Below are 72,089 nucleotides of genomic sequence, written 5' to 3'. Positions count from 1 at the left end.
TGTACCAACAGTATGCAATTGCTGCAGGTGAGCTTTGTAGACAAGCAAGCTGCTGGCAAAAGCAAAAGGCAAACATCACCTCCATGTGTTAATTCAGTTTCTCCATTGTGATCATTCCTAGAACATGGGAATTCACACACCTTCCCTAGGGGTTTGATTTCTGGAAATAACCATGTGGGTCAAATAATTTATCCAAAGTATAAAGATGTTTTTCTGTATAACCAAGAAATAACCCATCACTCAGATTTCCCTGTTATCAATTTTCAAGAATTAGGAAGATGTCTAAATTTTTACAGTTCCATTCTTCTTATTAAATCCTCCTACCCCACAATATCAAGGTATATACAAGTATAAAATATTTGGCTCAGGATATGTTTAAGTGATAAGGGCATTCTAACATGTTTCCTTCTGTCTTGTTGTGTAGCAATGAACTTTGATCTTAGTACATTCACTGCCTCCCTTCCAGGCTTGCACTGATTTTAGACAAGGTGGATGAAAATCCCTCCACCTGGAGCTATTTTAATGCTTACTGCCCAATTCTTAAATCCTGTACAGGAACAGAGTGCACTGTGGCTGAGCACAAGCCCAGGATGGAGGGATTAGAGAAAAAAAAATCCAGCACCTCAAGGCAGTACTTGGCAGCTGCTGTTTCAGCCTTAGAGCTACAGCAGCTGCCACAGCCAAAACAGCAGTGCTTGGCACAGACAAAATAAGGGAGGTTTGCCTGATGTGCTTCTTCCCTTGTGGAAGAAAGGAAGACAGGCAAAAACCTTGTGGCTTGCCTTCATTTTTTTAATTCATCCTTTACATGACGCAAGCAGTTCTACCTGGAGAGTAAACTTGTGCATCCAAGAGAAAGGCTATGTTTTCATCCCTGTCACACAATACAGCCACAGAAACCTCTCCTATATTCCCCCCAGGTAAATATTATGCTTAATTAAAAATAAACCACAATATTTTCAGAAATTATATGTCATTAAAATTATATATCAGAAATCCTAGAGGAAGACAGTAAGAAAAATCCTTCCCTCAAATGTAACAAACATGGAGACTGTGCAAACAATGAACTATACTTTTAGGAAATGGTGAGAAAAAGATTGAGCATATAGTCTAGAACCAACAAAGCAGCATTAATGTATTTAATTCTATATGAATCTATTTTCATAGCTTTCTTTTCCTCCAGTCTTTTCCAGAAAAAGGTTTAACTCTCCAGAGTACCATTTCTGAGACAGCTTCCCATAATGCAAGGGGGAAAAGTCTGTGAGCTTTCCAGTATAATAGGCGAGTAGCAGATGTGTGTGAGTACAGCTCAGTAAGTAGGTATTTCCAGAGAGCTTAGATAAAGTGCTTAATACGATGCCCAAATACCACAAGTCCCAGTGGGATAGTGAAGCTTGCTATGGAAAGGAGACAATAGAAGAAAGTCAAAGACAGTGCAGGAATATGACCTTTTTGAACTGTTTCAAAATCCAACAGCCTTTGTGTGAACTTGTCAGTCTGATGCAGTCAACAGAATGATGCAGCACAGGCTGTGGCCATGGAAGGTAAAATAGTACCTGCTCAGGGTTATTAACTGCATTCCAACTGTCCTGTACTAATTCTGGGGTTAACCATCAGAGCCAGGAGCAAGCACAATTTTATAATTTCTGAAGTATGGTTTTAAAGATACACCTTTGCATCTAAGCAAAGTCTAGCTTTTTGCTACTCATCTGAATGCACACAAGATCTGAGTTTTATTAAATACTGAAGCATTGGTCAGTGCAGGCACTAGGTGAGTAAACATGCACATCCCCCATGCTTTTAACCTGAGGTTCTCACAGCTTTTGCAGATGCAGCTGCCTCAGCCCCATTCCCTTCAGACAGACAGCTACACTTGCGCCAAGGCCAGGAGGCGCCACACGGAATCCCAACTGCACTGCAGGTGACCCTGTAATGCAGGGTGCAACCCTGTGACCTCCCTCCCTGCTTCTTGGGAGGCAAACTGGGGTCTTGCCTCAGGCTGCAAAGCAAGTCAATGACATAGTGCCAAAAGGATTCAAGGTCTCCCCCTGCCTCCCATTCCTGGGCTCCCTTATTAAGTCATGCCTCTGTTTTATTACATGCATCTCACTTTTCATTACAATGTATCACTGTGTAGCAGAGTTTTAACAATAAAACTTACTTTATGATTTTAAGTATCCTTCTTTGGATAAAGAGAAAAGCCTTTTCTTCTAAAACACACTCCCGTCTTGAAATGTAAGTGTTAAATCTGTAGCTGAAAGACGATTTATGGTCTGCATAGTTATTCTTTCAGGGTATGACATCATCTTCAGCACATGCATAGCCCAGAACATGTGAATTATTCTTCCTGAGAATTCCTTTCATTACTCTCAGATTGTTAAACATCACCCAGTGGCAAATTTGTGACTGATGTCTCTTGTCTGAAATTGATTTGCATGCTTATTTCTTCCATTAAATCACTGGGGTCTCTTACCTTTTGTGTCTACAACAGAACAAAGGATGTAAATATTTTAGGATTGGGAGAATAAATTATTCTAGCCTATTTGCCATTTTCTAAACCTGTATTTATTTACTTCTTAAAAATTACTTCTTTTCAGGCAAACAATACTCTTTCACACAGTTACACATCCTCGGGTATTACCTCAGATGCAAAATACTATTTTCTACCCAACTTTTGATATAGGACTTCTGCCTCATCTGCAGCCAACTTCTGCCCATGGCTACTCTCCCTGACATTGCAAAGGAGTGAACTTTTGAAGTTAACACTGTTCTGTTCATTCAGTATCACTATTCCAACTAGCTGAACATTATCAGGATGATCTGAGGCCTCTGAAAGCAAAAGGTTTAATCAGAGCCCTTCATTCAGTCTTTGGAAGTATTCTTCAGAAAGACAATACAGGCTTAAAATTGATTTCTTGCAGGACCTGTGAGTGGCTGCTGCAGAGAATGAGGAGATAGCACAGACAGGAGTCCCATGAGGAAAATCACTTTAACCTGAAGAACACTGGAATTCCCAAAAGCTGAATGGTGATGAAAGCAATAATCTGAAAATATAGACAGTGTTTAGATATTTTTGCTATTGGGTTTTCTTCATGGCTTTTAGAGCTGTTTTTCTCCTAGTTCCAGTAGTCAAGCCAGCCCTGCAGCTTGCTGTTGTCTATCAGCTAAGCAAGTGGCCAGTATTACCCTTTTGTTATGGTGGATCAGGCCCTTAATCTGAACAGTATTGTCTGTAATTAATCAAAAAACCTCCAGGGCATTCTCCTGTGTATGGCACAGCTATTTGCTCCCATGTAAAACATGCTTTTTAGTCACAAGTGCTGTGCTGCTTCTAATATCCAAACGGTGATAAACTCCTGGTCACATATTCAAACAGAGCAGGAAATACCTCTCTTTCTAAATTTCTTTCCCCTATGCTGTCAGTCAACAAGAGTTTTTATTTTTATTAAATGGGCAGATTTGCCTTCCCTCATGTGTCCAGTAAAAGCAACCTGCTCTAGTGGAAGGTGTCTCTGCCCACGGTACAGGGATTGGAACTAGCTGTTCTTTAAGGTCTCTTCCAACCCAAACCAGTTTGGGACTCTATTTTTTTTTTTTTTTTGTTTGAGCTCTCACAGTTAATCACTTGCTACCAAACAACACACCCTGATCTTCTGACTAGTGCCTTTATCAGGATTGTTGTGCTAGAGACACTTCCCTATTCAAATTCTAACAAATTTTTGGACATATACAGATACAGAGGTAAAGAATGAAAATGGACACAACTGATTATTTTTCTATTTGAAAACAAGTTTTCCTGTTGTTCTAGACAGATGGAGAGGAAAAAATATAGTACTTAATGAGGTGGGACATATTGTACTCCTTGACAGTACTGCTGAGCCAGAATACCATCTTTTAACATGAAAACCAATGCAGTAAATAATGTGCCTTTCAAATACAGATTTAAAGTAAAAACCAATACACAAACCAAATCATCTCACCTGATTTTCTCATAACATAATGGCTTTATTGCCTATATTTGTATTTATTACTGCTCCCTCTTCCTCCCATTTCCTACTCCACTCTTTTTTCTCGGAAGAGAAGAGAACAGATGCTAGCAGAATAACCCTCAAGATAAAAACACCTAAGAAACCATGCACAATTTCCCATTAATTCATTAAAAGCATGGTCCTAAAGGAATATGCTCATGAACTGCAGCCTCATAACCGAGCTCTTGTCAGTGTGGGACATAGTTTTACACTGCTAGAATAGAAATGCTGCTCTAACTGTATGAAAAAGTTTACAAAGTTTATAAACTTGCAAAGTTTTAGAAATTCTCTGCTGGCAAGGTTAAATTACCCCCTGCTCTGAAAGCAATGATTGAAACCACCTGTGAAGAAAAAAAAATGAGGTGTCAGTTATCTATAATGAGCTTGTGCTTTACATACAGCCACAGCAATTCTACTGAGCCAATCCAGCCTGTAGAAAACTTATTTTAGGCATGTGATTTGGGAAGCATGAAGAGAAGAAGGCTCATCCAGGGCCTCTGCAGTCATTTGGAAGAATGTTGTTAGCTGGAATGGAGTTCAAAGGACTCTGATGGGTAAAAGCAGATATCTCTGGCTGCCGGCATCAGAGTTAACAAAAGCTGGGATCTTCTACACTTACACCCAGCTGAAGAGAAGCCAAAGTTTCCTTGACTATCAACATTCATCAGTAGGTTGGAATCTTACCGTCCAAGGTCTACAATCCTTCCTCTCTCAAAAGCCACAAAGACGGCAAAAATGAGATGAGGCCTGGAGCAGCACTCAAAAACATAACTTTTGAAATTTCAGAGAGCCAACTCAAATTCTTTAAATGTGATTTTGGAATAATTCTAATTTAATTGTTGTGTTTTGCTTCAGAGTTTTTGTACCTATGTGTTTCAATTAACATTTTCAAGCCAAAACCTAAAAGCATTTTGCTGTAAGTAACAGTAGAAGCTAACGTAAAAGCTAATGGAGATTGTTCTTACCATTGAATAAGGCACAAAGGAAAATAAGAGCCCCAAAGAATTTACCATCTAAGGGCTCATTAAATTCAGTGGGACTACTTCCAAGATTAAATGAACACTTCTGGGCTGAGTATTTGTGAGATCAGTTTCATACTGCAGACATAAGATACAAAACTTCCCCTTGAGACTGAGAATAATTATGCATAACAGGAGGCATGTACTCACTTACTGTACACTACAGCAAAGCTTTAATGATAATAGGAGAGCCCTCTGTTATCTTCTTACACACACTCACTCATACCTCTACATATGTGTTTATCTGGATGTTTTATCTTTTTTTAAAAACATAATTGTGTCTGGGTATGTGACATCCAATCACATAATATTGAAGTATGTTTATATGTGTACTTATATTTATACTTATATCTATATTTATATCTATATATCTTTATTTATATTTATATATTGATAAAACTCCAATCTATCACTGCTGTATGGCATACAGTGTAATAAGAATTTGTAAGCTAAGAAAGCAAGGGGGCAGTTAGAAACAGAGTCTTTCATACAGGTTGCAACTTCATTCTCATAAGACATCAGAGCTCCCACTCCAGTTATAGAGAAATATCATCTCATTAAGTACATGAAGTAACTCCTCTTTCTGCAGGAATTCTAGCTCCTGCTATGGTCAATGGAGAGTTTTCCTCTGCTTCCAAGCGGAATTAGAGCAGGCCTGCTCCATCCAAACAGAAATCACACAGACAAGGCTATGGTGTTCCCTCTGATGCAGGAGTTACATATTTTAAAGCAGTAGATATTTCATGATCACCAATAAAGGAAAGACACTTCAAACAACCCAAAACCCAAACGCCCACCAACCAAGTTTATTTCTTCTATGTAGTTTCAAATGTAGAAAAAAATTCCCTCTTTTAAACCTCATGTGCAATTTTAAACAAACAGAATCATGAAAGTGGAAAAGTGGATATTGACCACTGCTTTGGGACTAGGCAGGTTAACATTATTATATTATATAACAAAATGTAAGAATTTAAACCTTAAAACTACAAGGGATTTTTATCTTCAGGAAAACCCTTACATCTTGCCAGGCTGTTCAAACTAGTTTCTGGTATTCAAACTAAGCTCCCACATGGTAACGTTTCTGAAATACAATGAACTTGTATCTTTTTAATCAGGAGATTGAAAACTGCCTACCTGCCTACAAAATCATCATTGCTTCATCAGTAAAATCACATCCTATATTGCTCTCATTTAATCAAAAGCCAGTCTTCTTAAGTTAGGAAAAAGAAGTGGCTTATTGGCATTAGCTAACACCAACATTAAAAAAATAAAAATAAACTAATAGCTCATTCAAAAATTAAAGCAAGAGTGGGAAGGAAAAAAAATAATTGGAGTAGACTCTTTTCTCCAAGAAACATAAAGAAAATACCATCAATTTTCAACAAGCATTGGCAAAGCACACATTTAGAAAATCACTTAAGATTTCATCATGGCAAAAGCAGGATAGCATCAATATTTTAGATTCTGTAACATCTGTTTACAGTCAAGATTTTTTTCTGAAGTACTATAAATTGGCAATTGTTTATGTACAGCAATGGACTCAATTACTCCTACCCTAGATTATGCAATAAGCATATTCACTAACTGAGATAATTAAGCAACACATATATACTCTGAGCTATAGCACAGCCTTGACAGCATTAATTCTGCAAAATCAGAAGATATGCACACATTGCAATGTCATTTATTTGCACTTCATTTTTCACTACTTTGTCCTTCACTGTTCTCTTCTGTAATGCTAATGTACCATTGCCTTGCAAATAATTAAAATTATGGTCTGACCACATGCAGTTTGAAGAAATTAATGTGTGACCTTCAACACTACACAGAAACACATACATGCTAGAAAACAAGGTTATGTAGCATTAGGGAAACCACTATGTAAACTTATGCACATTTTAAAAGTCAATACACCAACCAAAACTTTAAGACACCTTTTGATTGCACAAAGATGTGTGTGTTACATCCTTACATTATAGAAACGTTTTGGTGGGGGTTTTTCTAAGTGTCCCTCAAAGTCTCAGCTGAACCACCATGATTTGTCTCCAAGCTTTAAATCTGTCAAAAATATTCTCCTATTAATCTTTCATTCTTATTTTTTTTTTTAGCCAGACACTTACGTTGCTGATAGTTGCCTTTGAAGGCCTAAACCTCCTTAAATTTACTAAATCCATGGCAGAACAAAAATGCTTCACATCACCAAACTCGCATTATCTAACATCTCTTAGAACTTACTAATTGGGAGAGACTGAATGTCACTGCAGATTAATGCACCTCCTTTCAGTATGAGCACCTGAGTTGAATCTAATCTGCACAAAAGTGACTAAAAATCAATCTAATCTGACAGTGGTGAAATTATTATGTATAATTATATGCATTCTCAGATCCTTAGCTGGAGAAGACAAATTCCTTAAAACACTTCAAGAGAGGAATTTAAATATTTGTAGGGTTTACTTTTAATTTTTTTTTTAATAAAAAGCCATGCAGATAACATTTTCAATCAGAAAAGATGAAAGGTGATCAAGAAAATATCTTCTGTTTAAATCAGCCCTCAGTATTTGCTACAGGAAACAACACATTCCCATGCCAGAAGTGTGCTGGAAGAAGGAAGGAGTTGGGGGAAGGGAAAAACCTTGAACAGTACTCAGATGCATCATTTTTAATTACCTGAAAATACGCATTACATTTTTAATGATGGGCTCTTTTCCATTAAAGGGGCAGAGATCTTAGTTTGCTCATATAATGACACAATCAGCAACATTTCCTGCTGGCAAAGGGCTGTATATATGCACCTAATACGGGCAAGTAAACTCAGCCTCTTTACCAAATCCAGAGCAATGGACATGACCAGCAGAGCATAACCCTGATTTGAAGCTACTTTTCCTTTTGCCTCCTTCAGTTTGCTGCATGATATTCAACAACAAAATAGAAAATATAAAAGACAATACATCTATTTTTGTCAATAATGTCAGCAATAACACACCACCAAACAGTACTGAGAAAAAAAATGTAGTTTGTTTCAACAGGCATGATTAGTACTGAAAAGACTTAAATTGTTTTGCAAATTTTTTATTGTACAACATGACACATTCAACAGCACTCAGTTAACAATGATCTTCATCAAAATCTTTCTTCAAGCAGTAAAATGCATCCATTTATAATGCTAGTATTTAAAAAAATCAAGACAGAAATGATTAAATCATTGTATCTGAGCATTAAAAAGCACAGAAAGGCCATGTGTCAGAACTTGGAACATGACAGTGTGACTAAACCAACAAATTTGCATTTGGTGAGTAGAAAAGCTTCTCATGTCCAAGATAATCACATTGTTTGCTACTACTGTTTTAATTTTATTCCCAAAGGCACACGGGCAGTGGAAATCCAGATGATACAGTCTATCAGGATTTCCAGAAGGCTTAAGGAAGCTAAGGACCTACCAAAAAATAATGAAGGCTCTTGCACAGATGAAGAATTTTTCAAAAATAGAGTAAAATCACCTACAAGAGTTAGGGAACTTTACTTTAACAGTTCTCACAGTCCTGGGACTCATGCTGCTCGTCGTATTTATAAGAAAGCCAGAAAAGGAGCAGGAGAATAAAGCTTTCCAAATTTCAAATAAACAATAAGCTGACCAGTATTACTCAGGAAAAGGGACCTTGAGGTTAGGACAGCAGATATGGAAACATAAGCTTAGTGCTCAACAACTACATCACAAAAATAAAGAAATCACTTACTTGAAAAGAAATTGAGAATAAAACAAAGAACATATTTTTACTACCTATATAGTGACTGCATCTTAACTTCTATATGACTTTTGTGCCCTCCATCTGAAAGGATGTAGAGCTCAACACGTTCCAAAGAAAGCAACAAGGAAAATCCAAGCATCATCTGCCATATAATAAATAGCTATGCAAGCTAGAACTTTTGAATCAAGACACAAAAATGTTTAAGAATGAATGAGGCAGAGGTTGATAAAGTCTTCACCTGCAACAAAGAGGATGGGTCTATAATGTCTGTCTAAAAGAATGAGAGCCAAGAAGCACCAAATGAAGCTAAAAGAGGGTCAGGTATAAAACCAAAAGAAAGGTTTTGACGCAGGTGATGGAGCTGCAAGAGCTTCTGGTTGTGGAATACCATGAACATCAAAAGCTCAGACTTGTTCAAGAGCCACCAGATAAATTCAAGGAACTGGAATCGAACAAAAGCTACTGAATACACAGGAACCATCTACAGAAAAAGTACCACCCTGAGTAGTTGCCCTGTTTGTACAGTATTCCCTGCACATCTGCTTTCAGCTCCCACTGGGATGGTGCACTGGGTTAAACACTCTGACCCCATCCAGCCAGGCTCACATTCTCACTGCTCTGTGTGAAAGCACATGCCCTTAACGAATAACCATGGAACTGACACAATCACAGAAAACAGAACTGCAAAAATTCTTGAGGTCATCTAATCTACTCTCCTGTCTCTGGGTAGAATCAGTTGTGCATGATCTTTTGTGGCAGATGTCTAACCTGTTCTTCAAAACCTTCAAAAGCAAGCTATTCTACTGTGAAGCGGCCCTTCTCTGAAAAAAAGCTCTTTGTAATACAACCTGAATCTTCCTTGCTGCAAAGTTAATCCCTTCATTTCTTCATTGTTACAGACACAGAGAGAGATGGTCCCTCCCCTTTTGCAGTGGCCTTTCAAATCCTTGGACTTCTCTACCAAAACCTAGAAAGAAAACCGAAGCCCTCTCAAATTGTCGTCACCTTATCATTGAAAGAAAAAACCAAGCATTGTTCTTTGCAAATATTAAAATTCCTCTATATATTCCCACTTGAGTGCATCACAGAAAGTAACAAAAGAGATTCTTCTAGTAGGGACATTATTATTAAAACAAACAAACAAACAAGAAACAAAACACAAAACAAAACCAAAATCCACATAAACACAAATAAAACCCACAAACACAAAAATGTGTGAAGTCGGTTTAGTATATAAAGAATGGCCTATAGCACATAATAGAGTTCATCTACAGCAGGCACAAAGAATTGCTCTTCCTTTCCTGCGCGAACCTCCTCCAGTCCCCTTCTCCTCCTTATCCTTATGTTACATAGACAACCCAGATTCTCAACCACTTTTCACAGACTGCACTCCCTAGACCTCAGAGGATCCTCTTGGAGAGAGCCCAGAGGTGTAATGCCCAAAGCCAGACACAGCATTCAAATTGAGCCTAAGCAAAGCTTTGACAAGGGAAGGGAATACCGTGTGTGCCTTGCAGGCTTCCTGCTGGTGTGACGTGTGTGTTTCAGGGCTCTGCAATCCCGCTGATTCATAGCCAGCTCATCAATCAGCCAGGCTCTGCAATGCCTTCTACTGCAATTGTTATCCACTCCTTTTTACCCCAGCCCATGATTTACGGAGTTCCAATCATTTTCATTTTTTTTCCTTCACACAGAACAGTTTCTACTAAAGAAGAGACAACCTTTTTAGGAATTCTAGCTTTGCACTGAGGCTAAGCACTATCAATTTACTTCTTCTGGTCACTTCACATGAACTGCAAGGATTTCCCAGGATCAACAGGTGAGGCTTTTAAAATTACTGGATGTGGAAATCTAATCTATGTGAATTTGTGCTTGTCTGTGCTGATTCATTTACATATATATATATATATATATTAAGACCAAAAAAAAAAAGAGAAGCTCAGAAACATTTTCTCAAAGTTTTAATCTTATGCTTCAACTGGGCTCTTCTTGAGTATCTGTACATTTAATTAGGGCTTTTTTGTCCATCCAATCATCTGGTTTGCACAGTAGCAACTCAGAGCAGACATGGGGTCCAGTCTGACTAGTTCTGCACACACGACAGTAGTTCATCTAGCACTTGAAGTCCTAGACAGCATTTAGGAAAAAAACAAGTGAGACTGACAAACAACCACCAAAGTCAAGATGTCATCAAGCAGATGTCAGACCTTGGTTGAATTCTGCACCTTCACCTTTTGAGTTCTTTTGTTGTGTTGAGAATTAATAGTGAGAAAAGCAAGAAGCACCTACAGATTCAGATTCCCCACTAACAGAGACACTGCTGGCATTACAGACTTACTCAAATTTGTATCCCAATTGCAATAAAAATACCACAGGCTTAATGTACAGGCAAATGCAAAGTTACTATAGAATCAAGAGTGCTATAGCACCAGAAGACTTGCTGCAACAAGCAGAGATGTATGAGCTAATCCCTCTGAGCAATTTATTCAGTAACTTCAACCCCTGCTCTGGTAATGAATTCAATGGGACAGTTTTATTTCTGTGAATTTATTCCTTAGAATTATTAATAAATTAATTATATAACCATGCTCAGTCTCCAGATTGCTTGCAAACTAATAGCCATCCTACCAAGATTTTATGTTCATAAATCAGATTACTTATTCAGCTAATCCACATATTTTTCAGTCTACAAACCCTCAGCATTTTAAAGGTGGTTGCTACATTAAAGATTATGTAAATTAGTATCATGACATTTTTATCTTTCTCAGCTGAGCCTTTTGGAAATCAAGAACTTGTTCACATGAATAACTGCAGAAAACATTCATCAGACTCTGAATGCAAACTAAATAGGGAAATTCTTAACCCATTTTCACTTTCAAAAAGAAAAGATTAAATTTAATATGATAAACTAATTTCATAAATCTTTTGAGACAGGACCTAAATATACAAAATATCGCTTAATAATTAATTATTTGGGATATACAGAATACAGGATTCCATTAACTTGCACAAGGCCAGTTTCTTCCTTTTATATTGTATGCAAACAGAATCATATTTAAAATCAAAGTCAAATACTATGTGTAATTTTTTTTTTCCCCAGCATAAAACTCTATTTTACTATAGTGAAATCTGTATTTAACAAAACCTTTTGGGTTGGATTTCCTTGCTTCACAGTACTTTGGTAAAACTTGTCAGGCATAGTATAAATATAATTTTTGGTCAGTAGTCCACACTTCAAGTAACAACACTGATATATATCAACATAAGTTTACTTAAGATAGTACCAAAAATTCAAGTAAAGTACAACTGAACTGCAAACAGAACAGCACTTTGACTCTTTTTGCCCATTTCTGATGCATCAAATTTGTCACACTTTCTAATAAACTTGGAGAAGGAGAGACTACTAGGAAAATGACAAAAGGCATTCCTAAAGACCCTGCTTCTCTTTTTGTGTTACTAAGAATACAGAAACGGCTTCAGGAAGATTGCATTGCATGTTAGATGTTTGATGTGTGCAGTAAAAAGGCCTTTAATATTACCAAAGTAGTCTCCTTAAGCCACAGTTCAAATACCTATTTTAAAGGCATTTGGCATTATATTTAAACAAAGCTAGTGCAGTGCCTGCAGCTGCAAATTGCAGGGAACAAATGCAAATCACAAGAGTTCACACTGCAGGCTCTGAAATGTCATCAAAGCCTCCAAGTACTTTTAAAGAATAAGGTACAAAACACCACCAAGACCCCACAAGCTACCCTGCAGGAATCCATTGCTTTGTACCTGACAGAGCAGTGAACAGAGGAATCCTTCCTTTTTCCAGAGCCTCTATGAAAATTCAAACGATACCAGATACCACACACAACTAAAATGGGAAAAAAACAGTTGCTTTTGGTTTTAATACAACTTGAGTCTTTTTGAAGAGTTAAAACCTTACAGATTAGAGCACAAATTGCACCTGTGCAATGCTGCTAAAAATGGTTAAATTAACAAAAAACTTGTCTGAACATGTTGGATACTGTTGCCAGGAAATTGTAATAGTACAAATCACTATGTAACCATCACTATGAGCTATTTCTTAACTACCACAGCTTCCTATCTTCATTTCAACCTACCGTCCAATAAAAGGTTATCCCCACTTTGTAGGTACAAAAAACACCACCCAAAAAAAAAACGAGGAAGAGGTTATTTAAGAAGTCTAAAGTCTTCATTCTAATTCAGTGATCTACAGAGGGGTTATACATATTCTCTTGCTTCATTTTAGGTACCTGATAAACTTACAACCTGCAATATAGCCAAGGAGTAAAGACACGATTTGATTTTTAATCCACACAGTTTTCTGTAGCACAGAAGTAAGAATAATAGGAGTATTGATAGTTTAACAGCCAGAAAGGATGTAAGCTGGGCACTGAGAGAGATATAAGTTCAAAGCTTGAAATAAAATAAACACACAGTTACACCTACTAGCCTTTTCCTTCTGATGGAGCAGAAGAGTTGCCATGCACTTGAACTGAAGGCATGGAGCACATTTCCTCGCAGGCAGCCTGAATGTGTCAGTCAGAGGCCTCCCCCCGCAGCAGCCACCGCACTGGGCCAGCTCAGCGGCAGGAAGAGAGCTGGCACAGCTCTGCCCCGGCTGGGAAGCTGCACCTGGGGCTGGGGCAGGGAGCAGCTCTGACTCACACTGCTCCTGGGGACCTTCTCTCTCCACTCTGCTTATCCTAACTCACACCAAAGATATTTCTGCTGGCTTTCCAAACGTTTTTGTCTCCCAGCACCTTCTTCCTCCATGAAAAAAATTGAATCTTAAATTGTGAGGCACTCACCACCCTTCACATTCCTCAAAAAGCTTCACACTGTACTAATCCCCTGTGCATGATGAGAAAATTATCATGGTAAATTTTCATCCAGCCAAAGGGTAAAAAAAGCCAAAAACCCAAACCAAACAAAAAAACCAACACCCCACATCACAAATCTCAGATAGGAGCCTAAGATGATCTTCCCTTATTCAGGAAATTCCTGCATTTTGCCCCAGCTATTAATAAAAAAAGTACCAGGGGCTTTTCCAGCTCCCTAAGACTATCACAAACAGGCAAGTTGCAGGCTATTCACATCAGAAAGCATGCAGAGTTGTTGCTTAGCTATATTTAAGTTTCATATCAGCAACGTAGCATATAAAAACACACCTTGCAACACCACTAAGGGAAAGGTATTCAGTTCAAGCCAGGTTCAAAATTAACAGCAGGACGAGCCTTGTTGCACCAAGCCAGGTTAGGAATTGCAATTTGCACTTGTTCAAATGAGCTGTATCACAAAGCAGCTGCTTACTTAAGTGTGTAACAGGAACCCAGCAAGATACATATGACACTTATTCAGCACAAAAACACCTCTTCATTTTCAGCAGAGCTGGTTATAGACAGCCACTCAAAGGAGCAGGGAGAATGTACCATGCAACTCCCCAGCCCTTCTCTCATCCCTGATTCGATTACTCATCCCCCACAGACACCATCACTGTTTACATTGTCATTGTTCCTATTTCTCAATGAGCTATGGGAGTTCCAGGATTGTGACATGGATTGAGAACTGGCTGAACAGCAGATCCCAGAGGGTCATAATCAGTGGCACAGGGTCCTGTGGAAGGCCTGTCACTTGTGGTGTCCCCCAAGGTTCAATACTGGGCCCAGTGTTAACTTGTTCATCAATGACTCAGAGGAAGGGGCAGAGGCCTGCTCAGCAAGGTCCCTGATGACACAGAGCTGGGAGGAGAGGGTGACACCCCAGGGGGTTGTGCAGCCCTTCAGAGGTACCTCAACAGGGTGGAGATGGGCAGAGGGGAACTGTCTGAAATTCAACAGAGGCAAATGCAGGGTCCTGCACATGGGGAGGAATAACCCCCTGCACCAGCACAGGCTGGGGGCTGAGCTGCTGGAAGGCAGCTCTGTGGAGAAGGACCTGGGGGTCCTGGCAAACACAACAAGCTGTCCATGAGTGAGCTCTCCAGGAGCCACGGCTGAGAAGGCCAATAAGATCCTGAGGTGCACATTAGGAAGAGCATTGCCAGCAGGTGGAGGGAGGTGATCCTGCCCTTGTACTCAGATCTACTGAGGCTGCCTCTGGAGTGCTGTGTCCAGCTATTGGCTCCTCAGTACAAGGGAAACAGGAGCTCCTGGAGAGGGTCAGCATCTCTCTTATGAGGAAAGGCTGAGGGAATTCGGCCTGTCCAGCCTTGGGAAGAGACAATTGAGAGGGGACCTCATGAATGTCTGTCAGTATCTGAAGGAAGGATGCCAAGAAGATGGATCCAGGCTCTGCTCAGTGGTGCTGAGCAATTGGACAAGAGGTAACAGTGAGAAACTGATGCGAAGGAAACTCCATTGAATATGAGGAAGAACTTCTTTACTGTGCAGGTGACTGAGCACTGGAACAGACTGCTCAGAGAGGGTGTGGGGTCTGCCTCACCAGAGATACTCAAGAAGTCTCAGGACACAATCCTGTGTCATGTTTCTGGGATGACCCTGCTTGAGCAGAGGTTGGACCAGATGACCACTGTGGTCCCTTCAGCCTGACCCACTCTGTGATCCTGCAAAGCACTTGGTGCTGTGCAAAATTCTGTTGTACTTAACATTAACATTGCTGCAATACACATGGGCCTTGTGATTTTTTTAGTGAACCAATTGATAAAATGGGTACAGGTAAGAAAATGCCTGGCTAAGCACTATTTAAAAACTTTCACTGATGCAGCATGTTAAGTCTCTGCATGATTCACTTGCATGAAAGATCCTCCTCTTAGTGAAAACATCCCTGTGATAAGGTATGCTTCCTATTTAATTGGGCATGCCTGGGAGCTGAGCACACAGCATGTGCGTGGGAAAGGGATGGGACCCAGCCCTGGGAACAAGAAAAGGCTGACTGAGACAAGATCAACATTTTGAGCACATAGCAAAGCAAATCTGGCTTTACCAAGGGACACAACTCCTCTGTGATTCCCAGTGCCCCTGCTTGTTCCACACTCAGGTCACCCTTTTGAGTGTGCTGTTCACTGAAGCGAGAAGAGAGATGAACTGCAGAGCACACACAAACCTGAAACACTCACTAAGGGCAAATGCAATCCAGTTTACCAGTTGGCTTTGTGGGGCTGCTGGCAGCCTGTGTGGTCAGACAGAGAGAGAGCAACTACAGTTAGAAAGGAGAATATGGGACTTGGATGTTTGTCCAAGGCCCTGCTTATGCCCCTGGAAAGCAAATCTTGTCCTGCTTTTCTGCTACATACACAGGTGCCTGGAACACAGCCTGGAAGTCCAAGCTTTTGTCTTCCAACTCTTTTTCAGGCCACCTTCAAAGTTTTTGTTTTACACAGCATTGCCTGGCACCCCTACTGTGCCCAAGCTCAGCCCTCATTACAGGACCGTCTATAAACGTGACCTAATTTTTATGCCTGAATATCAACTTCCTGGACTTCTGCCTCTCCGCAAGGCATGTCCTGGGACAGGATCGTGTACAGCTGCAGCTGGAAACCTGGCAGACTGGCACTGCAGAGAAGCAGCTCAAACAAGCATGGCAGTAAGCTGACCAGCATGTTGAATGCAGGTGCATGCAAGCACAAAGCTCACAAGTTGTCTCAGTCACTAAGCAGTTTAAGAACTGTGCAACATCACCTCGCTACCAATCAGTTCTCTGGGGCATGGCGTAAAACAGCACAGAGAGTAAGAGGGCCATAAAAACTCTTTAGAGCACAGTCCAAATCCCCTCAAATCTATTCTGCTATGCTTCTCCAGTGCAAAACTATTCCAGATTCCAAGAAGAGGAAAAACCTATAGACCAGGCCACTGGCCATGCCAAAACATTGTAGAAGCAACCAAATCTTAAGCAGCATGAATTACCCACAGGCAATCAGCATCAGCCAGCTGAAGACATTTTTAATGTTAACTGTAATAACTGGCATTTTCAAAGGTTACACAGTTAGAACCATAGAATTGTCAAGGTCAGAAGAGATCTTTAATATCATTAAGTCCATCTGCAAAGGCCTCTGTGCTATAACTGACTCAGACCCAGCGCCTTTTGCAGTCCCGCTCACGCTCTACGGGGAGGAACCCCTCACCTCGGCTCACTTTGCTACCTCCCAGGCACACGGGCTACCCCGAGCCGAGGCTGCCACTGCAGCCACGTCTCTGAGTAGGGGCCCAAGGCACTGCAGGGCAAGGAGGAGGCGGCAGAGCTGCTTCCTTCCGAGCTCCAGGCCTCACAGGCGCCGGCCAAGCCCGCTCGCCATCGGCCTCCCCGACCAGGCCCGGCCCGGAGCGGCGGAGCCGCGCCATCACTGCGCATGCGCGGCGGCAGCACGGCCACAGCTGCCGGGGGACGGGAGCGGTCCCGGCCCGGGCGCGGAGCGGGGCGGTATGGCGAGCCTGGTCCCCGCCGCCGCTTCGTCTCCCGCCGGGGCTGCGTCCCGCAGCAAGAAGCGCCCGGCGAGCCCGGGTACCGGCGGCGGCCCCGCTAAGAAGAAGAAGGCGACAGCGCCTGGCGGCTCACAGGTAATGGTGAGAGGGGGGCGGCCGGCGCGCATGCGCGGTAGCGAGCTGCCTTTCCCCGCCCTTTCCCGCCGTGCTGGGAGCGAGTCCCGCAGCCCCTTCACCCCCAGGCTATTCCCGCTCCCAGTGCCGCGGGTATCCCGGGACACGCCCGCCTTCCCCGGCACCCCTGCCTCCTCCTCCTCTCCCGTCCCGCCCGGGCCGGCGGGGCCCTTGCGAGGTTGGGACGCCGAGTGCCGGGCCTTCCTTCGTGCCGCCGTAGCGTGGAGGTTGTGTCCCCTCCCCGCCATGGGCGCAGCTGGGCCGGTGGTGGCAGTTCCCCCTTCCCCGGGCGGGTGTGCGGCCCGATGAGGCAAAGCTTAAGCGGGATGCCGTGGAAGGAGGCTGCGTGTGTGAGCAGCGAGATACCGCGTGTGGTGGCACACGTGTGGTGGGTGACACGTCCCGAGCAGCCGCCCCGCAGCTCGCTGTTCCCTCCCTGCGCTCCCTCCAGCAGCAGCAGCTCCGTACGCGGGGTTGTGCCAGCTCCGTACGCGGGGTTGTGCCGTGCCGGAGCTCCCTGCGTACCCCAGATTCACACATCTCCCACCCTGCGTGATGCTGATTGGAGTGTGAGGCAGCCGGGCTGTGGCGGAGGAGGGACTGGTGCTGGACAGAGCACAATCCAGGAGCCGCTGGGTCTGCTGCGTGCAGCGCACGTGGCCTCCTCTCAGTTGGACTGAGTGGATAGAAGATTTATCTGCATGTGAAATGAAGATATAACCTCAGAGCCCGAGTTTTGGGGAACAGGGTCAATCAGGGAGAGAGGAGGGATATTAATGTCAATTTGTCCTAAACTCCAGAACTCAATCCCAGTGGGTGTGCAGCCTCATTTTCTGCATTGTGTCACACCAGCACCGATCCCCAGCTGATGTCATCTGCCTCCTGATGATGAGGTGTAGATCACACCATTATAGAAATAAGCAATCGTTCAAAAAAGTTCTGTTCTTCATCTGCCTCTTGATGATGAGGTGGCATCTCATGTTCCAGAATGAAGTCCTAGAAGATGTTCAGAGTCAGCGTGTATATGACATCTCTACAGACTTGAGATGCTCTTATGTCTTGGATTACTTCCAGAGAGATTTTGATAGCCATAGTGGTCAAAAGAGGGTTGGAAAAAATGGCAGACTCCTTTCTTCCCCCAAGAAATGATTCTTGTCAGTAATATTTCATGAGCTATAACAGTAGCATAGCTACAAAGTCTGCCCTACTGCCAGTTAGGTTACTTGTTACTTAGGTTACTTGTTTTCACATCAGGAAAAATGCTCATGCATTTTTCAGCAATCTTCTCTCCAGGCAAATAGAAGCCATTGTGCACGCACGAGAGCACAGACACAAAGTCTTCCTCCTTGGAATGATGCTCTTGTTTTCACCCCCTGGCAGTTACATGGTTTCTTTTCTGGTGGGTTTATCCTAGGACAGGGAGTACACACCACAGTGCTTAATGTCACTAACAAACTGCACCACAACTGTGAAAAATTACTGCCTGACATGATCACGTTTGACAACTTTTTCAAGGTGTGATAGAGACGATGATCTGAATTTTCCAGTGTGGAGCAGTCTGTTCTGTGCATGTGTGTGTGTATGCAGATATAAAGCATTATATACTGATATATAACTTAAATGTGTATAAAGGAATTTGTGCTTAAGACTTCCCCACACCCTTCAGCCTCTAAAACTGTTTTCCAAAGTTCACACCAAACTTAATCTTGTGGATAGTTTCCAGTGTTATGAGACAATCCGTGATTTCTTACTCAAGCTGGGTTTCAATACTGTGTGACAAACAGTTTTTGTAATTCTTCTCACAAGTCATTTCAGTGGAGAAAGAAGTAATTTCTCAACACAACATCCAAGTCATCGTACGCATTCATTGACTTCAGCTGTGCAGATCAATCCCACAAGGAAAATAAAAAAATGCCACAGAAAATGTGTAACCTCAGGAATGGGACAAGAAACAGCTCATTCTAGCAATCTCATTCAATGTTGTTGGCTAGCTCTGGAGTTAGCCACTTCAAACAGAAATGACATGGGAGCTCTGCATGTTTTGAGTTTAAAATGTTGATTATGCCATAGCTCACCAAAATATGTCATGCCATAACTCAGCATTAAATGGTTTGTTTTTTAAGTAAACTGACATTATTTCCTTGGTTAGCTAGCAGACTGCAGGTAAGATAATCCCTACTGGAAGGTTTAAAACTACCTGCAGGGGTCAACTTAGATCTGGGGACCCCCTGTTGTATTAAGTAACAACTTCTGCTAAGAACCTTGTGCTGGCCTGTGTGACAATACGCTTTCCATTGTGCCAACTGTGAACATCCCCGTGTCTCTGATTCTGTCTTTGTGAAAATAAACAAAAAGGGATTTTTGTTAGTTCTGCAAATTGTATACTTAGATTTTTTCTCATGTGCTCTCTGTCACAAGCAACTGTCACAATGCTCACCCTGAAAGACACTCTGGTCTGATAAAACTGCAAATTTTAAGAATGTGTTCATTTTTTTATATAACAAATTTACTTAAGAAGAGCAGTGTAATCAACTAGTTTGAGTGACTCTGTGTATCCTACAAGAAGGCACAATTATCACACAGCATGCAGATTTTTATAAACCACATTTTGATTTTGTTTCTCCAACATGTGAATTGCTACTTTCTCTAAGATACACCTTAGGAACATCATTACCAAAAAACATTCTTCATCTTTTTTTTTAGAGTGTTGTGCTAGTAACACCAAGGTTCTGGGTTCAATTCCCATATGGGCCATTCACTTGAGAGCTGGAATTGATGATCCTTGTTGGTCCCTTCCAACTCAGAACATTCTGTGTGATTTGTGTGAGTTACCGACCCAAAGGTATTGAGTCATATTTGTTTTGGAAGCACATTGCTCATAGGGCTTGTCATTCATGTCTGCAGAAGGAGACACATGCTTTTTGGACATAATGCCTGTATTTACCAAATGTAATATTAAAAGTGGGTTTACAGGAAAGCATGATTGCAAATTGATTACTTCACTTTCATCAGCATTACACAATTATTCCTCCCATGTTGTTGTGCCGCTGCAAAATACCTCAGTGTGTGCTGCGCAGCCCTGTTGAGGACTATTATGTATATTAAATGGTAACATTAATGTGTCAAAACCAGTGCTGTGTAGTGATTTATACAGCACAATTCCCTTAGATATCCCTGCCCAATGGTTCCCAGTAGCTGCTGATTCACCTCCATCCCTGGCTCTTGTTCAGACTTGTTTCCAGGTCTCCTGTCTCATTAATTACTATCACTTAACCTGGGATAGAATCTTTGATACTGATCTTAAAATGCCACCAGTTGCTCTACCTTAATGTTCACACCATTATTTTTATAAATTATACTGCAACAGGAAGCTTTTAAAAGAGTATATTCTAGATCAAGATGTAAGTAATAAAGAAAAATGCTTTTCTGTGACAGCTGACAATCTTTAAAGATAGAATTTGCAGTAAGATAGGAGAATGATTTGGAAAAAAAGTTTATGATTTTATCATAGGAAAAATTAAAGAGAGAAATTATGCTAAATAATGTGGTAAATTAAATTTGCTTACATTATTTGTGAAATAACTTCAGACTTAAACTGGTGAGATATTTATATTGATTTTATCTATAATTATTATTATTTGAGCAGTACTACTGATATGTCTGCTTAATGCTTTCTGTATTTCTCATTCTATGCTTAAAAGCAAAAGCAACAACAATGTTAGAAAATAAAATCAAACTGGTTTTGTTACTGTGCTGTTAAATAAGCTCATCTAATGCACCACACAAAAATAAATGGAGTGACTCTGACACAATTAGAACTCTATTTTTATTTTAGATGTATCTGTATTATGATGTTTTTATCTCGTAAACTGAAGATCATCAAATTTCACAGTTCTGATAGACAGCTGTAAGTTCAATAAGTGGACTTAAACATATTAACATGGTTACTGTTATGTACTCAAAAGCTACCCACTAAAGGCAGGGAGCTTATCGTAGTACATAAACAGCACAGAATTTGACCCTAAATTTCAGTAAATTTAATCCATTTTCCTGCCATGCTGTTTTACCAAGCCTAGCACTCTTAGTAGGAAACCATCAAATCAATTTTAAAATAACTTTTTTTTAAAGAGCCCATTTGATTTGGCTGTTGGTTCCTGAAAATCAAGGTTAGAGGGAATGAGTTGAACTACAGAATTGGCAAGTACCACTCGAGTTACTGAGCTGAGCTGCTGCTGTCACCATGTTCTGGGACAATCTCCTAGGGCACCTCCTTCAGTGTGCACAGTATGACAACTTTCTGAGTGAAAATTAAAAATTACCTACTTACCACTTCAGACCTTGCTTACTGCAATCAGTATGATAGCAAACTAATTCTACTTATTTTACTATTAGGCTTATTAGACTTACAGACTTTCTGCTAGACTATATTAACTTTCTGCTACAGAAAAGCATGATTCTTCTTTATAGTTGGGAGTTTAATAAACAAGTAGCATTTCTCACCAATCCACCTGCCCTAAAAGACAGAAGGAACCTGACACAGCATACTAGTAGGGAGATATAAGTACATATTGTTTGCCAATTTATTAAAAAGCTATCATGTCATTATGCTCTAGACTACACTCTTTGTTTTAAAACCTCTCATCCTGTAAGATTGTAACAGTAACCAAAAATACATGAATTTAACCAGTGAAGCAGTTCCAGTCTGAGGCTACTGCTTGCCTGGAATGGCATCTTTAAAAGATACAGTGTGTTCCCACGGGATGTTAATTCAAAGCTAATGAAATTGATTTAAATGACACTTCCATTGGATAAAATACAGATACCATGATAGATTGCAGGTGATTGCTACTTACTGATAAAAACTGCTAAGGTGAGTTCTTCGAGTTCAGCCACTTGCACAATTGTACCAAACCCTACCCAAGAGTTTTGGCTCTTACAAAACTGGCAGCCAGTCCAAAACGAATTGCCGTGTCTTAACAAGAGTTTTAGCAGGTAGCATTTCAATTGGCAGAGCCATCCCACACATACCAACGTGCCCTGGCCTCACAGTGCATGTCACCAGCCCACAGAGAATCCCCCAGACTTGCAGCTCTCAGAGGGTCACTGCTTATAGCTAATCCTTTCAGAGTCTGCACCACAAAGACACTTGCTGCAACAAAGCTGATAGTGAATAGCTGCAATACTCTTCCCAAAATACATCTCATTTTCAGGCAGTCCGCTAAGGAGAAACGGGATTATCCCGAAGCACCATTTTTTGTCACTTGCACATTTAAAGTTAAATCTGTTAAAGAACGAGAATCCATCCAGTCCCTGATGAGGAAAAATGGTAATTAAAAGACAAAAAGCAGATTTTCTACAGAAATCTGGCAAAACTTATGTGTGTTTTAGGCTTAGCTGTATTTTAAAAAGGGAATTGCCTTTCTAGAGCAATCTAGGTTAAAATGGAAACTGTCAAAACAGAGCTAAGAATTAACTTTGCTTGACATTTATCACATTTTGAAGGCTTCAGATGATCTATAATCATAAAAGTATGTGAATTTCTGAACCAGACAATGCCAATCTCAAAGAATTACCTATCTCCTCCAACCAAATGTGAATAGATTTTAGTTTTACAGTAAACACAGATTTCTTATGTTGTAAAAAGGCAAAAGCATATGTGTGTTGCCGTTTACTATGAGCATCAGTATGCTGGTGTCATGGGTTTTTTACCCTTCTTCACTTGTCCTAGCAGACAATTTTAATCTCTTCTTTAGCTAACATAAAATGGAGTCTTCCTATGATCACACTTAGTTTCAGGATTCACAATAAACATGCAGGAAATTTAGGAGACTTAATAAAGATGGTTCTCCACTTCTATTATAAGGAGATAAAATAGCATAGGTTATTTTTTTGAAGGAGAAAGAGCAATCTAAAACACCTCATACATTTAATTTAGCATGAAATTTTCTCTGGAGATGTAGTACCCCTAAAAAGTGATCTCAGAATCCAGTTAGTGCTGTAAAATATTCAGATTACCAAAAGAAAATTTGGAGTAACTTAACTGTCTAGATATTGCAGATTTGATGTGGTGTTAGACTATTTTTCACATTTTTCTAAAGTGCAATAATTGTGTTTGGTAGTAACTTCAATTCTTGCTGTAGCGAAGCATTTGTAGTTATATCAATTATATATTATATCTGTTTATTCAATGTGTTCATTTTGGTTTAGAAAGGCTAGCATTAATTTATTAGCCAGGGAGGGTTGTGAACACATTTTTCAAAGATTCCAAGAAAACAGAATGGAGAGATTGGCTGTTTATTTAAACCTGCAGAAAGCCATAAAAGCTGTGACACACTGTTGGGAAGTATGCCTGGCCCTGACACAAGAATTCATATCTATAAACAGCGTGTGTTGCCTCACTGCAAAGCACACCTGTAACTTTAAGAGGCTCAATTAAGCTAATGGATCAGTTTCTCATTAGTGGAGTCCCAGTCTCCTCCTATCTTCCCTCTTATCCACCTCCACACATCTCAGCTGCATGCTCCAGCTGTGTGCATCATGCCAGCTTTGGCTCTCCCCAGACCTGTTCCCACTGACAGAGGTCTGCTGTCAGGATTTGCCAGTCATTCCCCCTCCCCTGGAAGCTGCATTGCTGCTGCCCTGGTGAACTGGACTGATTCACAGGGAACTCTAACAGCTGTGGGGTGTAGCACAAGGACGTGTATGAAAGTGTATGAAAGTGTATGAAGAGTATGAAAGCTCATGAAGTAGGTTGCTTGTAGTGGACAAGTGTTTTCCTGGCACGACCAAGTGGCAAGGAAAACACTTGTCCACTACAAGCAACCTACTTCATGAGCTTTCATACTCTTAATCCCAGATTTCATGAGTTGACTGTAACAGACTAAATGAAATGATTGATCCCGTGTCCCTGCCTGCAGAAGGGCCCGGAAAGTAACAGCTTCAGCTGTCATATTGCTTGTCTGTCAGCCCCTAAGTCCCTCAGCTGATTCTGCTAACTGTGAGATGCCACCAAAATAAGTTATCAAGAAATATGTACTGGTCCTAATTATACTTCTCCCTGAAGATTTAGGAAACTCATTCTACTTGGGATTCAGAACCATGAACATCTGCCTTTTTGAAAGCAGGTATTATATCCTTACTTTCAAAAGTAGAAGCACACTTATGCACTGATACTTGCTTTTTATATCATCTGTCCTTACAACTCCCTAATCTGTCCTCTACTTGATGTTACCTGCCACTGCCTGCGTGGATTTAAACCCTTTTTTCCCAAGCACACCCTAACCACTGGGCTAAAAGCAGGTCTGGTGTGGGAGTGTGGAAAGATGTTCTCGTCTACAGCCAAGGATGGAGGTTTTCTCTCTGTTCCAAAGAGAACAAATCCATAGTTTGGTAATGAACAAGGTTATCAGAATGGTCTGCTTATGTATTTATAGCCTGCTTATGCATTTTAGGTCTTTATTTCTGTTTCATATTTTGTCTTAACATAATTTTAATACAAAAAACACAGTTCTGCAAACATCAGAACTAATTTCCTTTCTAAACTCTACTAAAAAAGGGAAATAGTCATGCCATTTAATAAGATATGTTTATGCTGTAGTAAAATACAATACTGTTAATTCAAGAAACAAATTTGAAATGGATAGAAGGAAACTGTTTTGTGAGTAATACATACTTACACTGTGGCAGAGCCATCATTTTGAAAGGGGTTAATATCTGTGGCTACATGTCTTGTAATTGTCCTGTCCCAGGATGTAAGTACTGGCTGACTCAGGAAGAAAACCTGACCTTGCTGATTAAAAGACCCTGCTGTGGATAAGGAATGTTTTTGAGAATTAAAAGCATTTTATATTTTATAAAGCATTTTAGGCCATTGCTCAGATACCACATGAAAAGAGACTCTTAGTATCATATTTGCCTTTTTATCATTTATTAAACAGAGAAGTATGATTTGTTGTGTAATTAATCTATTTTCAATAAACATACAAAATTCCATGCTTCCGTGTACAACCTACCTAATATGTGTGCTACATAAAACCTGATGTAATTAAAAAAGATAGCTGATTTTGCAGTCATCCACAGGCCTAGAGGTAAAACCTACACAGTTTTAAGCAACTTTTAGGGTTTTGAGTTCTTGCCCTTGGAGTGTTGACATCCTTGTAGCTTTACTTACCCTAATGGTCATAAGGATGCAGTGTGATTTTAATGATGGCCTTATTTATTGCTTCCTCAGACTTTTACTTTTCTGAGTTAATGAAAGAACAAGAAGAAAGGCAGGAAAGGCTGAGACACCTGATAGTTTCTGCATAAATTAGACAAGGTTTACAAGTATGGCTAGTGTCACTTAAGCAGTACAGATGGAAAGTTCAAATCAAATTTCAGGCATTTAAGTTTTTTCTCATATTTGAAAGTGAAACAGCAACTTCCCCAGCTAAATACAGAAGTACTGCTTAGAGTTTGGTTAGATATGAATCAGGGAGACCATATTTGCAGCAAAGGTTGTTGGCATCTCAGGAGTATAGGCAATGTTCATCAGGCAAGGGAGAAAGTATTGTGAAAGCACTCATTATTTAGGATAAAGGTGGAGGGAGTTAAAACCCTCTAGGAAGCTGTGTGAAAGTTATGTGCCATAAAAAGTCTTTCTGTTGAATCTGTGGTGTATTGGTATGCAGTCCATCCAAAAGCTTGTCCTAATTTTCCAGATAAACTGGTACCTTTAATAAAAGATGATTCCTCTGCTTAAAAACTTTGTTACATTTATGCCCTGAAACCATCAGGACTACAGCAAAATACCGCTGAATTGGAACATGCAGAAATTAGGGCAGTAATTAATGTGAATTATGTGACTGCTTAAGACCAAAAGAGCTTTTTGTTACTAAAACCAGTGTTTTAATATTTTAGAAGAAATTGATTTCTAGCCAGGGAGACTGAGAGCTGCACGGAGAGTTGTGCAATCTCTGTGCTTGGAAGTGTTTGGGGCCTGCTGGGGCACAGCCCCCAGAATCTAGTCCAAGGTCCGTTTTGACCCTGCTTTGAGCAGGAGGTGAGCTGGTGACCTCCTGAGACCCCTTCCAGCCTCAGTGATTCAGTGTTGCTGTGCCACCTTCCAGCTGTCTGACTGTGTGACTAAGATGGGTGCGTCCTCTCCCTGAACAAACAGTCCTGCACTCCTGTCATGGGCACATCCAAACGTGAAAACTACCACAAAAATCAACTACTCCGTTTAGACAGTATAAAGTCTCTCTATAATGTAACAATGGTTCTGTTTTAGTAGAACTGCTCTTCCCTTGAAAGTACAGGACAATATTCTGACAACAATATTAACTGGTAAAGTCAGCAAACTTTAATAGAAGGCCATTTTTCCTTGATGTATGCACAGTGTACTCAGGCTTCTCAAACCAAAGTAGTAATCTGGAAAGGTCTTATTCTTTAAGTTGATTATCTTTATTTACATAGTCTAGAACTAGAAGTGCTAGTTTAAGTCTCACATTAATGACCTTGAATTTCCTCCAGTCAGAAATTCCGTTTTCATCTGACTTTTTGTTAAACCTACTTGTTGCAGCCAGAATTGCCTTTTTTTTTACAGATACAGACTTGCCCTTTTTATGCTTGTCCTTTTTTTATCTGTCCAAAAGGTATTTTTTTATTTGCTGAATAATTCATTGTGGGAAATGTCTTAAAACAGGATCCTGTTAAACACGCCACAAAATGTTAAATATTATGTTTCCCCTCTCACCTACAATTGTGGATGTGATACCAAAACTTCACTGATTCTAATGTAGTGGCAAGTCAAGTCTTTTAATAGTTCTGTTTTATTTCAAGCAAAAAAGGCAGTTGGGATAGGAGTTTATTTGAAAACATGAACTGTCTGGCACTTTTGAGATTTGCTGCAGTTCCTCAACTTCAATATATGGTATCAGGGTGAAGTGCCACAGAACTTGCATAGCTGAGTAAACAACCACCTACTTGTACAAATGTTTCTGCAGAAATATGTCAGAAATTTGCCTTCAAATTAGCTCTACCATACAACTCTGTCTTCCCTTTTTCTCCTGAGCTGCCTCAAAATAGTCTACAAGAGATACTTATATTACCTTATTTTCATCTAAATTAGAATTTGCCATATGTTTATTTTAGTTCAGTTGTCAGGTTGGTTTTTTTTCATTATCCAGTTAAATGTAGGTATCCATTGGATAATGCAGTTCTGCTGAGTACAGGAAACTGGTGCACTATTCAAAGTTGGAATGGTGGGTAGTAAGTTTACTAGAGAAAGGAAAGTGAATGCAGTATCCAGGGCATGTGCAACCAGATTTTTTTTGTCCCATAATATGAGACAAACAATAAAGATGACAGATTTAGCTTGAAGAAGTTTAAAGTCTGAGGTATAGTTTATTTTCTTGTCTTCTTTAAAAGACCTTTGGAGCATCTGATAAAATTACTGCTCTCTCATACATTATACCTTTGATAACTTTTTGAAGGACTTTAGAAAGAATGTATTTGTTCTCTGTTCCTGTAGCATTGCAATGTTTCATAGATCACTGTACCTAAGCTTTGTGTTTCTGACATGGTGTTTCAGTGTGGCAATCTTAAATACCTGTGCACAAATGGAAAAACCTTCTCCTAAGTAACTTTAGACTGCAATGCACCATGGCAGAAGTAGTGTGGTTAGCAGAAATGAAATAAAACTACAATTTTTAATATCCCTAAAGTGACAAGAAAAACAGAATCAAGTGCTAAAATGTGCAAAAAATAGGGAAAATGCAAACGTGAATATTTGTTTTCTGTATTGGTTTACCCAATAGTTCATAACATTTTAAAGGTAAAATTTAACTCTTCTTATTCAGGTGTGTTTTTTCCTTAGGAAAATAGAGTAGGAGCTCTGAAAGATACGCCGTTTTCAGTTGAAACTATTTAATTGCCTTTCCTTGAAGAAATGTTGTTTTGTTTTTCTTTGTTACTCAAGTGTTATTTCCCATCAGAATGGACGATGTTCTACAGAATAAACTACAATGTGGAAACCGAAGGGGTTTTTTTTTTGTTTGTTTTTTTCAGAATGAAATCAGTCTCCCATCAATCATAGGAGCTGATAACTTTTCGCTTTCCTTGTCCTTGATTCAGTCACGTGTAGATGAATGGACTTGGATCCTTCTCCTGCCTTGGCTGAAGGCTGTTACTCGGCACAGGGATTCTGAGATGCTCCCTGAGCAGCATTGCAATGTTAAGGGCACATGAGCATATTGGAATATTGTAATCCTCCACTCTTTTCTCCAGAAGTACTTTGACCTTAGCTGTTCTATATCAAATGATGTATTTTAAACTTTAAGATGCAGTTTAGACAAAGTCCTTGACTGATTTTTTCTGATAGAGAAAGGAACATACTGGCAGTTTTTTTATAAAAATTCAATTGTGATTTACTGTAGTCTTTTTTGCTAGTATGCTTCCATCCATTTTCAGTCTTAAAGCCCATCAATTTAGGAGACTTTTTTTATTTAGAGGGATCAAAATATTCTGTTAGCTGAGCTCTCTTTTACCCTTGATACAAGTATGACCCAACACATGCTTTTGGATTCTACATATACTGAAAGTTTTAGCTCTAGGGCCACTTTGGCAATGCCATTCAGCTTATGATTACGAATTTGTCCAAGTTACAATTTTCTTAATAAAGAAAACTGTCAAACTTTATAAACAAGGAGTAGTCCCAATCCACCAAATGAAATCTAAAAGTGAGAGATCCCTTGCTATTATTTAAGCCAAAGGGAGCTTTGTGGCAAATGCAAATTAAACAAGTTTTTCTGGGATAGCGTGAAGCTATTCACAGTTGTGTCCCAAATACATTTTATTTGAGACTTTTCCCCACAGGAAATAGTAATTTTTTTCCTTTAAATATCTGTAAGTTGTAAAAATTTGCCTATCACAGTACTTAAATGTCTTTAAATGGAAAAACATATTTGGCATTTGAAATCTCTTGAGACTAAATCCAAGCTTTTTACTGAGGCTTGTCATCTTATTCTGTGTTTGACTGCTTAATAATTTTGAAGAGAAGAAATTGAACTTGAGTTTTTCTAGGTTTGTTTGTTGTTTGTTGGTTTTTTTTAAGTGAGCAGTACCATTATGAAAGGAGATCTTGTGTCATGAAATTGCTATGTCTTTTTCCCCCAGGTTTTTAAGAAATGTTTGAGAGGTGGGGAATGTAATTAAAATCTTATTCTCCCTTTGGCTGCATTTTTAATTTTGAATTCTAACCCTCGCACATAATAATAGAGCTTTGCATTAGGGTGTTTTATACCTCTATCAAAGTGACTAAAGTAATTAGTATTTTATACATTTTGGTAAGTATTTTGTCACTGGAACCACCAGTGCAGGTGAATGATAATGGTTTTATGCTCAGGCACTGACAGGACCCTAAATGAGAATGTCGTCTTTTAATCAAGAGCACTTGGAGTCTATGGTATTGAAATGCCCTACAGAGAGCATAGAAAAGCCATCCATCACTTTGTGACAGTCCAATCTTTTAGTGCATGAGTAAAATTTTATTCAGCCTTTCTGAGACAGTTGGAATGTGAGATGTTTAACTCGCCTCTGAACAGCAGAAGTTCGAAAGCATAATGTCGAGATTGCTATCTGGGCATCTTATGTGGCTTTGTGTATTATCTTTATTTATTTAAATTGCAGTTGAAGTATTTTCCATGTCCTGCTTTAAACACCTTCCCCCACACTCTTATATCAGCAGAGATTATATCTAAATTTTAGTCATATATTTGAGTTAATTTGCACAGTTGATTAACTCTTGATGCTCAGTGGAAATACTCAGCAAGTCAGAGGGAATGAACCACTGCTTTAGGAAATGCAGGTTTTGTAAGTCTTGTACAGGTAAGTAGTATGTGATTCAAAAATCCTCTGGGAAATGGTTAGAAGAAGTGCATTTAGTGATACATGTACTTGGAATTGTAAACTATTACAATAGTCCAACAATCTCATTTCAAACTTTGTGCTGCTGTGTTTGTTTTTAACAACCGTCTTTCAGCTTTCTTTATAAGTGAAAACAGCAGTAGCATCTGAGGACAATGTTGTAATTTAAGCAAAAATATTTTTGTTGTCAGGCCTTTGGGATATTTACTTGTGATGTCAGTGGAAGCAAAAACCTATGCCAGGACCTTTGTCTTTTAAGATGAGTTGACAGTGATGAAACCCACTGACTTAGATGGATTTACTCCCAATTTAAACTGGATACACAAATGACTTGCCAACCATAGTAGCTGCTTGAAATCGAGGACAAGGATCTGCACTATACTTATTAGCTGGATACTACTAAGGATTTCAAGGTTTTTTAAGTAAATTCAATTTTTCAATGACCTGTGGAACAGAATTTGCTGTGAATGTGCAAGATTAGGTTGTTTTTTTTTTTTTCTTCTTGGCATTTGAGCATTTTCAAGCTGAACTGGTTTTTGTCCTATGCCCAAAATAAGGTAGGACCTTCTGTGAAGGGAGAATGTTCCTAAAATACTACCATGTACCTGAATGCTGAGAGAGAAAAGGATGGGGAAGTTGCACTGGGCTTTATTTTAGTGAGTGGAAAGGAAGAGGGAAAAAGTTTTTCCTGCTGAATCCACGAACTAGTAAAATGCAGCCAGATGAGGAAGACATGTTTATAGGTCTTACTGAAAAGGTCTTTGCAGCAAACCCTCCTGTCACAGATGTGGATAGAGTTAATCTTGCTCTAGCAGTCCTGCATTGTTACTGAGTCTTCAGTAAGTTTGCTTTCAGAAATGTAGCATGGTTATAATGTTGGCAATGAGAAATTTTTTAACCGTCATTTTAACTTGAGCTTAAACACGTCTAATCTGACACCTTTCTCAGTGAATTATTCCCAGCAATGTAAAGAGATGCATTTTTGTCTGCCAGAGGGTACGTGTTCAATTTTTAATGGCCCCTGTCATGTCATCATGCAAAGTTAAATGATTTAAATATTCAGAATGTGCAAGAGCCCAGGCCAGCCTTGTTATAGTGAGAGCTAATATATTAATCAAACAGCTTAATATATGTTCCAGTATGAGCAGTATAAGCTGGCACTCTGTTAAATAGCTGACATTCAGGTTCTACTCCCAATTTTAAAAAGTCTGCTCATATCATTGCTGCTGTCATCTAGTGACATTCGTGCTCTGTTTCCACATGGCATTCTCACTCACTGTAATTGTCTGCTAGTGAAAATACAGATATTATCCATCGATTTTATAAATTACCATTTTCTTCCCTGGCTGCATGCCACAGCTCTTGTCAGGATATCACAGAACTTACACACAACTAAAAGCCAAGTAAGTTGCCACAAGCTGGATATTGGTGCTTTGGAAGTAACCTACTAGAGGAGTAATTAGACATGCACCACTTTTGAAGCTGAGTTAAAGAAATATTGTAGTAGTATTGTGATTATGAAAATCAGCTGCCAAAAGAAGATGAAGGTAATTGAAACTATTGAATTCCACATAGAAAGGTTGAAGACAAGTGGGCTCCTCGGTAAACTGGGTGCTTGGGGCCAGACCCCTCTAATTACTTCATTTTCAATGGTGACATGCAACACTCTCATCATCACTATGAGACAAAGCCAGCATTTCAGAAATACAGAATGCAGAAAAAAAAACCAAACCAAAATCCAACCTGTGCAATCACCTTCATCTACAATTCCTGTACTCAATATATTGTCAAAGCTAACAAATTAATGATTTGCAGAAAACAGAAAGAATCAATGTTTTCAGTATTGTTTTTGCATCCTTAAATTAGTAACTTCCTTTCCAGTTCTCATAGAATTTAGTTATGCATTTAAGTTTTGATTTACCAACACATTGTTCAGTTACCTTCTGGTTTTAAATGTTTTTTAGCATGTAAAACTGTTAACACCTAGTGAAACGGGCCACTGATGGTCATAGTATATCTTCAGTGATGTACAAATCCGTTTTTTTTTCTAAGCCGACATGCGTGGTATGCAGCGACAGGATGCCAGAAATGCATGTATTTACATCTTGATTTTATGTTTCATATTTTCATGGGGTTTTTAATACATAGTAAAATCCTATTAGTCTAAAGTAATAAAAAATGTTATAGAATATAATCTGAAACTAAATAGGTAAGAAATTTTACTTCAGTATACATCAGCTATTCTGATATATACTGATGTTGTGCAATTTTAATCCTTGCTGGGGGAATTAAAAACAAAAAAGAAATTATGTGTGAAATAAGAACTTTCATAATAAGCTAATTTCACCTGGTATTTAGTGTCATTGCAGACACCCATCTCAAACCCCACAATGCTGATTCCACCTAGAAATAGCCAAAACAAAGAAATCAGCTTCCATAGTCTACAAGCTTTGCTTGTCCTCTCTAAATAAAACCAGACAGATGGCTCAGTCTTTGGAAATCATGTGAAAACATCTGCGGTAGGGAATTTGGACCAAAATATATACAAAACATTAATAGATCTACCAAAGCCTAATACTGAAAGTAGTGTGTGAATAGGCAGCCTCCCAGTGTGTTTCCTCCCAGTACAGACAGTGTATACAGCAGGGCCCAAGCTAGGCTCATTCCTGGGGTTTGGCTTCACTCTAAAGAAACCAGTGGAAAGGTAGCAAAGCTTAGCTCAGATCTCTTCCCCAGACTTGGCTGCTCGTAAAACAAACTTATTGGGACTCCCAAGTGTTTGCTGCAGGTTTTCAGTCTCTCTCAAATTTTTGCTACCAAGTCCTCTGCCATCTTCGTCCCTTGGGCAGCTGTCACCCAGTCTTGGGACATAACAGGGAGGGCACTGTCCCACCCAGCAGGGATGCTCTGAATACTCAATAGATGGTCCTGTGAAAAGAACTGCAAACTAGAAGCTCATCCCCTCACTATTTCTCTCGTCTATCCCAGGAAGGATAGAGGTTGCCAACTTGCCATACTGTGGTTGTAGTTAAAATTCAGCTGCAGCACATAAACACAACTTTACAGAGGGAATAAAATTGCACAAGTGCTCCTGTAAGAAGTATTTGACCTGCTGCTTATGACTTTTAATACATGCCATTCCAGTCAAGGTTGTTCAATGCCTGGGGATACTGGGAGGAGGAGGAGGATGAGAAGAACAGAGAGGGATAACATGAGAAGTGGCAACATGGACTTCAGTGGGGATTAATAGCCACAGAAGGAGGTGCTGGGAGAGGATGAGTTACTGATGATTTAGCTGCAGTCTTTAGTGCAGTGGTTTTATCCTTATTTGAGGTAAAACTAGCATAAGCATGTTCAGCTGTACTGACATCACATTTTCATTTTTCCATGCAGGTGTAGCCTGTAAATGTAAAGCCACCCCAGAGTCTTTGTTGCTATGATCTTCAACAGACTATGGAGAAAAACATACTGCTTAGTGACTAATGTAGCACAAATTCCCTGTAGCCCTAGTTACATAAACTACCATTTAAAAGACACAATTTAGTTATAAAGTGCACGGTAAAAGCTGCTCTCTCCTTGAAGTGTATATTGAATTTCCCATCAAGATTGTTTACAAGATCAGTTAAAAAGAAACTTTAAAGCTTTTGAGCATTTCAGCCCATGGTTTCACCTTTTCAGCCCCACAGCAAAGCATTTGAGATTATCCCAGGAGTCTAGGGGTGAGGGAATTAGCTAAGAGAGTGGCTCTGTAGGGAAAATGTGCTGGGGATGTGCTGTGGACTGGGCAGGAAGGGGAAGCTGCCCCACACGTGACTGGGGGTTACAGCACACATTGAGCAGAGCGTGTTCCCTGGTGACAGACACTTCCTCACTGTGCTCACGCCACCACCGTCACTCCGCAGGACTACAAAGGGCATTTGAATTCTTCCTGTTTGTTTGTCCCAGCACATGACAGTGAAGGATGAACTGTCTTCCAATCTAAACGATCAAGAGAACAAGCACATTTGGGAGAGATTTGTTCAACTGATATTAAAAGTTAAATATTACCTTTACTGTGCAGTAATTGTTCACTGAGGAATCTCTTTTCAGGCTGTAAATAACAGTTTGTATTATCACTGTATTATTCACTTTCAGGAAATATGTGTTTTGCAGAACAAAGGTAGATCCATATCCCCTGCCATTAAAAAACTTTCACAAAACAAACCTGAAAAATTACATGAAGTTTCCTGTGCTTTAAATCCTAATGTTTAAAACATAGGCCAGCGAGATTTGTAGATTTTATTGGCACTTGCAGTTTGTGGCTATAAAGCTACAAAGGATATCAGCTGAGACTTCTGCAGGCTGCATGGGAAGAGCTTTTCAAAGCTCTGTACTGCCAGAGTTCATGCCTCTGTGCAATAGCACATTATTCAGGAAGCAGTGCTTCTGCTCAACTCTTTAATGTTTTTCCAGAAAGAGAAGCACATTAGCTGAGCATCTCTCTGCCATGGTCCCGTTGCTAAAAATCAGTGTTTTCGTACAAGCAGTGCTGAGTGAGGGAACTGGCATGCCTCTGCACTATGTCTTTATCTCAGTTCCCAGCATCTAACTGGAATCATAATACTCAGTCTTATTTGCTTCCCAGTCTATCACAGGGCTCTGAAATCATGGTATCAGCTGCATGCCTCAGTGAAATGAAAACTGCTTTACAGCCCGGCACCCTTTGCCTTGGACAGGAAACTGCTGCTCTCAAACTGTCCATGACAGATCTAGAGGCAACTGCTGGCATTGTGTCTCACTGGCACTGGAGGATGACTTGGGTGATCCCATGAACCTGATGCCTTGATGGGCAGCAAACCCAAAGAGCAGCAGTTGCTGCTCTAGATCGTGCTGCCTCTGCCACCATGCAAGGGATACTGGCACCAACAAAATCAACATCTGTCCTGAATGAGAACTAGCCTGACTCTTAGCAGCTCTAACACCTGAAATCCCTTAGGAGCTGGTACAGAAAAGAAACTACATATAATATTTGCATTCAGGAATTGTCCTGCCAGGAGCAATTCCTTACCTTCCTTCCCACTGCAACAGCAAGATTAGCACTGAATCCACACAGAAGAAACCACTGAAGACAGTGAGGGTAGTATGTAAGTATATCCAGCTGCAGAAATTACAGACTATATGTATAAGGAAGTTTCTTCCCCTTTGCTATTTAACTATTTTTATGTGCTGAGTCTTAAAGTACTAGTTACTATTTTGAGTTATTGTTGAAATACTACTCAAAGCCTGTTTCATAGAAACCAGAATACTTATGAGAAGATCACTGAAGGGGCAAAAGCGATAAAGTAATTATCTGTACAACTGGGTTTAAAACCAACCAGATGGTACCAAAGAAAAGGCAAGAATGCTTTGAAGAATAAATCTGAGTGCTGATTCTTCTACTTAAGAGAATTTACACTGATAATGAGCAGTATCAGAGATAATGAATTCATGAAAAACAATCTTGTATTTCAAGTTTTGTCTTTCTCAAGGCTGACTAATGTTTGCTGCTGAAATCTGAAGTGCTGGAAGCATGCATGTACAAGAATATACTTTGAAACCTAGGAACTCAGTGTATAAAGCCACTTTACTCAGGATTGATGAAGATATTTTCTCTGCTCACTGCCACATAATGTACATGTTTCTAAACATCCATCTGCATTTGTTCTGTTTCTCTGACAGTCACTGCCTTTTAATGTTTTCTGTCCTCAATGGAAGAATCAAGTTTAAGCTACAGGCTTCAGTGTTGCTTCTGCTGATGTTATTATTGCCTTATCTCCTGTAACATGAACTTAGAGGACTGTCTTTTTTTGAAAACAGATTGTTTCTATTCATATTTTTATTTTAGTAAGGCACTAGAAACATTGCTTTTTTTACTTTATACTTCCAATATTTAAGACCTCTTTTTGCTATGTTGAAAACAGGCACTGTAGACTGACTGGAGTATTTCCCCTAAGAAGAGTTCAATTTGCCTAGTCCCTAATCCTGTAATTACTTTTGCATGTATTAAGAGTAAAAACACTTCCCCTGTAGTCACATGGAGAAAGATATGCTGAATCATGGCCTTTGCTCTATAGCCCAGTTTGTAGAGGTGCTTCCAATAAGCCACAAATAATAGCAGTCCTTTGTTTTTCCATATTTAAATGAGTATTGTATCAACACAAAAGGTTTTTACAGGAAAACACTTTTTTCCCCCAAGTATTATCTCTCTAAACATAACATGAAAAAACATTTTAACCATCCATGCAGTAAATACTGACTTAGCTTTTAGCCAAGCTTTTACTCCAAGTAAAAAAAAAATAAAAATCAAGGTATGGGTTCCTATTGACTAAACTACCAAACTCAGTGGCAAAATTTGCACTGACTTTGGGGTAGATGAGGATTTCAAATAAATATGTGTGTAGCATGGGCTAGTTCTGGTAATATGGAGCCTTATAGGTCACTAACAAATTTTTAAAAAGCCATAAACTCAGCCGTGCAGAATTATCAGAAATTGCTTAGACTGCCACACAACTTTTTTAGCTTTCCAGTCACACACATCTTTTCTGATTGCTCTTCCTGCTAAATAAATAAACAAACCATAAAGAAAACCTAGAAAATACTAACTAGCACCCATGTAGATTTTGTGAAGCTTGCATATAAAAATAATATATAATAAAATACTTTTTCTCAGTCCTCATTCAAGCACAGCTGGCACCAAGGATGAAGAATAAAATGATTAATCCATTTTTCTTTAGAAAGTTGATGAAAAACCTTTTCATAAATTTTATATATTCCTGTTAATACTTTATACAGAACATTCTAAAAGAGTGTACATTTCTGCTGTTTTGGGTTGCACATACTGTCTTTCACTTTATCAAGTGAGATGAGGTGGCTTTTATTAATACTGCAGTAAACCCCATGCAGTTTTTACTCAGTGGGCTTTGGCCACTCTATTCCTGTCCTCCCTTTTGTGTGTCAGTTGTAAATTGATTGAGAAATACTCTGTTTCATGCTTCCCCACTCTTGGCATACAACATCTTTAGATGCAAAAGAGATAGGAGAGCAAAAAGGCAACAGGTAGGTAGTAGTAGCAGATGCCTCCAGATAAACTTGCTCAGAGTAACAAGCACTAAGACTGTATTTTTTCTGCAGAGTGCAGGTGGAGAGGCTGTGAGTGAAAATAAACTTCTGAACACAGACGCCAGCACAGGATCAGTGGAAACTACTGCCAAGCCGTTACCATTCAAAGACCCAAACTTCGTCGTAAGTATATTATTTGAACAATTTGAAATGTCAAACTTTTCCCATAAAAGACTTACTAGGATTCTATTTAAGCATGTTCCTAGTGTAAATATTAAGAAAATAAGCTTAATAGCCAAATAAAAGGTTGACAATTTTTAAGAAATTCACCTCAATCCATGTGACATCATGGTCTAAAGTATACACTGTATTATAGCATGAGAATGGCATTGGTCTAGAGGCAGAACTGTTCTATTAAATTCTGGAACAGGGTGAGGAAACCTGTTAGGTGCAGGTAAGTATGGAAGTTTTATGATATAGTATCTCACAAACTACCACAGCTAGAGAGGAACAATGAATACTATGAATGTATGAATCCCATGATCCAGTTCCAACTCAAGGCAGGCTGCAAAGCAGTTGAGCTAGAAATTAGCCAGAGAGTCATTAGCAAATGGCATTTTGCTCTTCTTCTGGTCCCTGAAACTCTTAACAGATTTGTGGTGTCTTCTTCCAATCATGGCTAGATTTAGAAGCAAAATGCTCTGTGCCCCCTAGAAGTCTGGCCTGCCAGCATTCAGTCATGTAAACACTGACAGCTGATGAAATGCAGGCTCCTATCACTCTGAGGGTTAAACTAGGAGAGAAGGTGAAGGAGAATAAATTAGTAATGCTGGGTTTGTTTTTGATATCTTTTTATCTTGCTGTGCCAAGGCCAACTCATTGGCACACTGTACAAATGCTTTCTAGACAAGCAAACCTCTCAGACTGCTGGTCCTAAGCCAGTACTTAGAAAGAAGGATTTTATCCCAGATTTCACTCTGCATGAACAAGATACAATATCCCCCAGCACATAACGAGTAATCGGGCAACGCACAGCTCGCTAAGCACAGGTTTGGCAGGGGCTATGAAATTAATCTCTGACATGTGAGTTGCTCTACATCTGCTTTGCAGACAACTTCAGTCATGAGAGGGGCGTTCAAACGACCCTATACTTTGCTCACTAATCCTCCAGCAAGCACCAGCATCTTTGAGAAATGGGGCTTACTGCAAAAGCTCCTTTTGTGCCCAGAGGCATCCCATGTAGCTTCAACATAGGATTTAAATATCTGTGAAGCCCTGAGCTGATCCTTCAGTTCTTAGAGGAATGTCACCATTTCCAAAGAGGCAATACTAATGTCTGCATGCTCGAAATAATAATGAATGTACAGGGTCTTTGGCAGCTGCTGCAGAAATAATAGGCAGTCATAATAAAAACCATGAAATTGTCCCCTCCAATACAGTAACTAATTTGAGAAGAAATGCATAGCGTGTTAATCAGCATTTCATTGGTATGACCTGGCAGTAACAATTTGGATGGATTTTTGCATCTTTCCAGCCTAATTTGCCTTAAAAGGAAGAAAATAAATCAAACAGTGTCTCTCTCTCATATGTATGCCCAAGTTTGAACCACTAGCTTGCTGCAGAGGACAGACTTAAGAGAAGAAAAGGAGAAAGAAATTACCTTTTCCTAAACTTTCCGATTGGAATTTACATCCATTGGCAATGGGTGAGGGGAAAAAGACTTTCTGACACTTGTGTAGAGCAATAGCTGCTGTAAAGCAGTAGCTCCACCTGTCATAGCTCCAGCTTTCTCTGAACTTTGCTTGGTTCATAAGTGCTTGGCAGTTGTTGCTTTTTCATTGTAGGTGTGTGAGGTGATGCTCAGCCCCATTTTTAGGAGGCATAAGTTCATATTAAAATAGGTTGGTTTTGAGAGTACTGAACAAAAAAATCATTTTGCAGTGATTTGGGGGAAAATTCATGCATTGAATTTGAATCAGTGGTGTGGAAGTACATGTAGTTTCATCTCATGCTGTAGCAGTCTCTATTATGCAATGATCTTTAGATGACTAAGGTGTTACCCTAAGAGCAAATATTTGCTTCTGTCTTTTAAATCAGATTATCATCAGCTTGTGAGCATCTTTTCTGAATATATCTTATGTCTACAAAACAAAAAGCTTTCTCATTGAGTCCTTCCTCCTGTCATCCTCATCAATTTAAGTGGTTAATTTATAAACATTCAAAGCAAAAGTGTGTTTACGGAACTTCGCTGAGTTTCAATGAGATTCATGGGGCAAGTAGTAATTATTAACAGAAATAGCAACTTCTCAGTTGTAAGTACATTTTCTTTTTCTGAAGTTAAGCTGTAAATCTGTGTCCTTTGATCATTTAGAAGTAGTACAGTATGTTGTGCAGCTTCTGTCTCTGGAGGGACATAAATAAATTACTCTGTAGCAATCGCATTTGTTAACTGCAGCTGCCATTATAGTACCTGTGGTAAGCCTTCCATTAATGTTCCTTTCAAAATGCAAAATTGTCTTGGCAGCCAACATTCTGTTTATTATTCTTTTTCTATTATTCTGTCTTCTAGCCTTTGAAAGAAAAATAAAATTTCCAGAAAATTTCTCAGTATTCGTTACATTTTGCAAGATCAGTTGTGTTTTCTGCAGTCATGGATAATTTGTGAAAGAGCTGCACCTGTAATATGCCATAAAAAGGAGAGAGAAAATTTAGCTGTATAATCACAATTTTAGAAACAACTTCATAGTAATAACTTCTAATACGATAGGAAGTACATACAGAATCCTGTAATCTCAGGCTAAGCCTAACCACATTGATTTTCTATTTCCATGTAAAAAACAAATTTTAATTTCCTTCAGTTAATGGGAAACATAGAAGCTTTGACACAGTCCAAAAAGCTTTGTTTTTGCTTGCAACCAAGATTAGAGTGTACAGTATAGTAGTCTGCTGATGAAATAAGTGAGAATAACAAATGGTTCACGACAAGATGAGACATATCAGAAAGAATGAAATAGAAGTGTCATGCTCTGAAAGAGTATTCTTTATTTATTTTTTTTCTCTAAACACCATATTTTTAATTCTAGCACTCCGGCATTGGTGGAGCAGCAGCTGGCAAGAAGAACAGAACATGGAAGAACCTAAAACAAATTCTTGCTTCTGAAAGGGCATTGCCATGGCAACTAAATGATCCTAGCTGTAAGCTGCTTAGACGCTTTGCATGTATTTATAAATAATAGAATCCACACAAATAACTTTCTTTAAAACTAACCTAAATTATTTCATCAGTCCATGCAGTATCCTTTTTGGACAGGGTCCAGTGGTACATTTAAGATTTCTCCAATTGCACTCATCAGCCCTAAGTGGAAAGTAGGGGGAAGCAAATAATTTGGAGTATCATGGCAAAGTTCAAATACATCTGAGGGGAGAGTTTAATAAGGAAAAAATATTTATCCAAACCAAGTCAGAAACTCTTATTCCCAAGAGATTTTTGTCACCTTTTCACTGGTTAGGCACCTCTTCCTCTGTACAGTCCAGAGGTCTTTTGGTGGGTGGCTGCTACTTGATTAGCTATATTTGAGTACTTTTCAAATAGTTTCTGCTAAGCCACATACCTGCAGTAGCTTAGACCTCAGCCCAAGCTTCCTATCCAGCTCCTTATCCTAGATTCTTGGGAGGTTTAAATACTACATCCTCTCTTTAGTGCATCACAGCTGAAACTACACTATTAGCAGTGCTGATTAGCAGTTCTAGCTGGTTACATCCACAGAGTTACAGCAGTGGTCTTAATCTAGATACTCTTCAAGTATGCTTGTAAAGCAGGATACTATTGAATGTAGCTACCAGCAGAATGCAATCCTCAGATTTTATTTAGGCAAGTAGAGGCATTTCAAAACTGAGAATATGCATTCACTTTTTGTCAGACTTGGTGCTTTATCCAAAAATAGCTTGCCGTTTTTTGAAGTGTTTTAGACGCAACTGTTACAGAAAAATGCAGACTACTGTGCGTTCCTGGCCATTGTAACTGACAATCTGCTGATGTTGCTATTTCTACTGTGCTCTGTTTGCAACCAGAAATTTGCAGTATTTTTTATAAGAAGGAGGGAAAAGAAATTCAGTTTCATATTTAAAACCAGTTTTCTGTGGCATTAGGGTCTTTTGAATTATGAGATGATGGGTTAAAAATTTGATATGGAGGGAGTGTTTGAATTGAACATAGCATCTGAATGAATTGCAAGGGGGATCGGGAAAGAGGAAAGAAATAATTCAGGTACAAGATATTTTTGTAAACATCCAAAATTGAGGATTTAACTACTTAAGCATACCAACTGTATCTTAAAAATGTTTATGAATGATAATTGCTATCTAAAGGGCACCAAAGAACAGCAATTTCCAGCCCTCAGTTTAAACATTCAGACAATTTTCTAGGTCATTGACTGGGCTTAAAGTGGTACATGCTTAAAGATTTAACTGATTTAAAAGATTACTTTGCTTTTCTGGATTATAGTATTTCAGAGCTGCAATCTTGAGCAATGTTTCACGGTCTTAACATACAGTATGCATTTGATAATGGTTATTCTTTGCACGTGACTGACTGCAAGGGAATTCATTAAGACTTGGAAGAAATGGACACATTTCAAATGTCTGGCATTTTCCTTCTGGGGAGGGCAGTTCTGCTTGCTGAACTCTATTAATAGATGAGCAGGATCAGGCTGTGATTTACATGCTAACAGGGTAAATGTTTTAGAGGTGATTCTGCTTCATATTTCTTTGCTAGTTAATAGAGACCTCAAGCAGTAGGTTTATGTTTTAGAATATATATTTATATATATATATATATGTGTGTGTGTGTGTGTGTGTGAGACACTGAGTTTATGCCTTTGTTTCTCTCTAGATTTTAATATTGATGCTCCTCCTTCTTTTAAACCTGCTAAGAAATACTCAGACATCTCAGGACTTCCGGTAAGTATTTTTTTTTCCCTCTCAAAAATGACATCTCACCTTCCACAATGAAATAGTGCTGGTGCCTTGTTTTGTAAAAGATGTATATGCTGAAGTTCCTATTCAGAATTGGGCTTAATAATTATCCAGTGATTTATGACCAAACCCCAAATACTTGTCACTACATCACAAAATCCTTAGGTTGTTAATAGATGTCAGGACAGACTAAATACCGTGTCCTGCCAAGTAACTCCTATGACACCTCTTTCTCACCTGTAGAATCTGCATTGATGCCCCTGATTTCTAATTCTTAAGATAGCTGCAGGGAAAGCTGGTAGTCCACAGTCTCCATTACTGTTGACTTTGCCAAGGTGTACCCACACTGACTGAAACTATCCATGCTGTTTGCCTGATGTGGATTTATTTCATTGTATCTTGTAGAGGAAGTTTTAAAAAGATGGCTCAACAATTTTCAATAATGTGATTAGGCAAAATTTTGTTGTTTGTCCTCTTTTCCACCAGGTTAAAAAAACCCCCAGCCTTGTTATCATTGCTCTCAAACTTTGCCTCAAACAAATCAGCCTGAAACACACTTGGAATAAAGTGTTTAGAATTTCAGATACCCCTATGCTTCAGAGCTGGAAGTTGGAGTTTGGCAGGTGTATAGCCTGTGTGTCACAGATAGGCTCTTTTACATGTTTCTGTTAAAGAAAGAGGAGAAAGGGAAAAAAAAAAACAAACCACAATTGACTTAGATACAGTTTGCACATGCTCCAGAAAGTCTTGGTAGTTACAATTTGGTGCCTGAATTCCCCAAAGTTGCTGTTGACACAAAACAGGAGTAAAGTCATTGAATTCTGCCCAACAAAAATTTTCTATGTCCTGTTGAAACTGTTCCTGTGTTACATGAATAATTTTACTTACAACAAAACAGGTATTAGTAACAGCATATCTTTTCACTTTTCACCTTTAAATTCCAGTGATTTATTTTGCAGAAGTCTGTGCATTTCTTACAATTGAAATGAATGGGAATGTTGTATTTTGGAAAAAAAATGTTTAAGTAGTGGTTACATTAAATAGATACACTAATGAAAACTTTGTAATATCAAAGAGCCTTGCACAGAATTTCTGTATCACTTCCTTCAGTTCAAACTGCTTCTCACCCATAGGGCACTAGCACACCTTGACAGGCTTAATATCACTTCCTGGAGATGTCCTTAAAGGTACATATTTGTTATGCAGGTTAGCATACCACCTTGCATTCTCTGCACTGAATTAGGCAAAAAGTCCTCATTAGGACAGAAAATGGGTGAGCGCTTAACTAAGGGCTGCCTTATAGTGAATATTTAGTGTAAGGCATCAAACAATAGCTTTAGCTCCAACTGTAATCCTGCACATCCAAGCATTTGATCTTGATTTGGTAGCATATATTTTCTTAGACTTTATTTTTAAGTAACACATTTAGATGAGGCACCTATGAGGTGGCATGTGTTCAGCCTGTGCCTCTGCATGTGGTTTGGAAAGGGAGTGGGTTGCTCAGATAAAGGCTGGTAGCCCTTGGTGTTCAAGAGGGAGTGGAAAAGCAACATCTCCCTCACAGATGAACTGGCAGACAGCAAATGGAAGAGAATGCTCACAAACCCAGGGAAGGTAATTCCCTCCAGCCAGACAGACTCCTGCCCCATCTCCAAGGAACCAGATAATGCTTTCCAGCACTAACCTTTGATGTATTTCAAAACTAATCAGTCATTGCACCTATAGTGAGCTGATGGTGCAGGGTATAGATGGGAGTGGAGACCACATCCCTACCAGTTAAAGGTCAGTTAAACCTTAGGAAATTCTCTCAGTTCCTCAGCTTCTCTTTACCAGCACCTCTTTTCCATCAGTGTTGTAAGTACTGTAACTATTCTAGCTTAGTATAGATACTCTCTATACAAATCCATTCAGAGCTGCTTTTGTTTTCTTTTCTTCTCTTTCCACTTTTTTCCCCTTAATTTTCCGTCCTCTAATTGCATTGTGAGTCGAGTTTCCTATTTTACCTGGCCTGCAAGGTTTCTCCAGACTATGATAAAATTACCACATTTAAAAAACCCCTTTGTTATTAAAATAGCTGAGACAGTGTGCCCTTTAAATTGCTAGGCTAGAAATGTTTCATAAGAAGCACTAAATATGCTTTCAAGATCATGTCCTAGTAGGAGCCTATGTGGGACAATAGAATATTGTAGGAATGTAGTATTATAAAAATGCCCCTGTATTTTCTGTGTAAGCATTTGTGTAAGAATATATTTTCTGTGGGAATGCTGGATTCCCCTTGTGGGGAGGGGAAAGTATTCCTTAGCATTACCCATTTAGGGAAGAATTAAATTGTCTACTAGGTACAAAAAGAGAACTATATTAAAACATTCTCAATCAGCATACTTGCTCTCATATTAGATGCCACAATTAAATTCTACTGATTCCCTTCTCTTTCTGTGTGTAGCACAAATGGAATTAAATTTACCAATGGTCTCAGCAGAGCAGCTAATTTATATTTGTAAGGCAGCCTAGAATTCTAAAGCTATTATATACTGTATTGACACTGCAAAATAAACCTATTATTTCCAACTTGCAAAATGAATATTTAGATATTTTAACATTCAAAACAGAGTAATTTATTGTAAAGCAGATTAAAAAAAAAACCAAACAAGAAGCCCAAATCTTCAAATGTTACCATTTCTCTTCCTTTTCTGAAATGGATCAGACCTGTTACTATAGAAACAGATTGAGATACCTAGTTTATTGTATTTTAAGAGCATGTCTCCATGGCCTTTGATTTAGTTTTTAAACATGACAGAGTTTTTTCTTTGCAAATTAATCTTAATTTAATATTCTAATCTCTAATTATTGCTGGAGTATTGATAAAGTTTGTTTTCAAGCTGAAGCCATGGCATGAATGGCTGATTATGATACATGAATGTCTGCAAACAGTACAGCCCAATACATAATACAGAAAAGTCAAGAGCTGCCATAATATTTTTAAGCTAGATCAGTGCACAATACAAATTGCAGATATTGCTTGGTTACTCTATTACAGAATTATGCACACTTGAAAAGCAGTCTAATTGCTTAGTTTTTTCTTACATGAGGCCAGGTGTAAAGAGTGAAATAAAAGTAAATTTATAACTGCTGTATAAATTTATACCTCCTAATGTTCTAACTTTGCCATTTGTTTGAAACTTAATTGATGGCTTGAACTGTTAGCTGACTACATTTAATTAACCTGGCAGCATTTCTTTGTAAAGAAAACAAAGCTACAAATAACACTAAATTTTCCAAGTCATATCAGACCAAATGATTGGCTGGATTGTTACCATGGTCAACAGGTGCTTTCCAACAAAAAAATGTAGAGAGCTCTGCACTATAACTGTATGGCATAGGGGACTACTCCAGCTCTTCCTGGCCTTTCCTGTTTTTAATATCAATGCCTTGAGGGACCTCAACTGCCTTTGCCTTGCAGCCTGCCACCATCTCGTGCTAAAGAAAGGCACAGAAGACACTTTTAGAGCCTTGGCAGGCACTTGGTAATCCAGTGCTGAAGGGGCAGGGATTGTCCTGGAGGCTGAGTGTGCAGAGGCAATGCCCTGATGCCTGCCTTTCCCCAGTGCAGCCTCCTGGCCTACCCTGAGCTCAGCCAAGCTCCAGGTTTCTGTAGCAACAAGGAAGGGGAGAGGATAGAAGGAAACTGGCACCGCTCCCAAGCACCCAGGCTCCAAATATAGCAGAGGATAGGAGCGTAGCCCAGGGTGAGCTGGCCAGGCTGCTATCCTGAAAGCAGGCATCTGGAGCAAACCACAATGCTGGGTTCAAATCTCTTATCAGTTCAGTCACAGAACCATAAGCTGAGACTCCCTAGCTTTAACGACCACTTTAAAGTAAATTAAAAGCTAAGTTGTATGCAGCAAGAGAAAGGCAGTCCAAAGCTATCAGAGCACCCATAATTCAGCCTCTTTGTGGGTAATTTATTGGCAACAGCCTGACTCTTTGGAGAGCTGCCTTGAGAGAGACTGCACAAGGCACAGAGTTGCTAGGGTGAGTTTAGAGAGTTGAGGAATTTTTTTTGCACTGTGTTTTATAGGAAGCTTACTTCAGCCCTCTGTTATGTTTAATGCATTTCTAATCTGATTTTATAGGGGGTCTGTTAGCTTCTCATAAGTCCTCACATGAGAAGAAAGAAAAAAACACAGACTTGTGGCCACATGGTAGAACAGCAGTGCTGTCGTTAGGAAGAGAAACTCACTGCTTTGTGGTCTTGTAATTAAGATACTTATTTTGCTATTATGATTAGAAATTTTATTTGAATCATATCTCTACCATTGTTTCTTTTTCAGGCAAATTACACAGACCCACAGAGCAAGCTGAGATTTAGTACTATCGAAGAATTTGCCTATATTCGGATGCTCCCTTCAGATGTGGTTACAGGATACCTGGCTCTAAGGAAAGCAACAAGTATTGTTTCCTGAACAGACTAAATATTCTTGTATATTGCTTGTGAACAGTGCTCATTTGGAGCATCATGGTGGAAACTGACCGTGGGACTGGGATTCTTTAAAACTACCCATGGATTTTTACATCTGGAAGTAGTTGATGATACAGGCATTTGAAGAACATATGGATTTAATTTGCACAAATGCTCATATTTGTTAGTTTGCCAATTTGTTAGCAATTTAGTTTGGTGAACAGAGTAGCTTAGACCATAAGGATATGTATCTGTACTAAAATGTCTCATGTACTATAATTTATATTAATTTCTGTAAAGACAGGATTTCATCTCCACCCTGTATATTTTATGTACTACCTTGGCACAGAAGAAACTGTCATTTGATTTAAGGAAAAGGTAACAAGATATCCAAATGTCTAAACCTGCCTTACCAGATGTGCTTGCCACTTGGCTATAAAGTTGTCCCATCTGTAAAATAAAGCTAAAATACCCAGCAAGTGCTCCTGTTGTGATGACTTTTCAGGGTTCTGTGGCACTGTGGAAATGAAGACACAAATGTTTGTATTTAATTAACTGCCAACATAAATAAAGTTGGACTCAAACTTGCTTGTAAAATACATTGCTTGTTACATGTTCATCTGTGAACATGTGTAACAGGATTCAGTCAAATCACTGTGTAACTCTTAATCATGACACTTTGCAGTTTTTGAATGCTTCATTGCACAGCCTAAATATTCTTCTACCTTTCCTAGTGATTACAGTATTTATATTAATCAGTATGAAGAAAGTACTAATTTCCCAGTGTTTAAAAAAAAAAGGTAAGAAGCAGGAGTTCCACTCTCCATTGGCATTATGACACCCAGAGGGCCTTCAACAGTGTTCTACATTAGAACACTGAACTTAGCACCATGAGACACCAAAAGAATACTTGAGATCAACAGAACATTGTCATACTTTAGAAGAAGGAGACTAAAACAAAGTTTGGAATCTTGCTGGGGGGATGGCTGACAGGTACATGCCAACACACCAGCATAAGAATGACCATGACCTCCTGAAACTAAGTCTAGGGGCAAAGGGGCAGAGGGTTTTCTGCCCATTCTTTCTTTCTGTCCTCTTTCTTATGACAAGTACTGTCCTCCCACTTCTGAGTCTTTGTGCCAGCCTTAAACTCTCGCTAGGTTGTAATCTGGACTCCCAAGTTCAGTCTCAGCTGTTCCCAGCCCCCAGTTACACAGCCTTCACTCCCACACTCCATCAACAGACCTGGAGTGGGGGCACTAGAACTGGCTGTTACACAAGTTCCCACTTGCTGTGGGAATGCTCTTTCCCCATGTGCAAAACTGCCCAGTGGAACACTGGTGCTATGGTCAGTGCTGGACTCCCCAGGTCCCTGGGGAGGTGAGGTGCTGGTCAGGACACAGCACTCCTGACTCAGCAAACTCCACCGTGGACATCAGGACCTTGTGCAAGGCACACTCTTCTCTTTGCCTGCACAAGCAGCACACAGTGGTGACCTTTCAGTGTCTAAGCTGTGTCTTGAATGCATTTTTCTATTGACATGATAATAGTTAAGATTTTTTTTTCTGGTTGAAACAATAAATATGCAGAGTGTACTAATGCTAGTTTAATTTCAACTCCAAAACAGGAAAAACAGTAACTTTCATTGTTTAATGAAAGTTTGTGGGACTCATTCTTCAGTTTTTGGGATCTAATATTGCCAAAACCAAATTCTAGAAGTCTTTGACATGCTTACAATGGATCCTTCAAAGCCTAGATATCTATAATGCTACAAGTGTATCACAGTACAAAAAAGAATAAGACAGGATATCTCTCTGCATGCCAACAAGCATCCAAGCCTCATTCTCTTTGCATTGAGTTTTATAATGCATATTTTAAACTTACATTACGTACCGAACATGTGTTCATATGATAAGCTTAACACTGATATGAAAAGGAAACACATAGAACTGTTGTAAGATCATTTTTGTTTTAAATAAGCAGACAGCAGCTCAGAAAATCGATTTCACAAGCTTGCTCTCTCCCACAAATATTTTTAACATTCTTTGGGAATGACTGTGTAGGAGCCCAGGCTCCTCCACTGTCAGAAGTGTTTTTTGCACTCCTGTACTCTATATTAAGATGTTGCTTCTCAGCTAATTTCTCCCATGCAGTGTTTATACATTCTGTTTTCAAAATCTGTGTCTCGCTGAATGAATCAGCATCAGAAAATCAAATACGTCTTACGTTTGGCAAAAAACTTAGTGACTCCTCTCTCAGTGCTCTGTGTCCATATGATAGCTATGAGATTCCCTTTTCTTCCCTCCCATATTTCTTCCCTTGTTGGCTTTTTGTTCCTAGTCAGTAGTACCTCCCTTTTACTCATTAGGTTGTGCAATGGTCAAGCCAAGAGTGATGAGTCAGCCACCAGCACCATTCAGCATTACATCAATCAACAACAGCTTACTATGTGGGACAATCAAACCAGGTTTCATTTAGCAGGAAGCTGAGGACACAACAGATCTCGTGGCCAACATGTGTAATGGCATTCAGTCCTGCTGGGTTCCTTTTGAATGCTGCCCTCATCAGTGCCTTCTATGAGAGAACTGAGCAGTACCTCCCTTGCTTTATTTAAGAGAAAATATGTATGAGTGAAAAGCTTATCTGTGCCACAGAGCAGTTTTAAAGTGTTTTATTGACAGTTTTAGAAGAAGTAAAAATGGGAGAAATACATTTATGTGTAAAAGTACTTACAGGATATTATCTAGATAATCATACATGAGTTGAATTCAAATTGAGAAGAGGACAAAACGGAAGCTTTTAAAAGAGAAACAGCAATGAATACCATTTGAGACTTGGGGAAAATGTGTTTTGGCTAATAGCACTGCCATGTCACTGAAGCAAAAGCCAGCAGTCAGGGTGAGGAGCAATCTGTTGGAGTACAACCATTACTGAGTGGGAAGTATCACCTGAGTGCATTACTTCACACAGACCGTGGATGGTTCAGCCTCACACACATCTGCATGGTGATGTTCCCTGTCATCCCCCTGTGAGGGCCTGCAGCACACCAGTTGCTAGGTGCCCACAGAAATCCCACTGCCATTAATGAGAGGTGAGCTTGTCCAGCACCTCTCAAGGTGCAGTCCAACTGGCAGAGCTTTAGCCTCAGTCTTTTTGGCAGGTGGAAGACACATTTTCCATGCCTCATTTACCCTATCCCAGAGCCAAGCTCCTGTTTTCCTGTGCAGCTTCCTGCCCAGCACACACCACTGGCCCAGTCAGCACTGGAGATGGGAGTTGTCTCCAGCCTGCCGTGGGGTTTTCTGCTTTTGTTCAGGACTGCAGTAGCTTTGGGTGGATGTGCTTGCCCCCAAGGCCAAGACAAAGCAGGCAGCTGTTGCCCCAGGGCAGCAGAACCACCACCGTAGCTGAACTGCCTGGTGTGGGCCCAGTGCTGCGCTGGGGCTGGGCCAGTGGGGCCAGGGACTGCAGAGCCAGCTGCTCCCAAGGGAAGGGATCTGCTGCGAGCTGTGACAGGAGTGAAGCAATCACAGCCACAGCTGCTGCCTCTGTGCTCTTCAGAGGAAGGGAAAACAGGGTGCTGGAGCTCCATGGCTCTTCCCTTGATTATTCACTGCTGTTTCAAACAGCAGGTGTGTGCCCATGGAAGCTTCCTGCCCCAGCACTTCCCTCTGCTGCATCTGAAGTAAGAATGACCTTGGCCTCACATCCTAGAAAGCTGCAAAATTCAATTGAGAGAGGCCTTGGGCCAGCTCATTTTGGACCCCCTCCATTTCACTGTCCTGTATTTCTTGGCTTTCTCCCATCATAGTGTTCTAGATCCCTACGGAATTGCTATATATGGGCTTCCATGGAGGACAGGAGGAGCAGTCACACTCAAGGAGATGTGCCTTAATCTCCTCTAACAAAGGAAAATGAAAGTAAACAAGGGGGAGGGCCTTTTACTAATACAAAATATCAAACTGAAAATTAACCAGTGTAAGCTTAAAAAGGTTTTTCCAAGTCCACCCTGTTCAGAAAAAAAGCTTGAAAAGCAATTACAATCATTTTCCTGAAGGGCTAAGTAATCTTTAATAAATTCATGCAACAGTAATTTATTACTAGAAAACTAACCAATGGATTTCAATGTCTCTTATAATCTCTAACAATGTGTGTGGCTTACATTCTCAAATAGCACATGGTTTTTCTTCCTGAATCACTTCAAGAAAGGAGAGTTTCACAGACTTGATGTCATGTTTCAGGAGGAAAACCCTGACTTAGTGCTCATTTAAACAAGAGTCAAATGGTATCTGTATTGCTACTGAACATTCAGTCACACTATGGTGGTCATACCACTAATATTGCAAGTCAAGAAATTCCTTCATAATTAGCTTTTTTTAGTAAGTGTTCCCCAATGAAAGACCACTTTGTCTATTGGCGAGTGGATGGGTGGAACATAATAAAATAATACATCTTCAGGCAAGAAAAACATTTTAAGTCCATTTGATATCTGTAAGTACTGCTTGGCTGGTTTTTGTATTACCTGAGAAGCTCAACAAACCCAGTATTTTCAGGTGATTACACTACTGTAAATCACAGCCTACAGACAGCAATAGCACTAAGCTCTTGGGAGAGGTAATAACAACAACTAACAAACACTGTTTGAACTACTGTAGTAGTTTAGGGCTGCCTGTGTAATTGCACATGGTTTATGACTTATAAGGTCACTTGTACAGACCACTGCTGTCTCTTGACACTGTAGTCTAAAATCAATAATCTCTACACAAAAAGCATAGAACTAGTGGCCTAGACAGTAAGCTGGGGCTGGCTGTGGTTTCTGTTTACCAGTGTGTTCTCCTGTGGGCAAGAGCTCCCCTCAGCTATTGCATGCTGACTGCTGTGGATACTTGACTGCAGCATTGCAGCCAGCATTGCAGCCCAGGAAACTGCATCTGCCTCATGGCCTGCCTGAAGCCTTCTCCAATGTCCCCAGTCTGGGATGCAAACACTGCCCATCTCTCAAGTGCAGAAATCATTTACAAGTCAGAGCCCATGTGAACAGTGTCCCTTTTCTCAGCAAGTCTTGAATCCAAAACACAGTTTGGTAAAGGAGAAGACAGCTGCCTACCCATGCATGGGAAAAAAAGTGTTTCCTGCCTCATCATATTGAAATAAATGGGGTTTGTGTGCATTCAGTGCTGCTGTACAGAGCTGATAAATGTACAGCAATAAACCTTTGTGAGAGAGGGTTTATTGAGAGAGTCAGGCCTGGTCTGCTTGGCTGATGCCTGGTGTGAGTTGGGCACTGAGCAAGCAAGGGTAATAGGGAGGTTTTGAATTTTTGCTGAAATCCCACTTATATCCTGGGGAACAGCAGCTTCTCTCAATTCTCTTCTCCCAGGAGGAAGAAATGCCTTTAAAAGGACACCATAAATACACATACATTGCCTACATACTGTGTGTCTGGTCATTAGTTCCATGACTTATGGATAAAGACAATGCAAAGGGGACAGAATTAAGGATCTTTAAATAAATCGTCTGTGGGCCCAAATCTTGTTCTTGCAGCAGAGGCAGTGGGGGATCTGATAATAACCTTAATAAAGAAGAATCTCAGGAATTTCAGCAAGATTTGGACATAGACTAAGGTGGAAGGACTGGAAGTAGGACTGTAGAAGCAATTGCCCTGACAATATAAAGCTGTGTTGAAGAGAAATCATTTATAAAACACTCTGTGGTGTGATCTGTAATCCTCTGAAGTAATACATACAGCATTATGGTGGCCTTAATATTTGAAATAAAGAATATAAATAGGGCTTAAATGACCACTTCAAACTGTGCCTTTCAAGAAGGTGTATATATGTCATAGCTGGTGATGTGAAGTCGATGGCTGACATCAGTCTCATGTGCACAAGTGGCAGCAGCTAATAGGCACAAACCTTATTCTCCTCCAAATAAAGTGGCTTGTGTTACTGAAACTGGTGGTAAAGCACAATCAACCAAACATTTCTGGCCTCTAACAACCCAGAATTAATTTGTTATGCTTCATCTCTTCTACCAGGCTGTACAAAATCAGAGAGCTAAGAAATAAATACCAGCAACTCCTTTCCCGTGTTATTTGAGCCCTTCCCATGAGCTATGCAAACTGAGAATTACCATCACCATTTTAGTGAGGTACAGGGTGTTCTGTGTCCATGGGTTTGGCCCATGCCTCCTGAACCCTTGTGAAACAGCACATTGACCCCACTGTGAAACAGCCCTGAAACACATGAAACAGCCTTCTCCACATGGGTATAATTTACCTAATAATGAATTGGAAGCCAAATTCGCTGTGGACCTTGAAATGTCCTTCTGAAGCATCACACTGGGACAGGGAGTGCAAATGCCATTCTTCCTGTACATTTCCTGTATGCAATGCCACTGGGACACACAGACTTCTCCAGAGCCTTTAGGCAGTAACTGTCACCCCAAGGTCTGTTTATATCCTTCATGAAAAGTAAGCATAAGCAACAGGGATGATTTCTGGCAGAAGCAGTGGAATCCTGCTCTTCCACCTTTCACACACATGCCTTGCTCCCTGCACTTCACAGATTCTTGATTAATCCTTCCAGCTCTACAAACCAGGATTGCACCCACTGCAAAAGAGTTATGCACAACCCTGGAAGTTCAGACATGCCCCAGAGAATGGGAGAGCTTCTCTGAATCTGTTAGCTGAAAGAAAGAAGCTGAAAGATGAGAGGACCAGGCTGGGCGCAGGGAAGCATCCTCACCCTGGGCGGTGGGGTAAGGAGAACAGGAGCTGCAGCAGCTGCAGCAGCATCCCTGCTGCTTCAAACAAAGGCAGTAGCCTACAACAGCCTTTTTTGCAGATGCAGTCTGGAAGAGTTGTTTCTGCTGCTGTGGGACAGACCTGGCACTGAGCTGCTCAGTTCTGCCGAGGCTGACATGCCTCTGGGCATGCTCGAAGGCAGGAGCTTCAGCTAGCCTGGTAACACCAATTCATCCAGTCAGCAGCGCTGTGAGCATAGAGGAATGCAGATTTGGGCTGTCTAAACTCCTGCCCAGATTCTATTGGGGATCTGCAGCTCTGTGAAGATTTGGGAATGAGTCTTACCAATTCACTGGATTTTGACTCAACACCTTTATCATCAGCCCACACAACACACACTTCTGGTCACCGGAAGGCACATAGTGTTGCTCCCAGCACTGAATCTGAAGTGGTGAAACATGAGCATTAGAGAAACCAAGAAAAAAAAATGAGGTCAGACAAGGATTCTCTTATCATTCTCCCAGAACTTCTTTGCCACTGAGGCCACGTCCCCACTACCTTCATGATCTGTGCTGCACTACCCTCTACCTCCAGCTTTTGCCAAGATAAGACATGGACAAGTTTAAAAATCCTGTCCTACAACATACATTTCTAAGGAGTTCTCAAAAGACAACCAGAATCCAGCAGTAAGAGGTGTCCTAAAAGAATTCCTTTGCATCTCTGTACCACTGTAGGTGGCAAAGTTTTGGCAAGAGGAGGGCTGCAGGCATGGCAGATGTTGGAAGGGGCTCAGGGGCTGTTAGGACTCATAAGAATTACAGAATTGCAGTTCCCTGTACCCCTAAAAATGAATTTTTGAAGTAACAGCTGGCTTTTTGGGTCATACAGAAAGAGAGGCTTTCTTTTGTCCTAAATAGCACATAGGAGTTTGATCAAGTACTAATTATATCTGAGGCCATGAAGTAATAATCTCCAAGGCATAATTAGTAACAGCACCTTCCTGTGCTGTGAGATGTGATTCCTTCTATCTCTCACTTCCCCTCCCTGCTCCAACAAACCCAATAAGCAATCAACCAAAACCCTTCACAAACCACAACTCTGTGATGTTCATCTTGAGAATGAGGACTGAAAAATACATTAATGATTTCAAAAAAGGAAAGAGTTTATACAGAGTGCCTTGAATTCACCTGCAGATCTGCAGAAACTGCTTGCTGAAAAGAGAAAAGAACCACTGGAAGAAGATAACTCCCAAGTGAAAAGCAAGAAGAAAAGCTGAAACCACAAGGGGAAAGCTAATGGCCCATGTTGCCAAAGAAGACAGACTTCTACAGAGGATAAACAAAATGCCAGGGTGGGACAAAGGCAGAAGCTCCACCTGAAAATAAAAAATGGTTTGCCATGGGGCCAGCCAGCTGTCCTAATGCAGGACAAGCACACTTCAGCAAGTGTAATTCTCCTGCCCAAGGCTTGCAGTTACCACTTGAGAAACTTAAACCTTCTTAAGTAAATAAAGAAAAAGACACACGCACACACTCCAGGCTCACTAAAACCCTCCAGGCTTCACTCAAAAAGGCACATGGACACTTATTCTGTTCTTTTAGTGTTCCTGTACTTATTCTATTATTTTCCTGCCAACTTGTCTAGATAGGGATATTTGTCACACTGTAACTATATCTACAACGTCTGAGTGTAAATGTATGTACAAATCCTGAGTGTAAATATATACATTGTAAAGACTCTGCCAAGAACTTAATAGTGCATGAGCACTTCAGGCTTATCTCTAGGTAAGGACTTCCATTTGATTTGGCTAAGACTATTTCTCATCTAGACCAGCCCACATCCGGAGCCATGCATGCACCAACCTCCAGCCTTGGCCTCAGGCTTCTGTAGGAAGCAGTTCTGGGGGTGGCACTGTGATCATAGTCACAAGAGTGACAGGGTTTACTGGAAGATTCATTTTTCTTTGCTCCAACTTCATTCACATCTCCATACAGACCCCCCCCCCCCCCCCAACAAAATGACATTTTTAATGGTACGTGTCATATAAAACGACACAACTGGAAAAAGCATCTGCATGACAGGGCTGCACCTTATAAATAATTGATTGTAGTTAAGCAAAAGCTAGGGGATAAACTTTGATTTTGTTTGCTAAAATATAATACCTGAAGTTGCTAATAAGTCACTAAGAGCTATTCAAGAGACTGCTTATTATAAGAAATGTTGCTAGGATCAGGACACTCAAGCAGTTTATGGCCATCTCATTAATCTGCTGAAAGGTGAAATGGGTCTAATGTTCTTGAAGTTTTGTGGGGTTTTGAGAAATCCAGACATGTATTTTAATATTTGGAAAATCCTGAGATCAGCAAGACTATCGTCTGCAGGATTTAACCACAACTTGGACCTACCTCTTAGCAAGACTAGAAGTCTTAAAACTGCTATTAAAAAAACACCACCAACAAAATACCCCCCCAAATAACCCCAACCAAGCAAACTAAAAGACACAAAACAAAACACAGTCTTTCTTTTAAAAATGCACACATAATAATGAGATTTGTGCTGTAAAATATTTATCTTTAAATGACAGAGCAGAATATCATAATTCATGCTCTCTTCATAACCAAGCTAACTGGATGTGTCACAGTGATTTAAGTAACTTTCAGCTTTTCGCCCACTTGCCTGCAATGTGTGAGAGAGGGGAGAACATCTGAAAGGCTTTGCAAGACTCAGGGGCTCACAAAGCTCTCCTCCTGCCTTCTAGATGCTCCTGTCACCCAGCTACCATCACATCTACCTTTCATGGTGGGATACTTTTTAAACACGAGTTATGTGGTTCAACAAAGAGGTGCTGCATGTACACACCAGTACCTGATGGTTTTTGCTGTCGGGCACAGTCTTCAAAGTTTAGCATTTCCTCTCTTGTTACTTGTCCTTCTACATTTGAAATTCAGGAAAAATGGGAATGGAGGCCCAACTCTTCACAATATTTGAGATTTTTAATTGAGTGGGACATTGAAACAGCTCCAATGCTGTCAGCAGGGACTTCCAACTAAAAACATAATAACACAATGACTTCCCTTTCGATGTAAGAATCAATCATGTCAAGCACTCAGATTTACACATCCCTTCATATGTACTAATCTACACCACCATAACTACTTTACACATTTCTGGTATTTACTTTGGCTTCCTACATCCTCTGTTAATCAAGTCTTATTTTTTCCATGACACAGGCAGCTGTCTTGAACTTTTCTAGAAGCTTATTATGACACACTCTCCTTTGGAAATCAAGTCATGGATGCACAGCTAATGCAATAGCTACAGTAGAGTCACTGCTCATTAAAAAGTGCAAATAGGTGGATTGTGCTGTGTGGTGCAGCAGTGCTGTGGCAGCAATACAACATTGCTCCAAAATGAGAGAAAAACCTGGAAATGTTAAAGCCATTTATGGCACTTATCTCCAACAAAGACACTCATTTCAGGTAATTGGAACAAAGAACACAGTGTACTTTACTCTTTTTTAATCTTTCTGCTTCTAGACTGGGCAAATTAACATTGTTTTCTTACCACAAACCTCTGGAGACATCATAGTTTAAGAATGTTTTTCTGAACTCTCACGCTAAAAAGCAATCAAGCAGCCACTGAGCTTTGCAAGAAGGGGGTGGCATCTTGGTTCATAAATCCACCTTAAAATAAGTTTTCCTGGAGGGAGCCAGGCTGGGTGAACTGAGACTAGACAGAAGCACAGCAAAATCTCCTCTCCATCCAGAGCCAGCACAGCATCTCACTAAAGCCAGTATTTCACACACACCATACTGATGAGCTTAGATTAAAAGCCATACGCTCCTCTTCAGCGTGCCTTATCATTATCTAAACCACCATATGCTGACAAGAAAAGCAGAGAGGCATGTTGTCCCCCTCTCCTCCTTCTCCATACCGGGGGAATGCTTCTATCGCAGAAAGCTGGCCTGCTGCCTGCTGTCCTAGCCCAGTCCCACTACAGCAATGCATGATGGAAGTTGCCCAAAACTTCAGTGACTGGAACCCTACCACAGAAAAAATGTATGTGCATGGCTAAGAGGGAGAGAAGCAGAAAAAGGAAAGAAACATGACTGTCGTCCAATCTGCAACATACTTCTCTAGAGAAAAGCCATTTTTTAAAATATATTAACCATTATATTTGACTTCTTTCTTTCTTTCTTTCTTTCTTTCTTTCTTTCTTTCTTTCTTTCTTTCTTTCTTTCTTTTTTCTTCATGGTGGCTAAGTTTTAGTGGAACAAAGCTTTAGTTCGTTTCTGAGAAGGGAAGCAGAGGTTTGCTGCCTTGGCAGGGGCAGTGGAAGGGGGAAGAACCGAGAAAATACCCTTTGAACTTTTCCAGCAGGCTCACGCAGGACTGCCCGCCAAACCCACCCCGAGCCAAGCGGCTGCGGGGCTGATTCAGCGGTGAACGCGTCTATCGGAACCTCCCAGAACACACGGATGCTGGGCTTGCTATCTGCCACACAAATAAGTTTCCGGGGAAAACCCGTCCCTTCCCCCCGCTTCCGTGCCTGCCAGCTGCCCTGGAGCGCAGTTCGGAGCCCTCGGCAGCGCCGAGCCCCAGAGCAGCATTGCCCGCACAGCGCCGAGCCCCGGAGCATTGCCCGCAGCCCGGCCGGGCACAGCGAGCGCCCCGCTTCCCGCTCCGGGCACTGACACACCGCGACATTCCCCGCCGGCAGGGCACTCCAGGAAGCGAGCTGTTTGCCTTGGACACGGGCACAGTGACACACACACACACACACGCACATACACGCAGGTGGCTCCATCTCTTGTGACACAGGGTCAGGCTTGCTGCAAAGGCTCCTGCTTTCTGCAGTTGTTCCTCTAGGGATCAGGAAACGGGGTGAAAAGCACACCCCTTGTTGGAATTACATTCTCCTGTGAGTGCAGCTGCCTGGTGTTTCTTGATAAATCAGCCCAGGCCCCCAACAACATTTCCTGGTAGCAAAATTTCATTTCTGTACTACATTTGGGGTACATTACAACCCAGACTTGGAAGCCACTTTGTGGCTGACAGAGTACCTGTGCCCTGAAGCAGGAATTCCCTGACTGAAAGTTATGCTTGCTAAAATGTGGGGCACCTCTGGATGTGTGCAGTTTTGACTGTGAACTGTTTCTCAGCTGTTTTTATCTCTTGATTTTTGGTGTAGCACCATTTTTAACATGTTTGCTGCCATCTTTTACTTGCTGGTATTTTCCTCCTGTGGGAGAAAGTATCAATGTTTTAAACGTACTTGAGGGAAAACAGAAACTGAGCTGTCTCTCAGTAACAGGGGCTCTTTCCTTTTCTGGATGGTCTACACATGCTTCATTGCTTTTAGTAATTTTATTCTGAATAAAATCAAATTGAGACCCCTACCTGCCAGGCCTGAGGCAAGCAATTCATGGCTTGAATTGGCCACCACATGTCCGACACCACTCGTAATAATGATTCTTCTTTGCCAGCACTGTTTGATTAAGATGCAGGAAGGAGATGCTCCAATTAGTGGTGGCAAATGCTGTATGAAAAGACAAATTTCAGACAGGGAAACAAAGCACAGTTCTTCCAAGTGGGGACCAAGTGAAGCTAGGCCGCAGAGCTCAGCCTCAGTGGTCGCTTCCCTCCTATTTCCGTCTGCAGGCTCTTTGGCCAACATGAGGGTGATTCACAACTTGGAGTTTGTGTCCCCTCACCCCCTGTCTCTTTTTCACTGGTCTGGCAGTGGAAAGGCTTCCCACATGATCCTTGAGCCAAATCCTGCTGGAACTGCAGTTGTCTCATGGTGGCTTCATCCCAAATATCTTAGCTGCTATGCCGCCTTCTGTAGCTAGGAACTGCTCACATTTTCTGTTTTCTTAGTAGAATGCATCTCTTGATAGGCACAGTGAATCTGAGACTGGGAGAGGATTATGGCCTGAGGAACAAAAAGTCCAGTATTGCACAATTGGTTCACATATTTTCTAGAGATTTCATTTGTAATGCCCTCCTGGAGTTAAAGCAAATCCACTGCCAAGTACAGTAACTGAAGTCTTCAGTAAGGGTAATTTGTTGTTCTTGATACTTCTGACCACAAATGGATAACATTTCTTACAGTCTTTTGTGATGACCATGTGGTGAAGAGGTTCAATAAAATAATTTTTTTGCCTACGGCTTGCTGAATGGTCCCAACATCTCCAAGAATTTTTTTTCAGGATTCAAATATGCTGTGTGACTGGTCACTGCTGTTAAACAATATGGTTTCTATTCCCTACCCAGATTCTTATAGAGGCCAGGACTATCTGGAAAATATTAAAAGCCTCTGAAAGGCAGGAGAGAGTAAACTTTAGAAAATTCAGCACTCTTCCCTCCTCTTGCAAAAGAAAGTGCCTCATATAAGCCTGGACATGTGCAGTTCAGACTTGAAAATACCCACCTTCTTTCTGTGCTTGCAGATACATCTTCCAAGATGATGTTTTATTAAAGACATCTACTCCAAGTCCTTCCTTGTACATGTATACCTCGAATTTTTTTATTGCAAAATGTGCAAACAGGCGAATTTACTGCTTTGAAACATAAATGCCAACTTGAAGGTTCACAGAGATGCTTACTTTCATATGGCACATACTTCAAACTGCTTTACACATTTACTGGTTCTCTGAATGGGGTTGCCTGCTTTATATCATGGTGTGGCTGGCTAAGTACAGCACTTCAGGTGTGCAAGGGGCACAAGAGGGTCCAGGAGCCTTCTTGGTTGCTGGGAACTTCAGACCTCACCTAGCTCAAAGTTCTCTCATTGACTTTTTGCCACCACAAAGAACAACGATGAGCTGGAAGCAATTGAGCCCTTTTGATGTGGTGTCCAGACAGAAGTCTCCAAACTGGTGAAAAAAGTCAAACAGGGGCAGACTGTTGTGTCCTGTCAGAGGTTTCTGTCTTCTGTGTTTTTCTGCTAAACAATGTGTGTTTAAAGCTTGTAGGCAGAGAACCTCTCTTTCTCCTCTATCACCCATCTCTTTATCCTGCTTTTGTGCACCCTGGTACTCAGGCTAACAAGTTTTAAAACACATCCTAAGATGTATCCATTAGATAACAAGATTAACACCCAAATTCAAGCAATAGCAAAGTCAATGAACTAAGCTGTCAGCCTGTCCCAAAAACCTTATCAAAACAAACTGTTTGCTGTCTGTAGCTGGAGGCAACTTTATATTTCATCTTGTAATGCAAGCTCTGTGACTTCTCCTTCTAGAGACTGCCTAGGATACTAAAACTCACAGCTTCCAGTCGGGTGTTATTTCTAAATCTACCAGTCAATTAACAAAGGCAAAACAAAACAAAACAAAAAACCCCAAAAAACAAACGAAAAAAACAAATAAACCCAAAGCAAAACAAAAAGACACCTATATTTTGATTGTTAAAGCCTGTAGTCTGCATCTATGACTGGTGAATATGTTGTTTATTAAGCTCAAAGCAGTAACTACTTTGCTTTCAAGCAATTTCATAGAATCATTAAGGCTGGAAAAGATCTCCAAGATCATAAAGTCCAACCTTTGACTGAGCACCACATAAACTATATCACAAAGTGCCACATCTCCTTGTTCCCTGAATACCTCCAGGGACTCCACCATTTCCCTGGGGAACCTGTTCCAATACTCAGCCACTCTTTCAGTGAGGAATTTTTTTCCAACCAGACCATTGCGTGGTATAAAAAGATTTGCAAATTTCTGCAGTGTGTGTGCAGCAGCCAGCATTGCTGTATTGGATAGTTTTCTGTAGCTTCACAGAACAGATAAGGAGCAGTTCATTTTGATAAAGCCTCTAGAAACATGGTATTGTTGTTACTGGTCTTTAAATGGTAGCTGGCTCTGAGTACTGACTATCTATAGTAACACTGCATCAAGCTCAGTGAATATGGATAAAGTTTAAAAGTCCATGTTTCATTTATTTAAACTTGCATAAGCATACTTAAAATATAAGCCACCCCAAGCTTTGTATTTTTTATCTTGAAGCATATTTAGGCTTCAAATAAATATTTTCCTCAAGATACACAGGCTGCTGCAGAACATCAGCTGTAAGGATTATACATACAAGCCCTCAAAAAGTGAGGCAAATAACAAATGAGAAATATGCAGTGCTGAGAGTCAAGTACTGAAAAATAACCTCAATAAACCTTGCTTTACATAACCAGCTGTTGGGAAAGCATATCATATGTTGAAAAGAGATTGAATAACAAAACCTGAATCCTGTCTGCCTTTGCTACTTATACAGGTAATCTTCTGGGGAGCTCAGTCTACTTAAATTCTGTGTTATATAAATGAAACTGGAAGTTTAAACGCCCTACATGAGTTTCACAACCTCTACAATATTTTTAATGCTTTCTCAGATAAATCATGTGGTCAAGCTAAAATATTATATCATCAAAGATTACATGTTTCAAACAAAGATTTGGTTAAAAGCCCAAACAAAATCTCTTCTGTATATCAGATAACATAACACATAAATTAAACTCTTTGAAAATCATGAAAGAAGAAGAAACTAGTAAGCATGCATATTATCTGTGCCATAAATTCAGTGACAATACAACATGTGTTATGAATGGAATCTATTATCAAAATGCATTTCCTGGGCACCAAAGCAGAAAATGCGTTATCATTTGCTGGAACCAGTGTAAATAAATATCTTCCAAAGATTAAAACAGTCTACAAGAAGACCTTCCTGTGTCTAATGGAACTATTTGTTTAACAATTTTTCTTTCTTCATATTGGTGTTTGAACTGGGTCACATACATTCCTCCTAAAGTGACAGTTTAGAGCCTGTTTATAGATGCTCATCCTGTCTACAAGATGTTCAATTAAAATTTGATCTCGAAACAGAAGGGTGGAAGTAGGGGGACACTGTTGTACCAGCTACTGATGATCTATTGAAAGTTTTTTCTGCCCTTTGAATGGAAGGGAAGGCTTACAGGAACACACCAGCACTAAAACACTGCCCTGAAAACCTGCAAAGCCTCCCTCTGTGGCAGAAGGACAGTCCCAGTTGCTTCCACCATTTCCACTGTCACTACATGCTACCCTGAGCCTTTTTTGAAACAAGCTTTTGCTCTGCAGGCCCTGTTGTTCACATGCCTTTTGCCTTTTTATGCAATGCTTTTTGCTCCACTTCTCTGGGTTTTTCAGAATGTGAGACCATTGTCTAGTTTAGAACAAGCTTTTGCATTTCAGACTTTTATTTATCAAAGGTCTTTGTGGATTTCTGTTTCAAATGTGCTTCTGGGACACAGGTAGGCTCCTCTGAGTGTCGCTGATCTCGGGAATCCTTGCTAGTCTGGGATATTTCATCTACTCCTGCAACTCCAGTTCACGTTTCCCAGTCACAGTGAACTCAACCTTCCCAATAATACTGCCACTTCTCCTTTCCATGGGTCTCCTCCCTGATCTGTTACCTCTGGCTGGCTCCCAAGTCCCCTGGGTCCCCCTTGAGGAGGACTGAGATCTCACATTTCAGTCTGGCTGAGACCAACACATGTGGACATGAGCAGGGTCAGGGATGAGATAACACAGGAGGAGGAAAAACTGATAGAAACATCAAAAGGCCTAAAAAGATGGCCTATATATTTACAGCTATGGCACCCCCTTGTAAGAGAAAACACCTTCAGGTTGCATATGGCACAGTTCACACTTTAAAATAGTTGTGCTCTTTTTAAAAAGGCAGGGAGATCTGCCTTGGGGCATCTGGAACCTCCCTCTGATCGAACTCCATTTCCACACAAGCAGACAGTACTTTAATATCTAGTGACCCTCTGCCCTCTCAAGTGAGGCTGAAATCAGCCAGCTGGTTCAAAACCTGCTGGAGAAATGGTGGAGAAAACTTGCACAGTACAAATGTAAAATAAAACCCTCAACACTGCTGCTGTCAGTGCCTTCACCAAGCATTGGCAGTGGGGAGCGAGGGGATTTGGGAGCACTGTCCTGAGCTGCTGAGCACAAGCCTGGTCTCAAAACCACAGCTCGCACCTCATGACAACAGGCACTCAGAGCTGCCTAAACTCACAATACACATTTCATACCAGGCCTGAAGAATGGAGAGACATTTGAGCATCTCTGCTGTCACTCCTGGTACCCCTGCTGGCCCAGGCCCCACACCTCTCCTTGCCTTGTGCTGCCCTCCAAGGTCACAGCAGCCCCCAGCTGACCTCACAGCTCCTGCATCACTCCATATGTGTGGGGTCTCACCATCCCAAGCCTCCTTGGTAATTGCACTGATCCCATGCTGGCCCAAGTGCTCTTGTCTCCTCCTTCTGCCTCTTACATTACCCCAGACTGTGGTATCCCCTCCTGCACGCACACACACACTCTCACATTTCCTTCCTCCATTTTTCTGTCTCTGAAGTTAGACAGTTTTAATGTTTTTATGTTAATTGCTTTTGAATAACAGCCTTTCTGGATAACAAAAGGTTTCCCAGAGTACTGGTTTCTTTGGAAATGTTCCCATGGCCAGCTACAAGCTGAAATAATAACAGTAATAGGAAAATTTCCACATAAGTATACAAGACTTTTTTTTCAATGACTGGTGAAAAAAGTTGTGGATTCTTTTTGGTTGTTTGGGGTTTGGGGTTGGTTTGTTTTTTGACGTTTTCAAGCAGGTTTTCCCCTCCAGCCTCCCAGTTCCCCGCTCCTGCCAGGACAAGGGCACAAAGCAGTCTTGTTGCAATTTGCTTCAAGAGAGGGAGAGGCAGTGACCTTGTTTACCGAGAGCAGCCTCAGTGCATATGAGCAACGAGCTGTGTGGAGAGGCTGCCTGCCTTGGCTGCCATTCCTGCCTTGTTAAAGACCACAGGAAATGATGGACATTTCTAAACCGGAAAAATTTGCATGCAGGCTTGGGCTAACCACAAGAAAATAAAGCACACGGCAAGAATCACGAGGCTCATGGCAGAAGAGGAAAAGCTGACAACTTTTGATTCATGTGCTGTTAGAGGTTATGATGCTGCCATCTAACATTATGGAAATAAAGCCACTCTTTTGAACACTAAGCAGGTAGCTGCTTCAGCAAAAAAATGCAGGGTTTGCTCTTTTCCATGTATTTGTGTGTGAGGTGGTGGTGAACTTGGGCTGCTCGCAAAGAGACAGTGACACAGGGTTGGAGAGGGCCAACTCGTATGCAGAGCCCACAATCCCTCCCTTGCTTTCCTGGAGCCAAACCATCTGGAGCACAAGCCTGCTAAAGTCTGCCTTGGTCTGGCTTCCATCTCCCTGAACTTCTGGAGTCTTAATGTCCCCTTCCTCCTTTATAAAGTGAGGGTCCCCCAGGCAGGGGCACAGAGCCAGCAGTCCCATTACAGTCAATGTGAGTGGGTGAAAGACAAACAACCACATGGATGCAATCCTACCTTTTTGCCTTTTGCTCTGATAGCCACAAACTTGAAGATTTTCCTTTCAGTTGGTTCTTCTCAGCTTGTCCTGTCTTTCTCTGTTATGCTCCAGTTCCACAGACTTCTTAAAAATAATAAAGAAAAGAAAAATAATTTAAAAGGTGTTGTAAAGGGAGGCATACATTACACACCATCTCATTTCCATGCAGGATTTTTCTTACAGCATGCACATGTTTGTTAACTACTAAAATATCACAAAGAGTACAACCATCTCATATGTTGTGTTGGCAGAAAGAGAGGAAAGGCATTTCAAATCTTAGCTTCCACCAGTGACTGGCACACTTAGGGGCTTGGCAAGGAAAGGAACTACTGAACAACCTTCTGCCAGTGCAGAGATTTCCCCTGAGCTGGCACTGGCATGACTGTGCTGGGGGTTGTCTACACATGGGGCTGCCAGGAAAGAGGGGAGAATTCATAGGAGGAAAGGACCCTAAGGATTATCTAGTTCCATTCCATTGCCATGGACAGAGACACCTTCCACTGGACCAGGCTGTTCAGAGGGAAGAAGGTTTTGCTCATCACCTTCATACCAGTGATCTCATGCACGCACAGGACGGAGAAAGATAAAGCAGAGAAGCACAGTGGAACTTGGTTCTTTACAAATTTCTACCTTCTGACAGGGCTGAAGGGCTTCATGAAGGTTTCCCAGCACCCTGCCATGTAAGGGTAACGAAAAGAAAGTTTCTGTGTCCTCTACCAAATGTTTCTCGTGACCAATTATCTTAAATCACAGAGGGCATTAAAAGGAAAGAAGAAAGGAGCTCAAAGGTAAAAAAAGGACAGGAATACTTGCAAGATGAGAGAGAGAGAGCACACTGGCAAGCAACAGCTGTTACCAAACAAGCCCAAAAGGCTGCAGCTGCTCATTTTTCTCTAGGTTTAAAGCAACAGCTTGCAGGAAGGCTGCTGGAGCTTTGCAGGGGGCCAAAGAGTCAGGCAGGGATCATCAGCTATTTTCAGTGTGAAATATCAGCACAAGCGAAAAAGCCAGAAGATATCATAGAACGGTTTGGGTCAGAAAGGACCTTCAACATCATCAAGTTCCAACTGCCTAACCCCAGGAAGAAACACCTTCCATTAGATCAGGTTGTTCAGGGCTTCATCAGCCTGGCCTTGAACACTTCCAAAAATGGGGCATCTACAGCTCCTCTGGGCAACCTGTTCCAGTGCCGTGCCTCACAGGGTTTTTACTCCTTTCCAAAAGTGCTTTCTGTGTTCAGTGATAGCCTTGGTCTGCCTGCTAAGTAAAACTTCCATGAGGTTTGTGAAGCTGCCTATCTTGATTCCATCTACAGTAAAAAAATGCAGCAGACTTCCCTGTGAGTCAGGTGAAAATATGGTTTCTAAAATGGGGATCCATACGAAGAGCATTTTGAGACTAAGCCTGTTGTTGGAAAGGAATTTCCATTTCCTTGGACATCCATAGTTTGCACTAGCTAAAAAAAGAGACAAACAGCTTGCTATGAGGCCACAGTGCTTGCTTGACACCCACTGGCTGGGTGTGCATCCAAACTTGATGCTGACAGAATGGCAAGGCACAGGAGGATCACCTGTGTCTTACCAGCACCTGCTGCTGGGAATTGTGTTAGAACAACATCCAAAAAGCCCTCAGTAAGAAATTCCTCTCCCATAACTACTGACCTGTGTTGTCTCTGCTTATTCTGGTACAAACTGGGTGTGGATAGACAGACAGAGATGCCACAGACCCTGGTGCTGTTTTTACAGCAGACTATTTACACAGACATCAGGGTCTGTATTCCCTAACGTACTCAGGCATCTTGTACACACCACAGCCACAGGGGTCAGCTTCCCATCTGCTACATGTCCCTATTCCCCACAGGGGCTTTGTCCTTTCAGATCCCAAAACCCAGGGAGTGGATATCAATGTGTATCTTACCCTAAGTATCATTTACAGTAAAAGTAGATCCTCAAGGTATGAACAGGGTGGTGAAAGTTGGAGGGAAGAGTCAACTGAAATTAAAAATAATTGTGAGCCTGAGATTATGAGCATACAGCTGCTGGGAAAAAAAGCTTTATTCATTTTGAGATGGAAAAAATAAACAGAAAGATCAATACACTTTCCCTCTGTGCTGCACATACCCAGATGAAAATAATTAAAATGCATCTCTCTGCCTCCTGTGCTAATTTAACAAAGCATAAATGGACTGTTCTCTTCTACTACTCTGGAGGCATGGAGGAGGGATGAAGTAGTGTCAGACACCAAAATGGGTGAAGTAGCCGCTTCAGCTCTGGAAGCCAGCACAAAGCAGTGTGAGACAACCACCAGCCATGTGTAAGCACCCATCACTGCCTCCTGGCTGAGTCAAATTCCAGCATGTAGAGAGCACAGAGGGACAGGCTGCTGCTGGATCTGCACAACAGAGATGCACACTCACTGCAAGGCAGGGAAATGCTGATCAGGCATGGAGATGTGGAAAGATCGAGAGCAGAGAGGGACTTCTGCATAATGATCTTCATCATTGTAGGATTTTGCCCTTAATCTGCCCCCCTTGCCAAGAGAAGCTACAACCAACTCAAGTTATTTAAGTAGGGGCTGTCTACGTGCTGTCAGCAAACTGTTTGAAGTTCTTGCTGTTGAGGGATAAGCAGCTTTTATGCAGAAAAACCTGGCACTTCAAAATTTTAAAAATTCAGACATCGCACAAGGAAGTCTTTAAAAGCTGCCGCTGATAGAGATTTTGTGTAAAGAACAACTGCTTTTCCCTCAAACAGCAGGGAGGTAAAGAAATGGCACTCTCCTCTCCTAGTGTGCTGAAAGCAGCTATGGGCTAAACCTGTCAATTTAAAACAGAAACTGAATGTAAATGCAAGAATCCAAAAATGTGTTGGATGGCATGCATATATTAAAAAATGTTGTCAATAATTTCTACTAATTATTATTGTACATGGAAAGTAATGAATGCTCAGCCCTCTGAGATTGAGTTACTGATTGTCTCAACTATGGACATCCACACAACAGTGTGTTATTCACCATTGGTTACAGGCAGCTGGAAGAGTGTCACAGTACAGATAACCCTGGCCAGCTCTCCTGCACACTCTCAAACATGTGGGGAGTAAGCAGTGCCTGCTCTCTGCCCTTCCCTTACTAGAAATCAGTCCTTTATTAGTCTGGGGAAAGCCCAAATCTTTTCATGGACACACATGAATCATGTTCCACCTGTGGGCTATATACCTGTTCTACTGTTTAAATTACTGCACTTTCACTTAGTATCAACACTGTTCACATATTGCAAACAGGAAAACTGAGTCAGGAAGTTTGGGAACTTCTTTTATGTCACGGATTAAAAAAATACTTAAAACAGCACATCAGTTCCTGTATTGAACAATAGACTAATAAATTCTAGTATTGCATATGCTATATAGTAAAATTTAACAATCCCTTATTCTTTAGATTAAGTGTCTCCTCACACAAAGTACACCCTGAAGCGCTCGGCAACAATATTTTTATCATCTACCCAGGTTCTTATATGGCTCCCATCACTGCAGCACCTGCTTTTATGTTAGCTGTGAAATACAGAGCCATAGAATCTATTATGGAATCAGAACCAGGAAACATTGTTTGTCCAACTACTATATAAGTCAACAAAGGAAACTCTACTAGAATTCCAATGAGCTCTGAGCTCTTTTTATGATGCTGGATCAGTTGACTTTTACTTCATTGATCACAAATTGCTATTGTTAAGATTAGGTATAAGAATCATCTGGAAGAAAGTCACCCTTTAGTGAGACCTCATTTTGCAGAGAAGGAGGGAAGAGTGCGATTCCCATTTCTTCTCTTAAAAACCCCTCAAAACAGAGAATATTTGTCTTACTGTCGACCATCAATTGTTATGAGTCACTCCTAACTTTTCTTCTGAAAAAACACAGGCAAGGAGAAATGAGAAGTGCACACAAGAAAGTAAGTGCACGTACATCCCATCTGTTATGACCTGCCTCTCAGAACAAAATGGTATTATCTCCTCAGGGAAGGACCACTTCATTTTGCTCCCACAGTCATTAACATCTTCAGAAAGTAAATACACGAGACAGCATTGGGCATTGTTTTGTACTCTGCAGGGATATGATTGATGGTACAAGACTGTGGAAGAATCAAGACTGTGAGCAGATAAAGCTTTCATGTGCCTCTTTCTCTTGTGAATGTGGTGCACTTTAGTAATGAACATGCTCGGGTATTCTAATCTCAGACAAAACCAGGAGTTTTACTTCTGAGGAATCATTCATGCGAACAGGATGAAGCAATGTGTGGGGCTGAGGTGCAGCTCTGCCTGCAGCACAGCAGAGCTGCTGCAGAGAGTGGAACTGTATAGGGATTGTGTGGAAAGTACCCTCAGAGCTGAGAACAAAGTGGATGAGAGGTGAAGTGGGGTGGTGGTGTCCCTTTGGCAACAGGGAGATGTAGGGAGCAGTATATGCCAGAGGAAAGGGAGGTTGGGAGTAAAATGGACATGTAAATTCAGCCTGGGAACACTGATTACCTAGAGAAGAACAGCTGCCATGCATATGGAGATGCATTAAGATTTCCCCTAGGAAAGGTTCCCCAGGAATCCCAACAACAGACAGGCTGCAGGAGTCAACCATCTGACAAGCAGGTCAATGGAATCACAGAAGTTCTCCTCCCAGATTCACCTCACTCAGCCAGGATCAACATGACTTTGTCAAGGATGAGTCTTGGCTTTCGTGAGTGTCTCAGACAAATTCTTACTCTGCAAAACACAGGAAGTCTCGGCAGCAAGACAGAGAAAGAGCCACCCACCAGAGCAAGTGTGAGGTCTGGGCCTCACAGGAGGTGCTTAGCAGGGAACTTCATGACAGGTCAGAAAACCTGCAGAAGCAAACATGGGGCTTGAGACAGAAACAGTGTTTGTACTGTGGGTGCTGGATTTAGGTCTGTGTTTCAGACAAGACACCTCTCATATTCTGTAGCTAGCTCTAGGGCGACCAGCCTGTTCATGAAATCTGTCTTACTTGATTAAAATACAGGCCAGAATCTTCTTAGTTCACCCACTGAAATGTCAAGGAGCAAGTGGAAAAGAAGCTGTTCCTTCATAGGAAAGATATCTCTCTGACAGTGTCACTTCACAAGGATGTCAAAATGAGACAGGGAAAACACCTGCAGTGGTGTCTGTTCTCTGCTTCTGAGGCAGGGGAGAGAGGAGGAGAGAGGGCTGACAGATGATGCCATTTTGAAAGCAGCTTTTCTGTGTCTGAGTTACCAGGCCACCCATGGGTGTAGGTGATGCTGACAGACATTGCCCAAGGGTGAAGCCAGGGAAGGAGGCACAGGCTCTGCAGCACCCAGGATCACCCAGAATGAATCACTCAGAGTGGAAGAGCATGACAGAAGTCCAGACCCGCTGTGACTGTCAGAGATCCCTTATCTAGGGAATTGGGTCCCACCTGTGCTCCAGGGCTATGGAGGGTCACGCTTAGAAACTGCCCTGCACAGACATGGGGGCAAGCTACAGTTTATATAGGGCTAAAAATTAACACTTGCTATTCCTTAGCCTGTATTGAGGCTTTATTGTAGCACCCTAAGTGGCAGGAGGGGTGACTTCCTCTAAGGCCCTGGTGCTCACCCTGTCTACCCCCAGTTCTGACATGGCAGCTTCTGGGTGGGTGCTTTGGGGAGGGAGAGGCTGGGGAATTCCATCTCCACTGCAAGGTGAGTGCATGGTGGGGAGGAAGAAGCACATGGGGGTGAGGGTCATGGGACTTCAGGGACTCTGATAGTTGTATGGTTTGGGTCACTGCTTCTAGAGAAGAGCCTGTTTCAGAAGCAGTGGCATGACCTCCCTCCTGCCCTTCACTGGCTCTGGTCACTCTCAGCCACACCTGCTGGGAGCACTCTTTTTCTGACCACAGGTCTCAGCCTGTGTGACAGAGAGAACAAATGATAGAAGTTTCTACTTCTTCAAGAGTTTGGCTCAGAAAGAAAAAAAGAAATTAGAATCCCTGGGTGTCTCTTCTGTCCTCTGATGCTGGCCCCTCTCCTCCCTGGAGAATTCAGGGAGAGAAAAAAAAGATCAAAATAGTCTGGCTAAGCCTGTGTGTCTTTTTACCGCAAACACCTTCTGTTCTGGCCTTTGCAGTTGCTTTCACAGCTGGAAAGGGAATATTTTTTACCTTAAATAAAAAGAAAAAATGGCTGGACTGTTTTCAGAGTGCTCTAGGGAGCTTCAGGAAGCCACACGAAACTAAAATGCTCTCCTTCACACCTCTGGCACCTCTCCACAGCTCCCTGGGTGTCACTGTGAATTAAGTTATGTTGGCTACACCTACAATTTTTTGCAGGACATAACTCATTGAAGGTAAACACATGGAAAAACCGCTGGCTTTGGTAGTAATTAATGGAGACATCTTGATGGCAAAACCACATGTTCTTCCCTCAGGCCTGGCCTGAGGCATTCTGCCTTAGTGTGCCTGCACCTTGCTCCAAATTTTGAGGTGACCCTCGAAAGACATTTTCTACTGCCTGCCTCAAAGGCTGGATGAGAAGGTCTAAGGGGAGGCTGAAACCTGTTACAGCTGAGATTCTGCTTTCAGAGCCCTACAAGGACACAGGCAGGAGGGAACAGAAAATATGTGCCTGCTCTCTATAAAACACTCCTCAGCTATCTACATTTCCTGTGATGTTCTCCCACCACAACAGCCAATCCCTCCAGTAAGCTGGGTGACCAGTGTGGTCCTTCCAGCCAGCTTCTCCTCACTGGCTCTTCCCATGAAGAGCCCAGCTCCATCTGCCTTCCTTCAGAGAAGTTCTTGGGGTTTGTTTTCTTCCCTTGCTGGCACCCCCACTGGCAGTGACTCAGGGTGAAAGCCATCCCAGCCCCCACATGGGAGCACAGACAAGACTAAACGCTGCAGCCAAGGGCTCTGAAGAACTCACGTGGCTTATTCCTGAGGAAAGGTGAGTCAGGGAGAGATGTGGCCATGGCTGCTCTCTTTCCATGTGGATATTCAAATAGAGAAAGTTTCCTTCCCTATGCAGATGTGCGGACAGGGTGGTTAACACGGCTTTCATTTAGACAGGGCTGAGGACTGAGAAGTTTACATTTCCTCCCTCTTTTCACTACATTATTTTTAATAGACAAGTGTTTAATGTACTGGGACCAACCCTGACCTTAT

At 40.9% G+C, this 72,089-nt stretch overlaps 1 protein-coding gene across 1 annotated transcript; it reads left to right on the top strand.

Annotated features, from left to right (window-relative positions):
- The first annotated feature begins 17,144 nt into the window (after window positions 1-17,144).
- INO80C (INO80 complex subunit C) lies at window positions 17,145-46,815 on the top strand. Its single transcript, XM_054285013.1, has 5 exons — window positions 17,145-17,318; window positions 37,410-37,520; window positions 40,421-40,532; window positions 42,229-42,296; window positions 46,643-46,815. The coding sequence occupies exons 1-5, from the start codon at window positions 17,184-17,186 to the stop codon at window positions 46,772-46,774; spliced, it is 558 nt and encodes a 185-aa protein (XP_054140988.1). The 5' UTR covers window positions 17,145-17,183; the 3' UTR covers window positions 46,775-46,815.
- Window positions 46,816-72,089: the final 25,274 nt, after the last annotated feature.

This window comes from Melozone crissalis, unplaced genomic scaffold, assembly GCF_028551555.1.
Source record: "Melozone crissalis strain CALT ecotype California unplaced genomic scaffold, PUWL_Pcris_2 ptg000042l_1, whole genome shotgun sequence".
Taxonomy (NCBI): Eukaryota; Metazoa; Chordata; class Aves; order Passeriformes; family Passerellidae; genus Melozone; species Melozone crissalis.
Note: the sequence above shows the minus strand (reverse complement) of the source record. Positions and strands in the feature narration are given on the sequence as shown.

Coding starts and splice junctions, on each gene's coding strand:
- INO80C (XM_054285013.1), top strand. CDS start 17,184: ATGGCGAGCCTGGTCCCCGCCGCCGCTTCGTCTCCCGCCGGGGCTGCG. Junction 37,521..40,420: donor TCAAAGACCCAAACTTCGTC/GTAAGTATATTA, acceptor TTTTAATTCTAG/CACTCCGGCATTGGTGGAGC. Junction 40,533..42,228: donor GCAACTAAATGATCCTAGCT/GTAAGCTGCTTA, acceptor GTTTCTCTCTAG/ATTTTAATATTGATGCTCCT.